Source organism: Oncorhynchus masou, chromosome 3 (genome assembly GCF_036934945.1).
Source record: "Oncorhynchus masou masou isolate Uvic2021 chromosome 3, UVic_Omas_1.1, whole genome shotgun sequence".
Lineage (NCBI taxonomy): Eukaryota > Metazoa > Chordata > Actinopteri > Salmoniformes > Salmonidae > Oncorhynchus > Oncorhynchus masou.
The window spans coordinates 44,083,165-44,155,253 of NC_088214.1; the positions used below are offsets into that span (position 1 = coordinate 44,083,165).

Consider the following 72,089-nt stretch of genomic DNA (forward strand, 5'->3'; position numbering starts at 1 on the left):
AAATAAAATATTAGGACCAACTTCTAAGCGTGCAACTTGTGCATATGGACCATAAGGAGAAAAATTATACGTATACCACCAAATTGAAATCTAGACAATATGACTATATTATCTAGTGTCTAAAGATAATGTGTAAAAAACTTTAAACTACCTTAACCCTATTTTCTTGGAAAATCGTAATCCTGTTTACTGCACAACAGTGCACCATAATGGTTCCAGTTTCTCCAACTTTTGTATAAATAAAACCGAAGGATTAGGATTCATCCCATGCAAAATCATATTTCTTGTGGTTTAGCTTCAGACTGCAGATATTGACAGCAGTAGGCCCGCTTTCGAATAGAATTGGAATTAACTTTATAACATTATTTAAAGTGAAATCTGTGCGTAATACGTGCGTAATTTCTACACATCTTTGGGTTTCTGTAAAACACCAACTCTCTCTCTCTTTCACACACACACACACACACACACACACACACACACACACACACACACACACACACACACACACACGCACACGCACACGCACGCACACACGCACGCACAAACACACACACACACACTTGGACATAAGTGTACGTTTCCCAAAGAAAGTTTCTCCTTCAAAATGCAACAACTTGAATTTCAGAACAGTCTACACATTCAAAGTGCAAACATATTCATGCATTTGAGTGTCATACATATTTAAAACGGGGGCATTTGTGATATAGAGGGTGAAAATGCAATATTCTTCATTCCATATGATCTTTTGTTTGCAATTCAAATATCTGTGGACTAGAAACATGGCCTGGGATAAAACTCCGGTTAGTGAGTTTCACGCTGCCCTCTTTCCCCAATAATCTTTTACAAAATATGCAAGCTTTACATTAAAAGGCTACTTTGCGCTGCCCTTAATTCCCACCTAAACGGTTTTGCTCTGCGAGAAGAAATCTTCTCTAAAAACCTTTCAAGAAGAGAAGGGCATTATTGTTTTAATCCTCTTACCCGCAGTCATTTTAAGACAGGGGTTTTTGGAGGCTGGAATGGCGTCTTGTCTTCCCTATCCTAGCCCAAATCCTTCAAGGCCGGGAGAGATTGTAAAGGCACTAGCCTGGCATCTATTAGCGATCTCTCTAAAGTCTTTCCACCACGCTCTCTACTCCAATTGCATGAGGAAAGCCGAAAAGCAAATAAAAACCCACCTATAAGGTATTCGGTTCGCCAAAACGCAAAGACTTGCATCCATGCACATCACTAATGTCAAAGTATTCTGAGAAGTAAACATTTAATTGCAAAAAAATAACTCATTCTGAAATGTCTTACGAAAAATAAAATGTAAATATGGATTTTTTTTACATTTATTAAACTGCAACAAGAATTTCTGTCACTGGTCATTGGGAGAAAGAAAACTTTGTAGGTTACCACATTGAAATAAAAAAAATGCAACATTTTCCATTTATAAATTAATACCATTAATGTTTATACAAGTATTTAAAATATTAGAAAATAAGTATTCAATCTTATTTTAATTTAAGTTTAAATATAGTTTAACCGCGTTTTAATTCTGGATATGTCATCAATCTCCCAATTAAGGGCTACACAATATGAAAACAATTTATGTATTCACTGATATCAAAAATCTCTCAAAGGCAAGAAAAATATGAAATAGAATATTCATCATCTATTACAAACATCTTATATAGGCCTACTTATTTTGTACACTTGTTTTCCAGAATAAAAAGGAGTTGGTATTCTTCTTAGTCCATACATTTACTGAATGTTTATCAATTCAAACACAAATGCAAAAAAAACACAAGTAGACTGACATATGGGAATCTGCAGACATTATATTCTAAAGTTTATGATTTCGAATAGTGTAGGGTCATTGGCCAAGCGCCTGCTACTAGTGGGGGAGAAATAGTCTATTTCTTTGATTGACAGCTTCAAGGACCACTAGAATGCTTACATGACCTCACAGAGCACGCTTTAAAATCCCTCTTCAGCTCGTGGCCCGGTAGATGGCAGCTTCCTATGTTGAGCGCGAGACGCAGAGGATTCAGTCACGCGGAAAGTAGCAGAGTGCGCGTTTCACATAAGACAGAACTGTGGACTTGCAATCGTTCCTCCCAAATCGCATGAACAACACGAGAAAGGTGGACATTATAAACAAGGAGACATTGCTATAATAAGAATCCTAAGAAATCACTTTAGAACCGGGATACACTTCAGCATCAGAACATTCAAAGACAACTCGGCTGTGTTGGCGAGAGGTAGGAACTTTGTGGACATCTCTAAGACTGGGTCAAACTTGTAACTTGTTCATACATTGCTGGAAACAACAGTGTTGATACAAATATGTCGACAAAAGAATATATTGGTGCACACTCTATGCATACAATATACCTTATCGTAATTGCACGATATTATGTTTTACAAGAAGTCGTCGTTGTGCTAATATCGAGCGAGCATTTACAACTACAGTAATTATACTTTGGGTGCAGATCCGGCAAGACTCGAAGGAACAAAGTAGAACTGTATTGAATTCGTACAGATTCATGTACATTTTTGTTGAATTGAAATCTGATGCAGTAAAACTATCCAAAACATTTCTATATATATATATTTCTAAGTTACTTTTTTAAAATGTTTTACTAGCAATTGGCTCGGCTATTTCATGGATTGTGAGGTCATGCAAAAATGAATGGGAGTACTTGCAATTATTTCTATCTTAAAAAAACAAAACAAATCAATATGTAGATGTATATTGTTTTGTGGAAGCACTTAAGCGATTTCCAGCTAGGAATCATGAGGCAAGAACTTATTGTGCATGAGGCTTTCATGGCCTTATATTGCTTTTTTTAATAGCCAGAACAGCCACAATTTAGCATCATGTACACTTAGAAAAAAAGGTTCTGGTTAGAACCAAAATAGGTTATATTGCTTGCTTCGTATATGGCACCCCTAAAGGTTCTGTATAGAACACTCTTGTAGGGAGTTGTTCTTCACTGAACCAGCATTGGTTACATATAGGGTTCTATATATAACCTTAAGCGGTGAAATATATGAAGCAAGCATACAACCCGTTCTGGTTCTATGCATAATATTGTTTTTCTAAGACTGTAGGCCTCAATTATCTTTCATAATTCTTAACATTCAAACAAAGTGTATTTTCCACCCATCAGTTCAGATTGAATAAGTCCATGCAATTGTGTCAATATGAAATTGCAATGAAATGCTGGTTTAATCGTAAATGAACGAATAATATTTTGGTTTAGGCTGTTGTTAACCCGTGTCACCTCCTCCTCACGTGAAATTCGCCAATCAAACACTTGTCTCGCGGCCTTTGACAGTCTGGAATACAAAATATGTCTTACCCCACGGGCAGATTGTCGCTTGCCATACACGAGTCGCCTAGGGCCCAAGGGTTTTAAGTATAAACATTTTCCTAATTTAGTCAGATCATAGAGTTGCACTGTACATGCCAATTTACATAATGCCGTTTTAATAATCGAAGCAATGAGCAGCGCTGCCTGTGGCACTCAAACATACAGCCCGGAGCAAGGATAGGCGTATGAATAGACAACAATGGCAGCTAGACAGAATAAGCAGGCTTGTGTGGTAAATATGGTAGGCCTATCATAAAAGCGTAATGCTTATTATCAATATCAAAAAGGAAACACATGAAAAGCGTGAATGTAAAAATTACAATATAAGCCTATCACTAGTTTTCCTCTCTCTCCACGCACGCACACCACGCGCGCACACACGCAAGCTGTTGAACCGCACTGTACGTCCGTCCGTGTCACTGTTGATGATGAATGGAGGGCCTCGCAGTCGAAACCTATTTGCACTTCCATTAGACGGGGAGCCAAATGGGGATCAACATGCATATTTTACCCGCCGAGAAGCCATACATCTCAGCCAAAACGTTGCCCCGGGGCGATGGGATAAGAGGCCGCGAGAGAGGGGAAGGAGGAAAGCGGGCCCCATTCAACTGAAATACTTTGGGGAGCAAAGTAAATGTTTAGCGAAGCACCTTCTGTCCAGGCGAATTAAACTATTCCCTCTTGCCCTGTGATCACATTCATCAGGCACTGCAGTGACTTAATAGGTTGGGAATGGACACTACGGGCATAATTTACAAACCCACAGCTCCCATTTGCACACACAGACTGCTGCGAAATGGTTACCAGCTTCATGGTGCTATGTCTGATATTATTGCTCAAATGATTAGTTGTTGCAAAAACGTTTCAAAATGCAACGGGGAAAGGCAAATTCGTATTTATTAGGATGGAGTGTTTGATTTCAATTATTTAATTAGTAAAACAATTTCCATAGCTCAATGGAGATCTATATTTGAACTCAATCAAATATTGAAATACATTTTGTAATAACACAATGATCAATATTATTCATACTATAATTAGGGTATAACATTATAAAGTAATAATATAAATATAATCATAACTAATAATAATAATAACAACAACAGCAACAAATAATAGTTTATTATCAGGCCTATTCAATGTTGCGCAGGTTACAACTATAGCCTACAATTTATGGTCTTACTTTATCATAAATTAACATGATCATCGGATGAACTAATATTGGATTAAGTATTGTGAAGTGAATTAACTTCCAATAAAGGCTTACTTGTGAAACATGTTAGCAATTATATTTAACATTCAATTAAATACATCAATTTGATCCTTATCACAGACTGCATAAAGTGCAGCATCACGGTTTTCAGCATTTAATTATGTGTGGATGAAATTAATTCATGACTTAATTTGAATTACAACAGCTTCTTTAGCTTTGGGGCAAGACTTGAGGCAGTTAATTATGTTGTATAATGTTCTTATGTCAAATGTCAGATTTTTAACATGGGAAATAGACATTTCGAAAACGACAACCTTTTTGAATGACTGGAATTACCTCCCTTTTCATTCAGCCGAATTACGCATAGATGTATACATTTTTGGTTTATCTTCATCCAAAACATTCATATTAGAAACATTTTGTGCCCTGTAAACAATTGGTGAACTCTCTGTATCGCAGATGCCGAGTGGGCCAATGAACATAGGCCTAAAGGAGCACAGACACCGGTGAAGAACAAACTTTCTAGGCTACATCCCAGGCCTAGCACGTCACAATGCTATAGTGAGGCAATTTAAGACTAGGAACTCTCTCTAGCTTCCAAGTCCCCAGATGCCTGCCATGCATAGGAAGATTCATTTCTTGGACCTCTCTGTAACAGTCATCACTGCTCGAGCCTCCAAGATATCCGTTCTTGTCAACCATCTCGATACTAATACATATCTAATCGTGTCCTGAAGCGTTTCATTTAAAGCGGGGAAGGACCTAAAAAAAATGGAGGATGAGACAGTTGCCCTCGGAGACCTATATATAAGGCTTTGATTCCTTGTTGTTAAGTTATTCTGTCCAATAAACTCAAGGCTAGAATTTGGGTATTTTGGTTAGGCTAATGGTAACTTAATATAAACCAACTGTCCAACAAATGGTAGTTAAAATGGAATAGAGTGACTGATAAAATTCATAGGCTAACCAAAGGACATAATTCTAAAGCAAATGTATTGACAGAAGGTATTTCAATAGCCTATCATAACCGTTCAATATAGTCCTCTGTGCTTTCAGGTTACCATCCTCGCCCGGAACAAATCGTTTTACAGATCCTGGATCTTAATTTGAGCCAGTTTTATACAACAGGAAAATAATCCGGCAGCAACAGGAAAGGTGACTTATTATGTGATTATAATTCATGGACATTTTTTTAGGGATGGATACATTTTTCGTAAGGGAAAATCAAGTCTGAAATGTCAAAGTGGAAATTACAAACTTTAAAACCTGAAATAGACTACAAGTTTAAGATGTCCTGCATTGCAGGAAAGTTATCTTGCAACATGGTGATCAAATTAAGATCCTACATCTGTATTTCATTCCGAAAGCATTTGATCAACGCAATGATCTCTCAAAGCATGCAGCGCTTTCAAATGGGATTTGCACTTTTGCTGCGATCACCGGGAAATGAAGTGGTTTAATTAATTTATAAGGCATCCGTCACGCTCCATTAAGTGAACGAGTGATAATTACCCCAATTAAAATAATTTTGTATAATTAATGGCTTGAACCAAGCAATAATTGGATGTTAATGGATAACGTCCAGATATTAAAATCTGAGCCATGTCTTCCGTGGCGAAAGAAAATGTATGTGTATCGGATACAAATGACCACCAAGGAGATACACTTTCAAGGGACATACAAGATGATTGGGCCTAGTATATTACAAGCGCCAAACGACATTCACATTTTAACATGAACAAATTAAGCCATGGTTTATCAAGGATCAACCAACCAGATAACACGAAAGGTCTGCAACTTTTCACAAGGTGATCAAATTATGAAATACTGTATGCATAAATTGAACGTGCCCCACTGTCTACTCTAGGCCCCAACGACACACAGTATCAAAAATATCATAAAGAGTCAGATCATTTTAGCCAACAGTGCATTTAGACCGTTCATTACGCGCGTATCCAAAATGGGTAGGTTAACTCACACATACAATAGCATACGAACAGCCCGGACATCAGTCATTAGAGATAAACAAATGAAAACACGCAAGCAAATATTAACATGATTTATGTGTGTGTGTTACCACAGGTAGTGGACATCATGCAGCACTATGGAGTGAACGGCTACTCCCTCCACGCGATGAACTCCCTGAGCGCCATGTACAACCTGCACCAGCAGGCCGCGCAACAGGCGCAGCACGCGCCAGACTACCGACCTTCAGTGCACGCGCTCACCCTAGCTGAGAGACTTGCTGGTAATTGAGTCCAACAAGCATACTTTTACACACACACACACACACACACACACACACACACACACACACACACACACACACACACACACACACACACACACACACACACACACACACACACACACACCTTTCAATTCATTATAACTTTTTGGACATATTTCGCACTGCCCATTCCCCTATCCAATTAATTAAACTTGCCGTGTCTCTTCTCTTCCAACGGCTGCACATTTCAAGACATCATCCTCGAGGCTCGCTACGGGTCCCAGCATCGCAAACAGCGCCGAAGCCGCACCGCGTTCACCGCGCAGCAGCTTGAGGCCTTGGAGAAGACTTTCCAGAAGACCCACTACCCGGACGTGGTGATGCGCGAGCGCCTTGCCATGTGCACTAACCTCCCCGAGGCCCGCGTGCAGGTCAGTGGTGGTTCTAGACCATTTCAACTGGGGGGGCCAAGCTGGGGCCAGTTGTACTGTTAGAGGGGCCAGATACATTAGACCTTATTTGTTGTCATATCGTTTTCTTCACTGCATTGCAGGCATTAGCTGGCAAAAAACCATGTTCATAATCATTCAACAATTTATTTGCATTTTCTGTCTAATAACAGATGTAAAAAAAGAATGATAGCAAAAAGGGGGTCCAAAATTCAGAATACATAGTACCATAGTCTGAAATACACAATACTATTGGTATATATATAGGAAATATTTATTAATTGTATCTGATCAATCATAATTCCTGAAGCATCTTTAACATTGGGCAAGAAATGCCAGAAAAATTACTTCGGTCATTTAATTAATTTTTATTTTTATACAAGTTCTCAAAAGACAAATAGTAAAACACACATACACACAGAACACACCTTTATCAAGCATCTTTTTAATAATTACCAGGGAGCATGCTTCTAACCGTCTCCCAACCTGGCACATTTTAAAAACAGGTGTGGTTCAAGAACCGCAGGGCCAAGTTCCGCAAGAAACAGCGCAGCCTGCAGAAGGAGCAGCTCCAGAAACAGAAGGAGGCCAACGGAGAGGGAGGTGACAAGGAGGATTCTCCCACCACCATCACTCCAGAGAACCAGCTCCCCCCATCCTCCTCCTCTTCCTCCTTGGCGGTTGAGGGTCCGCCCTGTCCGTTGGTGTCAGAAATTAGCATGGAGTTAAATGTGACCTCGGCAGAACAGTCAGGCTGCGAGTCGGCCACTGAGGACAATGCCACGGATAAGGAGGAGGAGTCTAAGCCACAGAGGGAGGAGCTCAAGAGTGAGAGGGCGATGACGCCAGGCAATGTCTCTCCACCCTGCAAGCGGCTCAGTCCCAAACCTGGTAAGGACAAGGTCTTAAATTATGACTGGCACTTGTGCATCTCTAATATACATAGCTTCACTGGAGGGGGGGGGGGGCATTAGAAAACAGACAAAGTAAATCAAATTTAGAGGCATCCTTCAGGATAGTCAATTAAGAGTAAACATATGAAATGCTTACATTGTCGTACAACTTCAGTTCATTTCAGTCATAGTGGAAAATTAAGAGGAGGCACGACAGCTTTACTGGTTCTTAGTAAGTTGTACATAGGTCTGCCTCCCTGGCTGCCAGAGAAACTTAGTTTAAAGTCCTACGCCAGTCTCCTTTTCACCCGATTTAACACCTGATTTACTTAACAAAAGGCATATCTCAATAAGTGGTCCAGGTAACCTCAAGAAATGGTAAAAGTGGGGGGCCTTTCCTCTTTTGTTCGCTATTGCTTCTCAAGCAAGGGGGAAGGTCGATACATTACAATGTCACCATCGGACCAACTCCTTGAATTCCCTGCTCCTTGAAGTTTGCAGTTGTGTCTAAAAACAACAACACTATTTTGCCCTTTTGTGTGTGTACTTTACAGCAGGGGTATTCAACGGGGGGGGGGGGGGTCCACGGAGGTACCTACAGGGGGTCCGCAAAAATATATGTAAAAAAAAGTGCCACTTACATTTTCATTTCAATGTTTTTATGAATATCGCTAGCAACAACAGACAAAACCAATTTTGAAATATACCTACAATAGAAAAGAGGGGAATATCATCTTTCGAATGATGTCAACTTTGTTTCTCAAATATTGAGCAAATTACACTCATTGAAGCTAATTACACTCACTAGAGTATCTGACATAGGCATTGAAAAAGCACCTGTGAGAACCAGTTGTGGCAAGTGACACTGGCTGCTGGAAAGCTTTCCTGACTTGGACATACATTTTTGCCAACACATTGTGCTTGTTACGAAGCGAATTCACATTCTTTTTTAGTTGTATTGTTTGGCAATTTTTTTTGGTTCTATTGTTTGTATATCGTCATTTAAAATTTGTATGACTGTCCTGTATCAGTGTTGTGTTACTTGTCATGGTTTTTGTTGTGTACCCCAGGAAGAGTAGCTGCTGCTTCTGAAAAAGCTACTGGGGATCCACATAAACAAAACAACAAACAAATAAACCATTAAAAAAGAGCTGCTATTAAGCGAACAAGTGTTTGGAGTTGGGCTAGCACAATTATCGTATAATAATCGTCATAATGCATACATTTTAGAAGGGGGGATTCAACTTCATATTCAAGTAGATATAGTTTACCCAATAGCAGTTTTACATTTTTACATGAAGTGTTTAAAGTTAAGATTTTTACGAGCAGAATGGCACAGTTAGGGGGATAAACTTTATTTCCAAAAGTTTTAAGTGGACAAAACCATTCATTTTTTAAACGGGGGTGTCACCAAAGCTGTGTTGTATTCATTAGATATGTCTGTCAAAGATGAATTATAAAAAAATGACAATTATGTCAATAACTATTCCCATTTGCATATAAATTAATCATTAACCCAAATTCCATAATTGTCACATCCATAGTTTGGAGTTACTACCAAATCTATTCATGTTAAAATGTTGAGTATTTGTCCTTTCCATTATCATTCACTGGATGATAAGACAAGATATGTGGGAAAAAACATGTTTTCCTACATGATGGGGGTCTCTGGTTTGTATGGTGGGGGTCTCTGGGAAAGAAAAGGTAGAAAGAGCCCTGCTTTACTGCATTTATAATTGCGATATCACTTTTCAACTGGAAAAGTTCAATAAAAAAATCCTTGGAGGACATCTTTAATGTTCTTGACTCTTATCCGTTTTCTCCTTTACTCAGAATCCCCCATGGTCTCTCCGTCTGTGACGCCCTCGTCCATTGGTGTCAGTGGTGGCATCTCCCAGAGCCACTCGTACTCCTCCTCCCCGCTCAGCCTCTTCCGCCTGCAGGAGCAGTTCCGCCAGCACATGGCTGCCACCAACAACATGGTGCACTACCCTTCCTTCGACATGGGTACCCCCTCCTCCCTGCCCTACCTGGGCATGAACGTCAACATGTCCTCGGCACCTCTGGGCTCCCTGCCCTGCCAGTCATACTACCAGTCCCTGTCCCACCACGCGGCCCAGCAGGTGTGGAACAGTCCACTGCTCCAGGCCTCCGGAGGCCTCCCCAGCCACAACAGCAAGACCACCAGCATTGAGAACCTCCGGATGCGGGCCAAGCAGCACGCGGCCTCCCTGGGACTGGACACGCTGCCTAACTGAGCCAGGGGATCTGAGTGCGGCCTAGCCGGGGCATCAACCATCCCACCCATCCTATGTCTGTTATCTCCGTAGCCCTATAGGAAGCATACCCAGAGGGTTTCGGGACATTGGTAGCCAGAGTTTAGAAAAACAAAATTACATTATCTCACCCTGGACCGAGTTCTCTCCTGCTTCTTGCTTTAACAGTTGTCTAATTTCTGGGCTCCCCACACAGCAGATTGAAACTCAACAAAGCAACGCATAAAAAAAAATTACTTATTTGACCAACAACACCTGATGAGTTTAGGTTCTCTTTACTCTTCTGCTGCTTTTTGACTGTAACACCAGTGTTACACCATTGTGTACACCCTTATTCTATAGTAAGGAAATTGTGTTTCCGTAGCTAGGGCTGACAGTGAGGACTTTGTAAGCGCAGAATCAACAACCTCTGCATAATCAAAACAGTGGTCCCAAGTGAGAGCAGGTCTGCCGGAGCCATGGCCCAGTGAGACACGGGTGCCGGTCCACGTAGATGCAAACAGGAAAGTCTGAGCCTTTTGGGTAAAACACTGAGGCAAATCCTGTATGGAAATACAGCATTCAAACGGGAAATGGACTCTAAACCTGACATTGTGAACGACCAGGCAATACATAGGGTCTCCACAGCTGAGCGAATACACTTCCTTTAGGACTATTTACCTGTCTAGTGTTGCACTTGGTGAAAAAATACTTTGCTACGTAATGTTTACAGAATAGAGGCACTTTTAAGGGAATTTGAGTCTTCAAGGGGAAAAATACATCTGTGCTGGCGTTGGTGCCATTGAGAGACTACTTGTACCGTGGGACCACTAACAATTCAATTAGGCCTTGTATGTACATAGCACGTTCTACAAAAGGCAAGCACATACATAAATATAAACTCAAGCCATGTTCTCCTCAATTGCTTAATTAGAAGTTACTAATTTACCAGCTTCATGGCCAGTTTTAAACTACTTTGTATGGAGACTGGCTTGGTAATGAGAAAATGATTTCAGTGACTAAATGTGCAACGCTTTTAATTACATTTTGCTCTGGGCAGAGGGGAGGGAAGCATATGCAATTACAAACATGTATAGCATTTATGAGTCCCTTGTATCCAAAGCTCTGAACAAAAAAAAAACGGCCACAAAGGTAAGCAAACGATGTGTCTCAACTCAGTGTCCTGATGCACCGCAGAAAGAAGACGATACAACACAAGCAGATACACACCTGGAGAAATTAACCTGCATATTTCACGTTAACACCTATTTTCGCCATCTACCCCTTCTGATGTAACTTGGTAACAACATCCCTACACAAACTGAATAGGGGGTCCTTCAGGGCTGGGGGAGTAGTATACAGAACTTCCTATTGTACCAGGAAGTTACTCTTTAAGCGCTTGGAGGAGTGGCCAGTCTTTCAATTCTTGTCAATTGTGTGTCTGTGGTTCTCTGTGCTGAGATCCCATCAAGTCCATCCACTCTGACAATGTAAATGATTTCAATATGTAAATTAAGAAGAAGTTTATCTATTAATGTTTACTAGTAAGGCAAATGTAAAGGTTCTCATGTTGTAAATGTATCATAAACCGTCCCGAGTTGGGGATTCCTGTAGTTGTCAGTTGTAACATTGTAATCAATGGGCTCCCGCCATTTCCTTGCCGTCTCTTCCCTGGACTACCGAAGGTATACCGTCTGGTTGTCTATGTGTCTCCTCCAGTTGAGTTCCATTGTGGCTGTGATATTTAAAAGTTCAACTGTTTCTCTCCAGCTGTCTCTGTCATACTAATTGGTCCAGTGGTAGATTTAAAATGACGGAGAGAGTAATACATAGGCATTATTATTTTTTATCTTAACAATGTAGGTTCGAACAGTGATGTTGCAAAATAAACCCTAAAATAAAGCAATTCTTGGAGATCTTTATACACGAGGTTTCCTTCAACGTGTTTTGGTTCGCCTATGACAAAGCTAGCCACAGCTAACGATTAGCAAACAGTCTTCTTATTCTACTTTTGAACATAAACGACATAGTTGCCACTACAACGTTGAGTTTGTAATACAGCAAGAATGTTACATTAGATTGAACAATAAAGTTCAGGGGGGCATAGAAACGGTCAAAGACAGGCTAATATTAATATTGCAATAGGGCAAGACAGAGTGCAGTGTGGAAGGGAAATAAACATTTAGAGGACGAGCGAGAATGTGGGAAACAAGGGTGACGGATAACAAGAGAAAAAAGACAGAAAATATATATACACGGGAGAATGGCAAAATTACACACAGAGAGAGAGAGAGAGAGTTGAGAGAGAGAGAGAGAGACAAGGTAATCTGGAAGAAATAAAAAGCACGTGGGGGCATAAGCCATCCCCGATGAATAAGCAGCCCATTATCCTGAAGAATGACGGCCCGGGGCGGTGATTATGCTGCTATTGTATCTTAAACAGCGTGGTTTGTCAAAATGCATAAGACACCCCCACCCCCACACACACACACAAACAATACACGACACACACACAGTCTAGCCTCTGGTAGAGTTCTAGGTTAGGATCACTGCCATCCTCCCCACCACCACGTTCTCTGCTTTGCCTTGCTTTGCCTACTAAACTGTAATGCCGAGAGCCTGGGCTGTGACATTGTTCAACTGCTAATTGATTTGGCCTCGTTAGATAAATCCTCCCTCCCGGTGGAAATACAACAAAAAAACAATGTACACAGAGGTATCACCTACTGTAACGGTGTATTTCTCTGTTGTTACAGACAAACACTACCTTTAAAGGGGACACGTGGGACGACAACACAGATTAGCATTGTGAACGTGAACGTAACACCTAACCTCAAACTTGCTGTGTTTTATTACATCGTATGTGCTCTATTCCAAGGGCATCCATGCTACAACACTGACATGGTTCTAGATACGTAAAGCCGAATGTCCTTGTTATTCAGGTTAGCAATTTCACCCCTGGGATTTTAAACCAGCAAACACTAGTAAGTGGTCTTTATCACAGCCCCAAACACAGAAATGCATGGACACACATACACACACAGGTGCCTGAGGGCCCAACGGGATTGATGTGGTGTAGATTGAAATGCCGTAGGGTCAAATGTTCAGCCCTTGATGCAGGATAAGGTGCTCTTCTCTATAACATCCAGAGGAAAGTCTGCACATTGCCCAAATAGCCTACCTCACAATCCCAACAATATCCCTAAAAATGTATCTAGGTGGAATAAACCTCTATACCATAGCACACTGGATCATTGAGTTGAGATCTCCTCTCATCACCAGTAACACAAACAATAGGACTCTTATCCAGTCAAAATGCTGTTCCGAGGTCTTTTTCATTTCGTATCTGTGGTCCTAAAGGAGGGTCAAATCAGAAAACATAAAGTTGACCATCATGCTGGTTCAAACAGGACAAGTGCGTACATACTGCCTGTTTGGAGTGAGTATTTGGGTTCTGCTTTATTTTACAGTCCTGGCCCACATCACTAAGGATCTATCATGATCCATACACACCAACACAGTTGTGAAGAGGGCATGACAACGCCTCTTCCACCTCAGGAGGCTGAAAAGACTTGGCATGGGCCCTCATACCCCCCCTTTTTTTGGACAGCTGCACCAACGAGCGCATCTTGACTGGCTGCATCACCGCTTGGCATGGGAACTGCTTGGCATCCGACTGCAGGGCATTACAGTGGGTAGTGCTTAGGGCCAAGTACATCACTGGGGCCGAGCTCCCGGCCATCCAGGACCTCTAGACCAGGCCGTGTCAGAGGAAGGCCCAAATAATTGTCAAAAGACTCCAGCCACCCAAGACAAACTGTTCTCTCTGCTACCACACGACAAGCGGTATCGATGCACCAAGTCTGGATCCAAGAGGACTCTGAACAGCTTCTACCCCCAAGCCATAAAACTGCAAAATAGTTAGTCTGTGAAGCTACAGTATCTATTTAACTATCTGCATTGACCATTTTTGGACTCATCACACACACTGCTGCTACTGTTTATCAACGGTCACTTCATTCCTAGTTACAGTGCCTTGCGAAAGTATTCGGCCCTCTTGAACTTTGCGAACTTTTGCAACATTTCAGGCTTCAAACATAAAGATATAAAACTGTATTTTATTGTGAAGAATCAACAACAAGTGGGACACAATCATGAAGTGGAACGACATTTATTGGATATTTCAAACTTTTTTAACAAATCAAAAACTGAAAAATTGGGCGTGCAAAATTATTCAGCCCCCTTAAGTTAATACTTTGTAGCGCCACATTTGCTGCGATTACAGCTGTAAGTCGCTTGGGGTATGTCTTTTATATCTTTATGTTTGAAGCCTGAAATGTGGCAAAAGATCGCAAAGTTCAAGGGGGCCGAATACTTTCGCAAGGCACTGTATATGTACATGCACTATGCATGCTTGTGTGTGTGTGTATGTGAACACCCCTTCAAAATTAGTGGATTTGGCTTTTTCAGTCACACCCGTTGCTGACAGGTCTCAAAATAAAATCGAGCACATAGCCATGCAATGTCCATATGCAGACATTGGCAGTAGAATGGCCTTAATGAAGGTGACTTTCAACATGGCACCGTCATAGGATGCCACCTTTCCAACAAGTCAGTTCGTCAAATGTCTGCCCTTCTAGAGCTGTTCCAGTCAACCGTAAGTGCTTTTATTGGGAAGTGGAAACATCTAGGAGCAACAACAGCTTATCCGCGAAGTGGTCAGCCACACAAGCGCACAGAACGTAGCACGTAAAAATCATCTGTCCTCAGTTGCAACACTCACTACCGAGTTCTAAACTGCCTCTGGAAGCAACGTCAGTACAATAACTGTTTGTCGGGAGCTTCATGACATGGGTTTCCGTGGCCGAGCAGCCGCACACAAGCCTAAGATCACAATGCCAAGCGTCGCCATTGGACTCTGGAGTGATGAATCACACTTCACCATCTGGCAGTCCAACTGACAAATCTGGGTTTGGAGGATGCCAGGAGAACACTACCTGTCCAAATGCATAGTGCCAACTGTAAAGTTTGGTGGAGGAGGATCTAGTTTCCTTAGTTCCAGTAAAGGGACATCTTAATGCTACAGCATATAATGACATTATAGACAATTCTGTGCTTCCAACTTTATAGCAACAGTTTTGGGAAGGCCCTTTACAAAGCAAGGTCCATACACACATGGTTTGTAGAGATCGGTGTGGAAGAACTTGACTGGCCTGCACTGAGCCCTGACCTCAACACCATCGAACATCTTTGGGACGCAAACTGCGAGCCAGGCCTAATCGCCCAACATAATGCTCTTGTGGCTGAATGGAAGAAAGTCCCCACAGCAATGTTCCAACATCTAGTGGAAAGCCTTCCCAGAAGACTGGAGGCTGTTATAGCAGCAATGTTCCAACATCTAGTGGAAAGCCTTCCCAGAAGAGTGGAGGCTGTTATAGCAGCAATGTTCCAACATCTAGTGGAAAGCCTTCCCAGAAGAGTGGAGGCTGTTATAGCGGCAATGTTCCAACATCTAGTGGAAAGCCTTCCCAGAAGAGTGGAGGCTGTTATAGCAGCAATGTTCCAACATCTAGTGGAAAGCCTTCCCAGAAGACTGGAGGCTGTTATAGCAGCAATGTTCCAACATCTAGTGGAAAGCCTTCCCAGAAGAGTGGAGGCTGTTATAGCAGCAATGTTCCAACATCTAGTGGAAAGCCTTCCCAGAAGAGTGGAGGCTGTTATAGCAGCAAAGGGGGACCAACTCCATATCAACGCCCATGATTTTGGAATGAGATGTTCGATGAGCAGGTGTCCACATACACTACATGACCAAAAGTATCAATTACCTCGTACCTCTGCACATCAACTTGGTAATGGTACCTCACGTGCAAGTTCTCATTACTCATTGTGTATTTAATATTACTTTTATTATTGAGGGTTATTACTTTTCTAATATTTCTCTCTTCTCATTATCTCTGCATTGTTGGTAAGGGCCCGTAAGTATGTCCACACCTGTTGTTTACAAAGCATGTGACAAATAACATTTGATTTGTATACTTACATATTTACCAAATAGCTACACATTGCTTTCTTTGCTACTGAAGGAAATAATTTAAGCTGTTGATATCAAAGCTGAAACATTTAAGGGCTGACAACGTCCAAGAATAATTTAACAAGTAGCCGATAGTGGGAATACTGTTGATGCAGCTGATCTGGCAGATTGCTGATTCCTCAGAAAGAAAAGGATGTTTGCCAGAAACGTTATTTTTCGAGAAGAAAAACGCACCCTGGCTCTTTAATTTTTCTGACACGACCACGGCAGCGAGCCCTCCTGCACAAAAATCCCAGTGTATTCAATCAGTGTTTTTTTCTCACCCGCCTCTGTGGTTCTCTTAAAGGTTTTAACCACGCAGAGAATGAAAAGTGCGAACGTAAGAAACCCAGGCCCATTGAGGTGACAGGCTCTGCCAGAATATGATCCTAATCCTGTTTCCAGCATTCTTTTAGCCCGCTGGCATCGCAATTTAGCCACATATTCTCTGAGCTGTCAACCCAGGGAAATCCCTCTAATAGCGCATTGCCCAGATACACATCAAAGTGCTCCTGGAAACCACCGGGAGCTTAGTGACACACACACACACACACACACACACACACAACTCTGATGTTCAACAGGCTTTCAAACATTGAAGCATTAAAAGTTTGAAGACTACCCATCCTTGTACTATTTCAATCTTTCAAGCAAGACCGTGCTCAGAATAAATGCATCGCCTTTCCACATGTTTGTCGAGGAGAAAGTTCCTGATAAAGAAAAGAGAGGGGGGAAGAGACAAGATCTAGAAACAGAGGACAAAGAGAAAGAGTGATGGCCAGAAGAGGACAACAGGTGGTTGAACTCTGCAGCCCGGGACACGCTTCTTTAGTTCCACTTGATCTCCCTTTCTATTCTTGCCCCCTTTTAAAACATTTAAAAAAAAACACTTTCCCTGCAATCTCGTCCCAGGCTAATCCTTTTAGAGAGAGAAACACCCCTCTTTTCTAGTGGCCTGGCCAAGGCCAGTGGACGCAGTGCATCGCCTGTCTCTGAGATGTTATCAGGCAGGAACACTTGCACATCACATACTCCCAAAAGTATCACGCACTACACAATAATTTTGATATTGCTCTGATTTTCCATCGAGTCCTTGCGTAGCCTACCGGAGTGTACACATTTGTATCGTCAGTTAATAACGTGACAGCTTTTTTCAACGACAATAAAAAGACAAGGTCTTGTTGCGAAGATGCCTTCTCTTGCCTCAAAGGTAAGTGTTGGGATAGTTTTGGCAATTCATCCAACATTTACCGTAGAGCCTGAGAGAGATCAGTCAAGTCAGTTGATACCTAATAAAGCTTTTTGAAAAAAGTGGAATGACAAATTAGTGCGAAGGGGAGGCCATGAGTAGTGTTTGAGCGCTGTGGCGTGTTGGTTTCCTGCTGGGCCCACTATCCACGGTGCATCTGGAACAAAGACTCTCACCCTCTGGTGATATCCTCTCCCTCACAGCAGACAGGGCCGGACGTCTGATCCTCGCCTGTGGGCCTAGACACCCAGCAGAAGCATCTACATGGGGTGCGTTTGCCCTGACGTCCATTCTGAGGGTTATATAAACTACATAGCTGAATAACCAGGCCTATATCCCAAAGGATTCTGCTCCACTCTAAACTGCAATCGTTCACCCCAAACTGTTATTACATCGTGTGCTGATATCATACCACATCATATGGACACAAAACTCCCAACACCTATTCACTTCTCTTGGTTTTACTCTAAATCTTCCCCTCGGTCTCTCTTACTCACTCCCCCTCTCTCATAAACAGAAACACACACACACAGAAACCTCATGATATGGACCAGTGTTTCCCAACCCTGGTCCTCAGGTACCCCCTAACAGTACACATTTACATTGTAGCCCTGGCCAAACACCTCATTCAACTTATTGAGGGCTTGATGATTACTTGACAAGTTGAATCATGTGTGCTTGTCCAGGGCTAAGATAAAACTGTGATCCGTTAGGGGGTACTGGAGGACCAGCGTTGGGAACCACTGATGTAGTCTACCTCTCCCGACGCATAGGCCTACAGCAAAGGAACACCATTGGCTAATTCAATAATGCACGGCCCAGTAGAAAGAGAAGGGGGGAGAAGAGAGGAGTAACTCATCCCTAATAGTCTTTCATCCCCTGAGTGTTGAAACATGTAAATTTATGTAAAAACCCATAGGAAACACATATTTACAATACGTTTAGGTAATCACAAGATGCGGGAGCGGCGTCCTGGGCCGCTGACGAAAGCAGTCAATACAGAAATAGTTTTTATGTCTCATTAATTCCCTTTGCATTCGCCGATACATCCTCTGTTACCGCGGTAATACAGTAATCACTCACAATCGGCCAGTGAAATTATCTGCACTCATCTGTGGAATAAAAAGGCGAAGGGGAAAAGGAGGTGAGAGATCCCATTTTGGCATCGCTCTTGCGTCCTTAATGTTCATCTGGGAGCCGCCGAGCAAACAGCCTCTCCTCTCCCTCGGTGGCGCCGCTCGCGAGCCGCTTAATGGCAGCGGGAAGTCGATGACACTCGGCGGCGCTCGCTCGTTAGCCGTGCGCACACCTCTTTCATGCTACATTGCCCGGCCAATGCAACAACAGAGAAGGTCATCGGCGGTGTGATGTGAGGAGGTACTATACCTTTGCATTCGCGTTAGATATAAGAAAGACATTGCAGGCTGCATTTTAAGTGACATCAAATAGGAAATTGAGAGTTCAATTGTTGTAACAGGCCTAGAGATTCTCAGAGCCAATGATTATTTGAGTGTTCGTTATGAAAATGTTTAGAATCTGAATGAAAATGTCCATGATGGTATTAAATGTAAAAAACAAAAAAATAAAAAGTTTAAACGATATGATAAAATTGTAAAGGTCACTATGGGACCACATCGAACATTTCAACCTCAGTGATTGGGCATAATGACCTAGAACAGGGCTCTCCAACCCTGTTCCTGTAGAGATACAGTCCTGTAGGTGTTCAGTCAAACCCTTACCTAGCACACCTGATTGTAATAATCAGCTGGTTGATAAAAATTAATCAGGTTAGTTAAAACTGGGGTGGGAGAGAAAACCTACAGGATGGTAGCTCTCTGGGAACAGGGTTTGGAGCTCTGTGCTTCCGCAACGGCATTGCTTGCTCTTGTATAGCACTTTGTGACAACTGCTGATGTAAAAAGGGCTTCATAAAATCTATTTGATTGCTCTAGAACCAAAGAAGCTTTATTCTTTTCACCCATTCTTTCTATAACAGTGGGACAAAGCAATATTTTTAGTGAAGGTTGAGTTGATCCTCATGGGTCCAGTAACTTCGACCCCTCTGTTTTCGATACAAAGAGAGCACCGACTTATATAACTGTCTAATACTGCCAACTAGAGGCCAAAAGCAGCACTGCATAAAAATGTATAAGTCCCACTGAAAATTGAATGTTGAAACAGTTATACATTTGTTTAGTCCATTAATCAATGTATTTATTTGCGGTGCTTCACATTAATACATAAATACGGAAAGTCAGATGTTATGACCGATTAAATCAGGTTGCCCCTGAAGGGATAAATAAAGTTGTGTAGGGAATTAAATTCATGTCCATCAGTTCTAGCTTAACCTCTGTAGCTTGCACATGTAGATGGGCCCAAAGTTAGCGGTGAGGTGAGGAAGGACCAGCTGTCCCAAGTGGGGGTCGGGGGCGAAGTGGAAAGTGTCCTTAAAGAGGCGTGTGATGGGTCGAAGGTCGACTACTTGTAGGCTGATGCCGTGTTCCTCCCGGGCCAGGTGCATGGCCCGCTCCACCACATACTCGTTCTGCAGCTGGGACAGGGAGCAGGTGGAGTAGAGCACCTGTCCCCCCGGACGAACCGCCTCAATACCAGCACTGGTTGAAGAGGAACAGGGAGAGATATTAACTGAAATTAATATCAGATATCATATGATCAAAATAGGACCGCCAAGATACAAAACTACCCATACATAGATGCAACGAATAGACACAATCAAAGAATGACGATATACTAACTTAAAATATCTATATATTTATTTAATGTGATTTTATTTCTTTAACAGTAACATGATAAGTTACTGAACACTTACAGGAGGAGTTCAGTCTGCAGCTGGGGCAGCCTCTGTCTCTCCTTAGTCCTGGCCCTCTTGAAAATGTTGTTCTCATCCTCCATGACAGAGTGTCTGTCTGTGGTGCAGGGAGCATCAACAAGGACCTGGAGAGAAAAAGGACATCAGTCTAACAAACCTTAGAGCCCTGTAGAATTGGGATAAGCTAATAGCATGGCAATTCCATGGTAACGGAGACTCCCGATTTTTTCCCTTAAACTCTTAAATATCAGCTCCGAATTAAAATTCTGGGATGACATTACACCTTGACTGGAACTACAGTAAGTGAAGTGGATCAACACCCAGTAACAGAATTTCATCATGTGTCCCTGATCTGTACTACATAGAAATACATAACTATGGATACGAATGTCATTCTCTTCATGGTGATGTATGCTAAATAGGTACACAAAAAGGCAGAAATATGCAATATCCTCCTTTGGGTAATATTCAACACACTGGCTATTATTTTAATGAGGTCCACCGCAAACAAGACCACATTTGTTGGTCTGGACAAAACCTGAACCAATCATAGACGTCAATGTTTCACAAATTTGGACATCAAAAGTACAGCACAGTAAAGTAGAGTTCAGTAACTTATAGCGTACTCAACTCTAGTGTGCTCTACTGTGTACTTTACTGAACTCTACTGTACAGTACAGAAGTGTACTGCATACCTAGGTTCAAATACTATTTCAAAAATCTCAATAACTTTCGCATACATTCATAGTATTGAGATAACTTGTATTCAGAAATCACAAATTTGAAGGGGTGTCCACATACTTGTGTACATTTACACAGTACCAATCAAGTTTGGACACATCTACTCATTCAATGGCTTTTATTTTTTACTATTTTCTACATTGTAGAATAATTGTCAAGACATCAAAACTATGAAATAACACATCTGGTATCATTGTAGTAACCAAAAAAAGTGTTAAATCAAAATATATTTCAGATTCTTCAAAGTAGCCACCTTTTGCCTTGATGACAGATTTGCACACTCTTGGCATTCTCTCAACCAGCTTAATGAGAAATGCTTGTCCAACAGTTTTGAAGGAGTTCCCACATATGCTGAGCACTTGTTGACCGCTATTCCTTCACTCTGCGGTCCAACTCATCCAAAACCATGTAAATTGGGCTGAGGTCGTGTGATTGTGGAGGCCATCTGATTCAGCACTCCATCACTCTCCTCGGTCAATTATCCCTTACACAGTCTGGGGGTGTGTTGGGTCACTGTCCTGTTGAAAAACAAATGATAGTCCCACTAATTGAAAACCAGATGGGATGGCGTATCACTGCAGAATGCTTTGGAAGCCATGCCGGTTAAGTGTTACTTGAATTCTAAATAAATCACTGACATTGTCACCCGCAAAGCAACCCCACACCTTCTCTATGCTTCATGGTGGGAACCACACATGCAGAGATAATCCGTTCACCTACTCTGCGTCACAAAGACACGGCAGCTGGAACCATAAATCTCAAATTTGGACTCATCAGACCAAAAGAACAGATTTCCACCAGTCTAATATCCATTGTTCGTGTTTCTTGGCCCAAGCATGTCCCTTCTTCTTATTGGTGTCCTTTAGTAGTGGTTCCTTTACAGCAATTTGACCATGAAGGCCTGATTCACGCAGTCTCGTCTGAACAGTTGATGTTGAGATGTGTCTGTTACTTGAACTCCGAAGCAAAAAAGCATTTAGTCAGCCACCAATTGTGCAAGTTATCCCACTTAAAAAGATGAGAGGCCTGTAATTATCATCATATGTACACTAACTATGACAGACAACATTTTTTTGAAAATCCAGAAAATCACATTGTAGGATTTTTAATTAATTAATTTGCAAATTATGGTGGAAAATAAGTATTTGGTCACCTACAAACAATCAATATTTCTGGCTTTCACAGACCTGTAAATTCTTCTTTAAGAGGCTCCTCTGTCCTCCACTCGTTACTTGTATTATTAATGGCACCTGTTTGAACTTGTTATCAGTATAAAAGACACCTGTCCACAACCTCAAACAAAATTGTAGACCTGCACCAGGCTGGGAAGACTGAATCTGCCATAGGTAAGCAGCTTGGTTTGAAGAAATCAACTGTGGGAGCAATTATTAGGAAATGGAAGACATACAAGACCACTGATAATCTCCCTCGATCTGGGGCTCCACGCAAGATCTCACCCCGTGGGGTCAAAATGATCACAAGAACGGTGAGCAAAAGTCCCAGAACCACACGGGGGGACCTAGTGAATGACCTGCAGAGAGCTGGGACCAAAATAACAAAGCCTACCATCAGTAACACACTATGCCGCCAGGGACTCAAATCCTGCAGTGCCAGACGTGTCCCCCTGCTTAAGCCAGTACATGTCCAGGCCCATCTGAAGTTTGCTAGAGAGTATTTGGATGATCCAGAAGAAGATTGGAAGAATGTCATATGGTCAGATGAAACCAAAATATAACTTTTTGATAAAAACTAAACTCGTCGTGTTTGGAGGACAAAGAATGCTGAGTTGCATCCAAAGAACACCATACCTACTGTGAAGCATGTGGGTGGAAACATCATGCTTTGGGGCTGTTTTTCTGCAAAGGGACCAGGACGAATGATCCGTGTAAAGGAAAGAATGAATGGGGCCATGTATCGTGAGATTTTGAGTGAAAACCTCCTTCCATCAGCAAGGGCATAGAAGATGAAACGTGGCTGGGTCTTTCAGCATGACAATGATCCCAAACACACCGCCCGGCAATGAAGGAGTGGCTTCGTATGAAGCATTTCAAGGTCCTGGAGTGGCCTAGCCAGTCTCCAGATCTCAACCCCATAGAAAGTCTTTGGAGGGAGTTGAAAGTCTGTGTTGCCCAGCAACAGCCCCAAAACATCACTGCTCTAGAGGAGATCTGCATGGAGGAATGGGCCAAAATACCAGCAACAGTGTGTGAAAACCTTGTGAAGACAGAAAACGTTTGACCTCTGTCATTGCCAACAAAGGGTATATAACAAAGTATTGAGATAAACTTTTGTTATTGACCAAATACATATTTTCCACCATAATTAGCAAATAAATTCATAAAAAAATCCTACAATGTGATTTTCTGGAATTGTTTTGTACCTATGATGAAAATTACAGGCCTCTCTCATCTTTTTAAGTCGGAGAACCTGCACAATTGGTGGCTGACTAAATACTTTTTTTGCCCCCACTGTATATGGGCTCCAATCTGTTGTGCAATTAACCAATGAACTTATCCTCTGCAGCAGAGGTAACTCTTGGTATTCCTGTCAACGGACCCCAATTTTTGGGGGGTTGCAATTTATATGGAACATTCTACCACTCGCATTCATGGAGCTAAAGAAGACACTTTGAACCAAAGCTTCTTGCAGCTGAAACACTTTGTGATGTTTCTTTGATTTATTTACATGTTTTATTTTGTACCATGTATGCTTGTTTATTTATCTTGATCCCTAGGTTCTCGGGTGGTGTATGCATCACATCTAGAGGTCGACCGATTATGATTTGTCAACGCCGATACCAATTATCGGAGGTCCAAAAATAAGCCGGTACCGATTAATAGGCCGATTTAAAAAAAATGTCTTTGTAATAATGACAATTACAACAATACTGAATGAACACTTATTTTAACTTAATATAAAACATTAAATAAAATCCATTTAGCCTCAAATAAATAATGAAACATGTTCAATTTGGTTTAAATAATGCAAAAACAAAGTGTTGGAGAAGAAAGTAAAGGTGCAATATGTGCCATATATAAAAAGCTAACGTTTAAGTTCCCTGCTCAGAACATGAGAACATATGAAAGTTGGTGGTTCCTTTTAACATGAGACTTCAATATTCAAGGTAAGAGGTTTTAGGTTGTAGTTAAATTAGTATTTATAGGACTATTTCTCTCTATACCATTTGTATTTCATTAACCTTTGACTATTGGATGTACTTATAGGCACGTTAGTGTAACAGTATAGCTTCCGTCCCTCTCCTTGCCCCTACCTGGGCTCGAACCAGGAACACATCGACAACAGCCACACTCGAAGCAGCGTTACCCATCGCACCACAAAAGCCGAGGCCCTTGGGGAACAACTACTCCAAGTCTCAAGAGTGACATCACCGATTGAAACGCTATTAGCGCGCACCCCGCTAACTAGCTAGCCATTTCACATCGGTTACACCAGCCATTAGGCTGATAGGCTTGAAGTCATAAACAGCGCTGTGCTTGTGAAGAGCTGCTGGCAAAACGCACAAAAGTGCTGTTTGAATGAATGCTTACGAGCCTGCTGCTGCCTACCATCGCTCAGTCAGACTGCTCTATCAAATATCAAATCATAGACTTAATTATAACATAATAACACACAGAAATACGAGCCTTTGGTCATTAATATGGTCGAATCCGGAAACTATCATTTCGAAAACAAAACGTTTATTATTTCAGTGAAATACGGAACCATTCGGTATTTTATCTAATGGGTGGCAACCCTAAGTGTAAATATTGCTGTTACCTTGTACAACCTTCAATGTTATGTCATAATTACATAATATTCTGGCAAATTAGTTCGCAATGAGCCTGGCTGCCCAAACTGTTGCATATACCCTGACTCTGCGTGCAATGAACGCAAGAGAAGTGACACAATTTCACCTGGTTAATATTGCCTGCTAACCTGGATTTCTTTTAGCTAAATATGCAGGTTTAAAAATATATACTTCTGTGTATTGATTTTAAGAAAGGCATTGGTGTTTATGGTTAGGTACAGTCGTGCAACGATTGTGCTTTTTTCACAAATGCGCTTTTGTTAAATCATCCCCCAGCGTTGCATCGATTATATGCAATGCAAGACACACTAGATAAACTCGTAATATCATCAACCATGTGTAGTTAACTAGTGATTATGATTGATTGATTGTTTTTCATAAGATAAGTTTAATGCTAGCTAGCAACTTACCTTGGCTTCTTCTGCATTCGCGTAACAGGCAGGCTCCTCATGGAGTGCAATGTAATCAGGTGGTAAGAGCGTTGGACTAGTTAACCGTAAGGCTGCAAGATTGAATCCCAGAGCTGACAAGGTAAAAATCTGTCGTTCTGCCCCTGAACAAGGCAGTTAACCCACTGTTCCTAGGCCGTCATTGAAAATAAGAACGTGTTCTTAACCGACTTGCCTAGTTAAATAAAGGTGTAAAAATAATAAATAAAATAAAAACTTCGACGTCCAAAATACAGACTGTTATGAAAACTTGAAATTGTGTGAAGTTACTGGATATTGGCGTGAACTGAAACACGTAGACGTCGATCCAGAGAAACCCAAACATGGGTGACATATCTGACGAGTATGCAGGCCATTTTCAACTTCCAGAAATTGTGTACAGATCCTTGCAACATGGGGCTGTGCATTATCATGCTGAAACATGAGGTGATGGCGGTGGATTAACGGCACGACAATTGGCCTCAGGATCTCATCCACGATATGTCTGTGCATTCAAATTGCCATAGATAAAATGCAATTGTGTTTTTTTGTCAGTAGCTTATGCCTGCCCATAGCATAAACCCATTCTGTTCATAACCTTGACATTAGCAAATTGCTCGCCCACACGACGCCATACAAGCTGTCTGCCATCTGGCTGGATCAGTTGAAACCGGGATTCATCCATTCAGAGCCCACTTCTCCAGCGTACCAGTGGCCATCAAAGGTGAGCATTTGCCCACTGAAGTTGGATACAACGACGAACTGCAGTCAGGTCACGACCCTGGTGAGGACAACATGCAGATGAGCATCCCTGAGACGGTATGACAGTTTCTGCAGAAACTCTTGGGTTGTGAAAACCCACAGTTTCATCAGCTGTCCGGGTGGCTGGTCTCAGACGATCCCGCCGGTGAAGAAGCCAGGTGTGGAGGTCCTGCCGTGGTGACACGTGGTCTGCGGTTGTGAGGCCGGGTCGGACGTACTGCAAAATGCTCTAAAACGACGGAGGGGGATTATGGTAGATAAATTAACAAAATTCTCTGGCAACAGCTCTGGTGGACATTCCTTCAGACAGCATGCCAATTGCACTCTCCCTCTGTGGCATTGTGTTGTGTGACAAATCTTCACATTTTATAGTGGCCTTTTATTCTCCCCAGCACAAGACAAACCTGTGCAATGATCACGCCGTTTCATCTGCTTGTTGATATGCCACACCTGCCAGGTGGATGGATTATCTTGGCAAACGAGAAATGCTCACTAACAGGGATGTACATTTTTCTGGTGAAAAAACATTTAGAGAAATAAGCTTTTTGCGCATAGGTAAACTCTCTGGGATCTTTCATTTCAGCTCATTAAACACAGAATCAACACTTTACATGCTGCGTTTATATTTTTGTTCAGTGTAAATATAAGTGTTGATATTAGTTGGCAGGGGTCTTTACTCCAACATTACGGTGTTTTAAACCTTTTCAGAACTTTTCTGGCAGATGTTTTCCAAGACCCCATTTCCATCTATTTGCCCAGAAATCAAAGCCTGAGATTATTCCTAATATTTAGGATAGAAAATAGTTTAAAATGTGTATATATAGCTTAATTTCACAAATGTATACATCATAGTTCATGGGTCCTTTTAATGGAAAGGCCCAATAATGTCTTACATTTTAAAATATTTTATAAAAGCAACAAATGTTGGTCAAATAATCTCAGTACTTACATTCTGATTTTTTTATAAAACCAAGTAAGTACTTACTCTGTCAAAGGTGTCCCTTTCGATTTCTCCCCATTTCCTGCCGTCAAAGGAAGTAATGCGCATTCTTTCTTCTGTCAACAGCTCTTTCGGTACGTAGCTGTTGAGGACCCGCTGGAGGCGGTAGGTACGAGACACTGAGATGTCATTGACACACAGAAATCCTGAAAAACACATCATTACAAATAAATACCAAATCAATGCAAGCTTTACCAGTCTGTGAATTAGATAGAGCTTCAACAATGTGTATGCATCATATCTGCTAGACCGTCTTACGGATGGCCTGTGTCTGGAGCAGGGCCAGGGTCTTGCCCCCTGGGGCGGCACAGACGTCCAGCACAGAGTGTCCTTCCTGGACATCCAGGGCCAGGGCAGGCAAAATGGACGCCGCATCCATGAGGTAGTACCCAAGCATCCCATACAAGTCGGGTCTAGGAGGAGAATGGGAATTTTAAAATCATACAACTTGGCAATCAAACAATATCACAATATAGGAGATGTGTAGCTACAGTAAATTGTGCTGATGAAACAGACTGAAGCCCAGATTTCATCCTTTTCTTCTCGTGTGTCTGTAAAAGAAGAGACGCAAATCTCACCTAGAAGGCTTGAATCTGGAGATATCTCCCCCAGGGAAAACAAAGCACTTGATATTGGTGCGGAGGCGAGGAGGAGCCACATCTTGACTGACACCAACAGACTCGAGGGTTGAAGGGTTATCGTGGAGAGGAAATCCAGGCGCCTGCAGTCTCTCCAGAGCTCCTACACCAACTGGTTGGCAGACAAAGTCTCTACATCCCTGGGACTGCAGGTCTGCGATGACCTCTTCTGTGGTGGAGAAATTGTTTACCAGGGCCCCGTACTTCTGCTCACAAAGCATGCTGACGCGGACAGAGGGCCACTGCTCTCCCAGCTGTAAGCTGTAGGTGGCATCAAAGTTCTGCAGGGCCAGGTTTGTGGCAGGGTACTTGGGCTGAGAGCCAGCCTGTTGAAAGAGGATTTGGAAGAATTTAGAAAAATTGCGCTCGTCTTGTGCCATTGTCTACTAACCGGTGCATATTTTTATTTTATGCTCCTTCACCACATGGCTTTCACCTGCCCACTCATTCCTAATTATGGATAAGTCTACGAGGGAGGAAGCAAGGAGAGCCAAGCACTTCAGCACATTATTAGCTGGAAGTGTCACAGAGAAACGCAGATAAAAACCAAAGCTGCTATAACGATATTGGAAACCATCTCATCATCATGCATCTTAGTGAAGAGATCCTTCGGCTGTTAGCCAGGCTGCGAGGAAAACCTGCTTTCTCAGTTTTAAATGCCTCCTACAAGGAAAGCTGTCTGAGTCGGGCAGTGTTGACCTGTCCCAATCAAACGGACAGATGTGAAGCACAACTCTGGGGCCCCGGGAGACTGGACACTCGCAAGGCGTAGGAGATCACGAAGGCAGTCTGGGCACCCATCTATTCGAGAAGATCCAATCCAGCTATCAAACTGCTTTGCCCTGCCTGAGACAGACCTACCAGCCCCAGGAGTCAGCACGGATCCTGGGTGTATACCAATAGCCAGCAGGCACCCACAGCCACCAGGTCATTTCCCCATCAGATTCTATCATGACCACCATCGTGGGCAGCTTGATGGTGACCCAGGATCCCGGTTCTGGCCAAATACTCCAATATTGACACGGTCACTTACGTAGGTTTTAACAACCTTCATTTTAGGTGATCTGAGATAGGACTACATTTGTTTCTTAAAGACCCTCGCTAGCACAGGGAAGAGAATACTTTTCTCTGGGCCCCCTCCCGTGCTACCAGAAGGGTTCAGAATGTTTCAGCCGACTCTTTGTCCTAAACAACAAACAACCAAAGAAACTTTGCAATGACAGGAGTCTCTTTTTGTGACAACTTTGATTTGCTGTGGGAGCAACCAGCTCTTTTTAAAAGAGACGGGATTCACCCTAGCCGCAGGGGTTCCAGGATTATTTCCAGCAGCATCGCAAACTATTTTAGAGTGACCGACCGGGTCTGGTAATTCTCCAGTTCTCCCTGTCAGAATAAGCAACAGAGGACTTGGAAACAACATCAAGTCTTATAGAAATGGCACTATGGTTATCGTTAGTAACCTTATGTTCCTTTAACTCCGCCTTCTAGCAAATTTATTCAAACTGTCATCTACCATTCTGATAGATTGGGGTCCTGAGTGGCGCAGTGGTCTAAGGCACTGCATCTCAGTGCAAGAGGTGTCACTGCATTACCTGGTTTGAATCCAGGCTGCATCACATTCGGCTTGGGAGTCCCATAGGGCGGCGCATAATTGGCCTAGTGTCGGCCAGGGTAGGCCGTAAAATTGTCTAGTCTTACTAGATCCTCTTTCTCCTGAATGACTTCATTACTGAGCGCAAAGTTGATTGCATGTTTCTCATTGAAATGTGGTTGTCTTCAGATTGTGGTGCCGCGCTGGACTCCAACTTTTCATAGGGCTCCTGAGTTTGACTTATTTCTCCTTTATTTAACCAGGTAGGCTAGTTGAGAACAAGTTCTCATTTGCGACTGCGACCTGGCCAGGATAAAGCATAGCAATTCGACACATACAACAACACTGAGTTACACATGGAATAAACAAAGCACAGTCAATAGAACAAAAGAAAACAAAAAGTCTATATACAGTGAGTGCAAATCAGGTAAGTTAAGGAAATAAATAGGCCATGGTGGCAAAGTAATTACAATATAGCAATTAAACACTGGAATGGTAGATTGGCAGAAGATGAATGTGCAGGTAGAGATACTGGGGTGCAAAGGAGCAAAATAAATAAATAAATACCCGTATGGGGATGAGGTAGGTAGATAGATGGGCTATGTACAGGTGCAGTGATCAGCTGCTCTGACAGCTGGTGCTGAAAGCTAGTGAGGGAGATGTGGGTCTTCAGCTTCAGCTTGAGTGGTGCAGTGGTCTAAGGCACTGCATCTCAGTGCTAGAGGTGTCACGACAGACACCCTGGTTCGAATCGAGACTGTATCACAACTGGCCATGATTGGCGCACAATTGGCCCAGCGTAGGCCATCCTTGTAAATAAGAACTTTTTCTTAACTGATTTGCCTTGTTGAACAAAAAAATCATACACTATCAGAAAATTCTCTCAGCTCTAAGGACATTGAATTTGGCGACTTTGGGTCTTTTGAGCATCATGCTATACTGTTTAAATGTCAGCCACCAGCGCTGGACAAACCCTGCATACACCACCAAAGCACTGCCCCACTTTTTTATTGATCTATCTGAACTATTGTCTATTGTCCTTGAGAACTATGATAAAATCATTGTGTTGGGTGATTTTAATATTCATGTTGACCAAGTGACTGACTCTAAGGCCATTGAATTTATGAATCTTTTGAGCTCTATAGACTTTATTCAACATGTTACTGGGCCCATCCATAACCGCAGCCATACTCTGGACCTGGTTATTACCAAGGGGCTTTCTATTGACATATCCTCGATTGTTGATGTTGCTTTATTTGATCACCACTGTGCATTTTTTACTACCTTGATGCCCATAGCACAGGGTAATAATGAATGCATTAAGAAATGCTACCATACCTCTGAAGTTGCTACAGATTTGATTGAGTTTATGAACAACACTCTAAAACCTAGTCTGTTTTCCTTGTGATGATTTAGTTGATAACTTGAACAGCAAATGAAAGACAACCACTGATTCCATAGCTCCAGTAAAGTTGAAAAGGGCCACATAAGAAAAAAGGGACCAACATTTCACATGTTGCGTTTGTATTTTGGTTACCCCTTGGCAGCGTTATCAGAAAGCACAGCATTGATTTTCACTGCTACGCAGACAATACACAACTTTCCCTTTGTGTCACCAGAGGATTTTTAGCTCCACGGATAAATTATTAGACTGTATTAATGATTTAAAATACTTGGATGGCTCAACTTCCTCAAGCTAAATCAAGACAAAACCGAGGTATGCATTCTTAGAATTAGTGACGCACCGATATTACATTTTTGGCCGATACTCAATATTTTCCTTGCCAAAACAAAAGAACGATACCGATAACTGATATTTATAATTTTAGCGGCCTTTTAAGCATTCTAGTACAGTTAAATAGTTAGCACACACACACGGACGCAGCAGTCTAAGGCACTGCATCTCAGTGCGAGAGGCGTCACTAGAATCCCTGGTTAGAATCCAGGCTGTATCACATCCGGCAGTGATTGGGAGTCCCATAGGGCGGCGCACAATTGGCCCAGCGTTGTCCGTCATTGTAAATAAGAATTTGTTCTTAACTGACTTGTCTAGTTAAATAAAGGTTACACACACACCACACTGACCAAAAAGTTATTTTGTTGGTATTTACATGTCCCCATTACCAGTAAAACCTAATCAAAACCTATTTCTTTCACTTACTTGCTGTGCTGCTTCGTTCATTTGTTCAGTATTTTCACTCTCAACCAGGATTTCTATGGAACGCCGTTTGGATCGTTGCATGTCAAAAAAGATGCGTCAAATAGCACAACATCTGTTTCAGTAGCTATCGTTAGCTAGCTAACCATATAGCTAGGTGCCATCATCTAAAATAACCCTAATTTACAAGACAGTTCTCATTTGATTAATGGTCGGACCCATCTATGTGAAGCTAGCCACAATAAGGATTAGCCTTTAAAATAAAAGTATAGCATAATTCTAATATTTGTATTAATTTGCATTACTGTCAATGACAATGTTATTTTGAAGTTAAATCGCAAATTCTAATCCTTACTGTGGCTAGCTTCAAAACACATAACCCGGTGCGGTCGAGGCTCACTAGCCAGATGAAGCTAGCTGGCTGCTTATAACTTTAGGTTTGGGCAACAGAGTTAAGTTGCTGACTAGCTATTTATTTTCATGAACTGAAGTTCCATTTCAACAACAAGTGGCAACCTAGCTACAAACTTTCTCACAAGGATTCCTAAATCATTGCTAAGAATAGTGAAAATGACTGCAGGTTCCACTGGTCATTGTTTTCAGACTGGTTGTATTGGTGCTAGCTAGGTACCAAGCTAAAGCTAGCCACCCCAGAAGTTGCAGTCGAACAAATGATGCTTTATTACCAACGCGGTATTGTAAACACATCGTTTGTGGCCGGTGTTTGCAGACTTTTTTGTCCAGCTTTGACAGTGCTACGGTCTCTGACACGCAGACCCAAACGGCGTTCCATAGGATGCATGTTGTGAAGCTAATAGCAGTGACGCCAATACCGTGTAACTTCCAGTAGGGAAACATAAAAAAAAAAATAGCACACTTCATAGTGTGCACTGGTGTACAAACAGTTGGCGAAAGCCAACATCACCCACGACAGAGAACAGTTTATTGTCAAGGGCAATGAATTCCATTTTCTTGGCTTAAATGGATTTCGCCTTTGAGTTGTCTCGCTGAAATTTTGCTACACTTTCAAATGACTGCTTGATCCACACGGCAGACATGGGTTAGTTTAAGAATGCTGTGTTGCACGTATATTGCAAAATTTTACGTGGCGTCATTTACCTACCGTATATAGGTATGCACGTCAGCTTTGACATCGGTTTTGCACATCGGGGCGTTAACTTCTTTGGGCTAGGGGGCAGTATTTTCACGCCCGAATGAAAAGCGTGCCCAGTGTAAACTGTCTGCTACTCAGGCCCAGAAGCTAGGATATGCATATTATTAGTTGATTTGGATAGAAAACTCTGAAGTTTCTAAAACTGTTTGAATGATGTATGTGAGTATAACTGAAAAATCCAACAAGGAAGTGAGAAATCTGAGGATTGTAGTTTTTCATGTGATTGCCTATCCAATATCCAGTGTAAATGGGGCCAGATTGCACTTCCTAAGGCTTCCACTAGATGTCTTTAGAAAGTTGTTTCAGGGTTCTATTGTGAAAGGGGAGAGAATAAGACCACGCACAGTAAGTGTATCCCTAGTTAGAACTAGTGTATCCCTAATTAGAACCCCAATGGTTCAATTCGATTCCAAGCTGAGTGTATCATTGTAGTTACTCAACAATACTAACCGAATTGATAGAGTGAAAAGGGCGGCGCACAATAGCCCCAGCGTCGTCCATGTTAGGGTTTGGCCGGGGTAGGCAGCCATTGTAAATAAGAATTTGTTCTTAACTGACTTGCCTAGTTAAATAAAGGTTAAAAAATAAATAAAAAGGCTAGGACCAAGAGACATAGAGAGGCAGACTTTAGTTATGCCCCCAGCCTCTGGAATAGTCTGCCAGAGAACTTGAGGCGTCCCACAAGTGTGGACATATAAGGCGCCTGGACATATAAGGAGATCTTAAAACATCTTTTTAGCTTTGCTTTTCCTTTGTGCTTTTTAGTCATTACATTTTTGTTCTTAACCCACTTATGTTTGTGTAGTAAATAATTGTTTTTATTTTTATTTTCATAGTCCCCCCTCCCCCAGTGAAGCACATTGTGTTACATTCCATGTATGAAATGTGCTGTAGAAATAAAAATTGGTTTGATGAACTGGAAACGTACATTTCCAAGATACTTTTTACTGAATCAAAAACAAAGAAAGTATCGTCAAGAACAGGTTAGTTCAAATCTATGTCAGCGGATTGTATGGGGCTTTCCTGTAACGCCCAGTAATAAATATTTGGTGAAATCACATTGTACGCCACATTATGTAAACTCACTCACTTTTGTACATCGACTTGGTCCGTACAATTGACCTTATTTTATCATTCCCAAAAACGTAATACCTCCAGATCAACTGTAATTAATACCATTGTAAAGCACAATTTCTCCCCTTTCCAACAGAATAAATGACGAGACATTCATGCTGCCCGTTTCTGCATAATTCAACAAGGCAATGAGCTCCGTCGGGTCTTTTTAAAAATGGCAGGTGGGGAAGCGAAACTAATGCGTGATAGTGAGAAGGAGAGATGTTGTGTGGGAAAACTGCCTTTTTTCACTCGATCTGTCCAACTTATCACCTTATCGCCTCTAAAATTTAAATAAAACACTATAAAGAGTTTATATAATGTGTCATTACATACCAATTTGAAGGTTTGTGTCGAATTTAAATCGGGTTTTTAGGGCAGTGCTAAAGTGATCTTCAGAGGTAAACATTGTCTTTTGAGAGTCTGTCCATTTCTTGTTTTTAAAGGATGAGAGAAGTGCTACACCTGGTGGAGAGAGATTGGAAGACAGAAAGTCTCTTTATGCGTGCTATACGTTACGACATGACACGTCACGATGTAACGGAGGGCCCGTTTTTTCAACTTTTCTCCAATTCTTTAGAACCATTACCATGTCAATCAACGCTTGAATAGAAACCTAGTTCACACCCCCGATTTTGAAGTCAACACAGTCCCATTAGTTTTTTTGTAGCCTTGTTTGAATGTTGCGGTTGCACACTTTTTTACGGAATGGGGTGAGTTTACGTTAATCTGTAGCTAAAGTCCTGCATGTGTGCAAGCAATCGAATCTGAAGAGGCTTACTGGGGTCTTCAGGAATTCGCACTCCCCTAAACATAGGTGCAGTCATTTGTGAGATGAAGAAATGCACCTGCTGCAGCAGACCTACATTTTGAGAAGGTTAATAATAGCTAGGTACTTTCGTTGTTTTCATCTAAATTTCACCTGCATATCTTCAGTTACTGCTTGCTGTTGCCAGTCGCTAGCCGCTAACCCATTCAAACACCCATTCAAACACCAACTACCATTAGCATCTTCTGGCTGAGGGAGTTTTGTTAAGAGCCCCCACACTCGCTCTGAACGTTAAAACGCATCGCTTGAGGTAGGGTTAAGAAATGCATCTTTCATATCAGCAAGGAATAATTTTCAAAAATAAAGGATAAATTACTACACACTTTTTATAGTGTAAGTGTTCCCACACCGTCATATCCCCATGCTACAGCGCTTGTTTGCGTAAAACAGATGGAAGACGTAGGTTAAGGCCCAAACTAGAGGTCGACCGATTGATCGGAATGACCGATTAATTAGGGCCGATTTCAAGTTTTCATAACAATCTGTATTTTTTGACACCAATTTTGCCAATTTTTTTTTTAAATATATATTTTTTTACACCTTTATTTAATCGTTATTCATCTAGGCAAGTCAGTTAAGAACACATTCCTATTTTCAATGACGGCTTAGGAACAGTGGGTTAACTGCCTCCTTCAGGGGCAGAACAACAGATTTTCACCTTGTCACCCCGGGGACCCAATCTTGCAACCTTACAGTTAACTAGTCCAACGCAATAACAACCTGCCTCTTTTTGCACTCCACAAGAAGACTGCCTGTTATGCAAATGCAGTAAGCCAAGGTAAGTTGCTCGATAGCATTAAACTTATCTTATAAAAAACAATCAATCATAATCACTAGTTAACTACACATGGTTGATGATTATTACTAGATATTATCTAGCTTGTCCTGCGTTGCATATAATCTGACTGATCATACAAGCATACAAGTATTTAAATATCTGACTGAGCAGTGGTAGGCAGAAGCAGGCGCGTAAACATGAATTCAAACAGCACTTTCGTGCGTTTTGCCAGTAGCTCTTCGTTGTGCGTCAAGCATTGCATTGTTTATGACTTCAAGCCTATCAACTCCCGAGATGAGGCTAATGTAACCGAAGTGAAATGGCTGGCTAGTTAGTGCACGCTAATAGCATTTCAAACGTCACTCGCTCTGAGCCTGTGGTTGTTTCCCTTGCTCTGCATGGGTAACGCTGCTTCGAGGGTGGCTGTTGTCGTTGTGTTTCTGGTTCGAGCCCAGGGAGGAGCGAGGAGAGGGACGGAAGCTATACTGTTACACTGGCAATACTAAAGTGCCTATAAGAACATCGAATAGTCAAAGGTTAATGAAATACAAATGGTATAGAGGGAAATAGTCCTATAATAACTACAACCTAAAACTTCTTACCTGGGAATATTGAAGACTCATGTTAAAAGGAACCACCAGCTTTCATATGTTCTCATGTTCTGAGCAAGGAATTTAAATGTTAGCTTTCTTACATGGCACATATTGCACTTTTACTTTCTTCTCCAACACTTTGTTTTTGCATTATTTAAACCAAATTGAACATGTTTCATTATTTATTTGAGGCGAAATTGATTTTATTGATGTATTATATTAAGTTAAAATAAGTGTTCATTCAGTATTGTTGTAATTGTCATTATTACAAAAAAAACATTTGATTTTAAATCGGCCTATTAATCGGTTTCTGCTTTTTGGTCCTCCAATAATCAGTATTGGTGTTGAAAAATCATAATCGGTCGACCTCTAGTCCAAACACTTAAAAAGACACCCCCTATCCCCTCAAATTAAGTGGACACCTGATGACGTCTGACGAGTACACACATCCAGGGCAAGGGAGGAAGGAATGATTTTTTAAATGGACCACCCTTAGCTGGAAATGTGTCACTCGTTCATCCCGTGATGATTGTGTTTTCAGCCCCCAGTAGCTTGTGGGTGCTTTATATGTGATACAGTCAATAATTTGTATTCTTATAAATATACGCCTACTGTATGATAGCTCGCTAACTAATATTAGCCTGCCTAGCTTGAACTTCTGAAGGAAAATGTTTTATTTCTACAATTTCCAAAAGATAAACAAACATTTACTTTTTATGAGAATTTTGTGCCGTCATGTGCATTAGTAGCACAATTTCTAATTTATTTTTTACTTACACTTGTATGTTGATGTTGTTTTTAAGTTCTCACAGACTTTTCTTAGCGGATGTACAATTGTCAGGAATTGAATTATGGGGAGTTTCAGGCCCCGGAGAGAACATAATTGTGCACACGCAAAGCCGATCAGAAACGAGGGCAGAGGGGCTTACGTTGTAAACTTCCCTTGCTTGGCTAATCATTTGGACCGCCCGCCAAGATGGCGACGGGGATTCCCCCAAGGGCATAAGGCAAGGTAAGTGGACGAGGGTGTGTCTTTTAAGTGTTTGGACCGCAACTATAGTCTTCGGCCACTTGCCTAAATATCAGACTGTTACCATGGTTACTCCATGGCTTTGAGTCTGAAAGATGTCGCTTTAAAAAAAATACGAGTCTCTACAAGCCAGAATGTTGAGAAATTATTTGAGGTTACTTTACAGGTTCTACATGCTGTGGGTCCTTTTGGAGGTAGGTGGAGATAGGGTATCCACAGAAAAGTGTTGTTTACCTGACATTTTGAGCACCAGTAGGTTCTGTCAGTTATATTTTCAATCTCAACTCATTGAATAATATGTAAACGAAGTAGACAACCAAATCACTTTTCGTCGTAATTAGCTGGAAGTGTTTGCCTTTTGATCTGTGATTCAGTTAGGCCATATTGTGCAAGTGTTTGTCACGTGTAAATTGCAACAGAATTGAAAATAAATAAACAGAAGTACAAATCGATATATAACGTTAGACTAGTGTACTGAAAGTCAGGTTAATTACACTACTTGGTGGATAGTCTCAATTTTCGAGCAGACAAACCGCAGACAACCGGTAGAGCGAATTTAAAAGTAATTAAGTCAACATTCTGGCGTGTAAGGAACAGTTACATAATTTTGCACACAAATGTCTTGGTCTGTTTTTTGCGTGTGTGTTGTAGTCACGACAGACAAATATATATATAGTTAAGCAAACTTTACTGTGCATGTTGTAAACCAGCACATGAATAAGGTAAGTAACAATTGGTTTCTGTTTCCTGTGTAACATCAATATTGCTACATATACATCAATTAACTGTGCATTACTGCCTGATTAATCAGACTAGGCAGCCACTTGGGCTAATTAGCCATTTAAGCGTGCCCTGAGCATATGCGTAAGCCCATAACGGTGGAGGAAGTGTCGTTTGACAACTGGAGGCACACGCAGCTCATTGATCTGTGCAAAACTGCAACAGTACATATCTTTTAATTTTCAAGATTTTTTTTTTGGATATGAAAGATATGGGGCATATCAGCATGTTTAAGAAGCGATGATTAACGTTTCTAAACGTTAAAACAAAGAATCGGAAAATGAAGTTCACACGCAACCAACCTTGGCCTGGTCGAAGCTAAACGCTGATAAGAGTTTGAGCGTTAGCTAACCGCCAACTTTAGTCAACGACTGATTGTCGATTGTTCCAATTATTGTTAGCTAACTACGTCGTACGTACCCATTTGGCTTTCACGCGATTCCGTCGGGGTGTCAGGCACCGTAAATCGTTAATTTTTCGAAGCAATATTCTCGTGTCCATGAGCGCCGCCATGTTGGTGTACGACACCCTTTCCAGTCCGTCTTTCCATCTGACAGAAAAGGTTCCCCCTAAAGGACACACTTCACACCACTTCGATAGAAAGTGCTTTTCGTAGCAGATTTGGAATGCATTTTCGCAAACCCTAACTCATACCTTTTTGCTAACCTCAACCGAAATCACATAACCTGCTACGTTAATTATCCTAACCTGCTATTAAAGTAACTTCGGTATCGAGGTGTTTCCCCCATATAATGGGACGATCCCATACCAATCGTATGGAGATTGTTGGACTGCCATCTAGAGAAAATTGATGCATTCGTCCAGTGAACTCTAAAGCTACGTTATTTCCTGCGTGTGACCTAACATCTCCTCCAGATTCAAATCTTGTTAGCAAGGTCATTTTCTTTCAACCAGTGTTGTCTAAAATCATCGTTTTCCAAAAGTATAATGTATGGGGAGCCTGATGAGGTATTGTACAATATCAATCTTCATATTTCAATGTTTTCTCTGCTAACCCTAGCAATGTGTCAAGAGTGAAATGAGTATTATGCAGCTCATTAACAAAATAGTGAGCCAGAGAATGCCAGACGTTGATGACAAAATGTGCCACGAAGGACTGCCGCGCCACCTTCCTGTTCAAGTGAGCACAGCACAACATGAGTCCAAAAATGTATTAAATGCTGCTGCATAAAGGATGTAATATGCCAGGGAGATATGTATACTGTAGCTAAGGAAGTAATAGTAAATGTAAGCTGTGCCTCACCCTAATAATTTGGTCCCTTTTTCCCCTCATAATTTAGCCTATTGTTCTGACTTGGTGGTGCACATGTAGCCTATTAGCCTATATCTGAATATTGTAAGAGCTTTCATTGTCTGCTTATATGCCCCCTTTTTTATCCTACTTGGTGTACAGGGAGAATACTGTAATAACTGTTCAGTCGCTGTATATTTCAAAAGTGCTGAACAAAGTTATTGACTACATCCGTCATAGCTCGCTCATGTCTTAATCAAAATTACGGATTGCCTCTTATCCGCTCTCTTATGCCATAGTTTGTACATCTCAATTGTCAGTAGAAACCACAATTGTGCAAGTCAGCCATATCAGCAATTTGTTTTTTTAAAGGCAGTAAATGATTCTGAATTAACTGTTTCGTTGCCAGACAAGGCTCTGCTGATGACCAGGTGTAGCAGTGGTAAGGTGTTGGGAATCTGCTGTTGGGACAGCTTTATGTAGGCTCTAACAGTTTGTGTGCACCTTTTGTCACCGGTACAGTCCAATGAATGTATTGTTTAGTGTTGTTGTGTAGTGGCTTTGATGGCATGCTTAACATTTGAGGGGAGTTTGCCCCACCAAGATTTACATGCTAAAGTCACCACTGCACCTAGGTATGAAACATGGAATGAAAACTCTCTTTAGAAGTAGATTATTTGAAAAAATCTAGTTGCTTAACTATCATCTGATCATCATTATCAAAAAAGAGTAGCTAATTGCTATTGAACCCATAACCTAATAAAGTTTACAATAGATCATTTTTGTCTCTGATTTCCCAAACTCATATTGACTTCCTATGTATCGAGTCAAATGTCACATTTTTACAGTTAAGGTGTATGCTGCATCCGACCAACATTGTCACTGAACAGGAGGAAGAGGCACTTTTGTTAAACATTGAGAAGTTTTGGATGCTGGTCGTCTGCAGTAGTCTGTCCCTCCCTGGATCCCTGAGACACAATACGGAGAAAATGTGAGGCAACGGACCACTGCGCCCACTAAAGGAAGAGGCTGGAGGCTTGCGCAGCCTGAGTGGGCTCACGATCACACTGAAGAGGAATGCACAGAGAAACTTCCTACATGCACGGGACCACTAAGTGTATTCATGAGGCACAACCTGTGTGCGCACACTATTGCATGCAGAATATATGTAAAGTGAACGTGATAGCTGTTTATTTAATTTATCTACAGTGCATTCGGAAAGCATTCAGACCCCCTGGCCCATACCCCATAATAACAAAGCAAAAACAGGCTTTTTAGAAATGTTAGTAAGTATTAAAAAGGAAAAACTGAAATATCCTATTTACATTTAGACCCTTTACCTGGTACATTGTTGAAGCACCTCTGGCAGTGATTACAGCATCAAGTCTTCAGTGATTACAGCATCAAGTCTTCAGTGATTACAGCATCAAGTCTTCTTGGGTATGACGCTACAAGTTTGGCAAACCTGTGTTTGTGGAGTTTCTCCCATTCTTCTCTGCAGATCCTCTCAAGCTCTGTCAAGTTGGATTGGGAGCGTCGCTGCATAGCTATTTTCAGGTCTCTCCAGCTCTGGCTGGGCCACTCAAGGACATTCAGAGACTTGTCCTGAAGCCACTCCTGCGTAGTCTTGGCTGTGTGCTTAGGGTCATTGTCCAGTTGGAAGGTGAACCTTCTCCCCAGTCTGAGGTCCTGAGCTCTCTAGAGCAGGTTATCGTCAAGGATCGCTCTGTACTTTGCTCCGTTTATCTTTCCTTCACTCTGGACTAGTCTCCCATTCCCTGCCACTGAAAAACATTTCCACAGCATGATGCTGCCACCAGCATGCTTCACCGTAGGGACGGTGCCAGGTTTCCTCCAGATGTGACACGTGGCATTCAGGCCAAGAAGTTCAATCCTGGTTTCATCAGACCGGAGAATCTTGTTTCTCATTGTCCGAGAGTCCTTTAGATGCCTTTTGGCAAACTCCAAGTGGGTTGTCGTGTGCCTTTTACTGAGGAGTGGCTTCCGTCAGGCCACTCCACTATAAAGGCCTGATTGGTGGAGTGCTGCAGAGATGGTTGTCCTTCTGGAAGGTTCTCCCATCTCCAGAGGAAATCTGGAGCTCTGTCAGAGTGACCGTCGGGTTCTTGGTCACCACCCTGACCAAGGCCCTTCTCCCCTGTTTGCTCAGTTTGGCCTGCCGACCAGTTCTAGGATGAGTCTTGGTGGTTCCAAACTTCCTCCATTGAAGAATTATGTAGGCCACTGTGTTTATTGGGAAATGTTTTGATACCTATCCACAGATCTGTGCCTCAACACAATCCTGTATCGGAGCTCTAGGGACAATTCCTTTGACCTGATGGCTTGGTTTTGCTCTAACATGCACTGTCAACTGTGGGACCTTTATATAGACAGGTGTGTGCCTTTCCAAATCATGCCCAATCAATTTAACTCCAATCAAGTTGTAGAAACATCTCCAGGATGATCAATGGAAACAGGATGCACCTGAGCTCAATTTTGAGTCTCATAGCAAATTATTTGAATACTTACAGTTGAAGTAGGACGTTTACATACACTTAGGTTGGAGTTATTAAAACTTGTTTTTCAACCACTCCACAAATTTCTTGTTAACAAACTATAGTTTTGGCAAGTCGGTTAGGACATCAACTTTGTGCGTGACACAAGTCATTTTTCCAACAATTGTTTACAGACAGACTATTTCACTTATAATTCACTGTATCACAATTCCAGTGGGTCAGAAGTTTACATACACTAAGTTGACTGTGCCTTTGAACAGCTTGGAAAATTCCAGAAAATTATGTCATGGCTTTAGAAGCTTCTGATAGGCTAATTGACATCATTTGAGTCAATTGTATTTCAAGGCCTACCTTCAAACTAAATGACTCTTTGCTTGACATTATGGGAATATCAAAAGAAATCAGCCAAGACCTCATAGAAAATATTGTAGACCTCCACAAGTCTGGTTCATCCTTGGGAGCAATTTCCAAATGCCTGAAGGTACCACGTTCATCTGTACAAACAATAGTACGCAAGTATAAACACCATGGGACCACGCAGCCGTCATACCACTCAGGAAGGAGACGCTTTCTGTCTCCTGGAGATGAACGTACTTTGGTGCGAAAAGTGCAAATCAATCCCAGAACGATAGCAAACCTTGTTAAGATGCTGGAGGAAACGGGTACAAAAGTGTCTATATTCACAGTAAAACAAGTCCTATATCGACATAACCTGAAAGGCCACTCAGCAAGGAAGAAGCCACTGCTCCAAAACCGCCATTAAAAAAAGCCAGACTATGGTTTGCAACTGCACATAGGGACAAAGATCGTACTTTTTGGAGAAATGTCCTTCGGTCTGATGAAACAAAAATAGAACTGTTTGGCAATAATGACCATCGTTATTTTTGGAGGAAAAAGGGGGAGGCTTGCAAGCCGAAGAACACTATCCTAACCGTGAAGCACGGAGGTGGCAGCATCATGTTGTGGTGGTGCTTTGCTGTAGGAGGGACTGGTGCAAAATAGATGAGGTCATGAGGAAGGAAAATTGTGGATATATTGAAGCAAAATCTCAATACATCAGTCAAGAAGTTAAAGCTTGGTCGCAAATGGGTCTTCCAAATGGACAATGACCTCAAGCATACTTCCAAAGTTGTGGCAAAATGGACAACAAAGTCAAGGTATTGGAGTGGCCATCACAAAGCCCTGACTTCAATCATCTAGAACATTTGTGGGCAGAACTGAAAAAGCATGTGGGAGCAAGGAGGCCTACCAACCTGACTAAGTTTCACCAGCTCTGTCAGGAGGAATGGGCCAAAATTCACCCAACATTGTGGAAGGCTACCCAAAACGTTTGACCCAAATTAAACAATTTAAAGGCAATGCTACCAAATACTGATCCAGTGTATGTAAACTTCTGACCCACTGGGAATGTGATGAATGAAATAAAAGTTGAAATAAATCATTCTCTTTACTATTATTCTGACATTTCACATTAAAATAAAGTGGTGATCCTAACTGACCTAAGACAGGGAATATTTACTAGAATTAAATGTCAGGAATTGTGAAAGTTTTTACATGTATTTGGCTTAGGTGTATGTAAACTTCTGACTTCAACTGTATGTAAATAAGGTATATTCTTTTATATTTTGAATACATTGCCAAACAATTTTTTAAAACCTGTTTTTGCTTTGTCATTATGGAGTATTGTGTGTAGACTAAGATTTTTTTCATTTTAGAATACTGTGGAAAAAGTCAAGGGGTCTGAATACTTTCCGAATGCACTGTAAGTGTTACAATACAGTTATCGTGTTTAACTAATTGATTATTTCTTATTTTCTCTCACTAGTAGCGCACACTCTTCCCCAACGTCAAATTAACCTCTCCTCCATTCTCTGTCAATTCCAGTAGTTTATTGCAGCTGTGGAATCTATTTAAATACTACAGATTTGTAGGGTCAGGGAAGGCTTGAGACCACAGCCTGTGTTGTATCTATTCATGTTAATAAATCACAGATCTTGTTAATATTGTTTTTCTTCTGGACAAAATATTGTTTTCTGTATACACCAGCTACCTGAGCCATTAGACATTCAATATGTGCACTTGACTGTATATGGCTGACCTGCTGCTTTTATTGGTGATGGTTGAAAACTTCTCTTTGTGGCCAGTGAATGAAGACAGGCCAGGTGACTAACCACTCTGCAGCTGGACTGTGTTAAAATTCTAAGCACTGCAGACTCTGTGTCCATCTACTTCTTCCAGTCTTTGCATTACAGTTCAGACCATGTATCTAGTTTATGGATGTTGAGCCAGAGAACATAGGCTATTCAGTACTTGCTTTGACTCCAGGAGACCCTTACATGAATGATTAGCCTGTTGGTTACTACACTAAGTACTGTAGCCGTCAAGGAGCCCCAAAGACATAGGATTGTATCCATTTTCCATATACCCAATGAATGGACACTTAGGCACTGTTAAAAGTTTGGACACACTTATTCATTCCAAGGTTCTGATTTATTTAAAAATATATATTTTCTACATTGTAGAATATTACTGAAGACATCAACTATGAAATAACATGTAGTAAACACAGTGTTAAACAAATCAATATATATTTTATTCTCCTTTGCTTTGATGACAGCTTTGCATGCTCTTGGCATTCTCTCCACCAGCTTCATGAGTTCCCACATATGCTGAGCACTTGCTGGCTGCTTTTCCTTCACTCTGCTGTCCAACTCATTCCAAACCATGTCAAATGGCACTTACACACACTGGAAGTGTGTTATGGTTCATTGTCCTGTTGAAAAACAAATGATAGTCCTACTAAGTACAAACCAGATGGGATGGAGTATCGCTGCAGAATGCTGTGGTTGCCTTGCTGGTTATGTGTGCCCTGAATTCTAAATAAATCCCTGACAGTGTCTCCAGCAAAGCACCATCACACTTCCTCCTCCATCCTTCACGGTGGGAACCACACAGGTGGAGATCATCCGTTCACCTACGCTGTGTCTCAAAGTCATGGCGTTGTAACCAAAAACTCACATTTGGATTCATCAGACCAAAGGACCGATTTACACTGATCGAATGTCCATTGCTCATATTTCTTGGCTCATGCAAGTCTCTTCTTATTGGTGTCCATTAGTGGTTTCTTTGCAGCAATTCGACCATGAAGGCCTGATTTGTGGAGTCTCCTCTTAACAGTTAATGTTGAGATGTGTCTGTTACCAAATAGGGCTATCTTCTATATAACACCCCTACCTTGTCACAACACAACTGATTGGCTCAAACACATTAAGAAGGAAAGAAATTCCACAAATGAACTTTTAACAAGGCACACCTGTTAATTTAAATGAATTCAGGTCATTTCATGAAGCTGGTTGAGAGAATGCCAAGAATGTGCAAAGCTTACATCAAGGCAAAAGGTGGCTACTTTGAAGAATCTCAAATATATTTAGATTTGTTTCATTATTTTTTGGTTACGACATGATTCCATATGTGTTATTTCATAGTTTTGATGGTCTTCACTATTATTCTACAATGTAGAAAATAGTTAAATAAAAATAAAAAAAAGCCTGGAATGGGTAGGTGTGTCCAAACGTTTGACTGGTACTGTACTTTGAATTATATGCTTCTAAAACTGCGAAAGTCCATTCCTTTTGCTTTATGACCTTACAATATAGGCCAAATATTAAGCAAAACCTTGAATTGAAACTGGAAGAAATGGCCAATATGCTGTCAAGAGTGGTTAATAAGTCTTTTTTTTAATGTACACCAAGTAGTTTAACTTTTAATTGCTTAATAATAATTAATTAATAATTCAGAAGTTCACACATGGTCAAAGTCATAATAAACAAAACAGTAAGTCACAGAAACAGTCGCTGGCAGTACAGGTCCTTGATGAATACGGTTGTCAAAATAGAGACCATCACTTGAAAGACAAAACCATAAACAAATGAAATGTTCGAATCAAGTGGTGTTGATACCAACAGAATCATGTGTGTGGTGTTGAGGATTTTCTCCTTACCAATAGTGCTCATAGTTATTTCTGCCCACAAACTTATCCACCGAGGCCTGCAGAGAGAAAGAGACCTGAGCCTTTTGCTTTGGACACAGAGTAGTGGAAGCTTGGACATGACACACATCATTAATGCCGGACCTGACCAACCCTCAACAGGGTGATTAAACTCGGCTGGATTTATGGACATCAATGAACCTTTTCTAACACAGGGTGGCAGTACACAGTAGGATAACAGTAAAGGTCACCTCAGACTTTGTTTGAGGTGCAAAGCCAAAAAATACACAAAGGAAGATGTGAGAAACTACTTGGACACTTCCCATTGCTTCAAAGGTTTGTATATTGAACAAATATATAAAACGCAACATGCAACAATTTCAACTATTTTACTGAGTTACAGTTCATATATGGAAATCAGTCAATTGAAATAATTTTCACATGACTGGGCAGGGGCGCAGCCATGGGTGGGCATAGGCCCATCCACTGGGGAGCCAGGCCCAGTCGATCAGAATTAGTTTTCCTCCACAAAAGGGCTTTATTACAGACAAAAAGACTTCTCAGTTTCATCAACTGTCTGGTCTCAGATGATTCCGCAGGTGAAGAAGCCAGATGTGGAGGTCCTGGGCTAGCATGGTTACACGTGGTCTGAGGTTGTAAAGCCGGGTGGATGTACTGCAAAATTCTCTAAAATTATGTTGGAGGCGGCTTCTGGTAGAGAAATAAACATACAATTATCTGCCAACAACTCTAGTGGACATTCATGCAGTCAGCATGCCAATTGCATGCTCCCCCAAACTTGAGACATCTGTGGCATTGTGTTTGACAAAAACTGCACATTATAGAGTGACCTTTTATTGTCCCCAGCACAAGGTGCGGCTGTGTAGCGATCATGCTATTTAATCAGCTTCTTGATATGCCACACCTGTCAGGTGGCTGGATTATCTTGGCAAAGAATAAATGCTCACTAACAGGGATGTAAACAAATTTGTGCACAGAATTGTAGAGATAAGCTTTTTGTGCGTATGGAACATTTCTGGGATCTTTTATTTCCGCCCATTAAATATGGGACCAACACTTTACATGTTGTGTTTATATTTTTGTTCAGTATAGTTTGACCATGTAGCCAAGTCTTAACGCATTCTGGTTCCTCGTTGTTTTTTTCTGTATGAAATTTTCACAGACCAATGTGTTTAATGGAAATGTTATACACACAGCCAGAAACGCTTACCTGTAGCAGTAATCACTCTTTCCTCCGCTTCCTGTAGAAGAACAGCACATCGGGGTCGGCTCGGACCACACAGGGATTAAAGTCCATGACCCTTAGGTCCTCCAGACTCCTGGCTTGAGACAGAACCAGGTAGGCCTGGCCTCTCTCGAAGACCCTCGCCAGGGAGATCTCCACACAGTCCAGCGTCTTCCCTGACAAAACACACGCACAGAGTGGGTAAGATACATGCCCAAAATACAGAGACGCATAGATATACCCTGAGAATGTGGTGGAAAACTGCCATACAGAGAGGAAGACCTATTTGATACACGTGATATGAGTCATCCTGAAGTGTAGTGAAAACCAGCTTTGTTTGGATAGCTGCAGAGAGGATGAGTCACATGAGTGCCGAATCGAGATGTGTAGCTCTAAGCGATATATCTTCAATGCGAATATAGGCTGTAATTATCACAAGGTTATGATCTTGTGACATCACTCTGTGTCTGTTTCAACGCCGCCCTCGGAGTCGAGGGGAGGGAAAGCAAACATGGATGACACTGATGGTGACCAATGAACTCAATTACCCAGAGGGCTTGGCTCATCTGTCTAGCCAATCATACGGACACATTTCAGAGCAATGAGAGCCAGTTCTTGGGGCAGGAGGAGAGCTGCAGAGTTGGTGGTGGGCTGACTAATAACATACAGGGTCAAACACAGCTGATAAGTAACCGGCGCTGTCTGGTGGTTTACTGGCAAGACATGGGGTGAATGAGAATTTCTAATGAGAATCGCTAAATGGACATCCATCTTCTGAGTCTAGCTGGATTCCATTTCATCCAGAAGTATGTCACCTTTCCTCTCCCCTTAATAACTCGGCCTTGAGTGGATATATAAAAGCAATATGGTGATTAGCAAGGTTAGCTGGAGTTTCAGAGATATTGCCTTTACTAACATAGTAACATTAGTTTGGCAGGGGCGATTCATCAAAGCCGAAGGGAGATGATAGAGTTTTCTAAATGTGATCAAAGGTATGACTCATGCACAGCCCTCGGTCCATCACCATTGAGAGAGAGAGAGCGCATGTGTCTGTTTGAGGATGCATCCTTCCTTTCTCCCTTTGAGTTATCAAGGATCCAACACAATTGTACGGGACAAAGCAGGGGGATAGCTTGAACCAAATCAGTCGTTTCAGATCCCTGATTATCTCAAGGAAGTGCAGGGAAGGATGTATTGTATTTTTATTTGAATAAATGGCCCTTGTGTGAAATTTCCACCATAGTCCCAGTCGGTATTAAGTCTATTATTTCCCAGGCTGAAAGTCCACTACGACTGCTCGACCCCCGTTGACCAGGCCCCTTTGGAAGTCCGGGTTCTTTGTGTGCATGACCTGGGGATACGAAGCAGCCAAGTCAGTGAGCCTACAATGGAACATTTATATTTACTTGACAATTATTAAAATCAAGCTAGCACAACAGTTTAGAGATGCATTCACTCTTATGTAGTTGTGATCACTAAAGGAGTGGTCTCCATGCAGTGACCTGAGCGCCCACTTTGAGCTGCAATAGCCTGCTGACTGGACTCTTGGTCTTCACCAGCACAGGGTCGCTGTCCACTGCCTCAAACAACCACACTGACCCTGGGAATGAATGGAGGACCCATTTAAACTTTGCAAATATTTTCTCATCTCTGTAAAGTGGTATAATGACAGCAAACGGCTACAAACAATTACATTTTTTGGGGGAGACAAACAAACAGACTAAGAACATGTTCAGTCGGTTACCCCACAAAGGAGCACATTTAGATTCTGTTTTGAGCAATCAGGGCAGATTCTTTTTAACACCTGATGTTTTTTTTAGGTGGCAACCCTACTTTCAATTATCATCTCCCCATTCTCAATTTGAAGCCATGACCCTAAAAACCAGCATGTCACACAGAGATTGAACTCATTGTGTCTGGTGACAAAGGCTCACCACAGGTTGTCCCCAGTATCAAGGGTAGCATTAGGCTCACACACAGGGCAGCAAAAACAAAATAATTCCTTTCATTGGTTGTTGCCAGCTTAATCATGGGGTATGTCTGCTCGAGGTTGCAATTCATTGGTGAATTTATTTTATTTTCTACAAGCTGTGTGTAGGGAGTCTAACAAAGGAAATGCCAACAGGAAGTCAACTGGGTTGGAACATGACTTCCTGGAATAGCCTGCTTATTGGGCTAGCACCCCAAAGCACATTTGTAACTGAGACCCTCAAGGTCCTATGGTTGTCAGGAAGTCAACAACATCAGTCAATAAATGACTCAAGCCTGTGACACACAGTACTGGCCAATCGTCACCTGCCTCAAGGCACTGGTTTGTCACAAAAACTTAAGAACTGTGGGGATAACAGTCACAACAATGATTAAAACTAAAGAAAAAATGCCAAACCTGACAGCTGCTGGAGCTTCTTGTCATTAGTCATCTCCACGTCGACCTTGTGAGTGCACAGCCTGGTTACCAGGATACCGTCCAGCTCGATCTTGTGATAGGCGCTCTCCATCAGCATGGCAGTGACCTCCTCTGTGACTCTGTGGCATTTAATGATGGACATTGACAATACCATTACTTTTAATAAATACGTAGCTTATTGCATGATTACGATTGCATTCCAACAGATAGAAAAGTAAATTTTCTAATTAGTTCAGAAACTCCACTTGGTAGTTGTTGCACAGTGGATGCATTTCAACTGTCTATAAAGTTGCTTTGTCTTAGTCGCCTTTTGTAAAATAACTGGATAGGTGACAGCTCCTCTTTCACCCAACCTTAATTTCATTAAGAGAACAAGCATTAGAGAGGAAGCCGCTTTAGACTATTGAGATGCACCCATTGAATAGTCCCAGTACATCCATTCCAAAATGGCTGCCACTGCTCAGCGAACCTGCCCACTCTCACTGCCTGCAGGAGGGAGATGAAGGACTGGTCCGCCTGCCTACGCACCTCAGTCAGTTCCATGTTCAGCTGGATACACGTCCGCCAAATTCTAGAATAGATGTCAAGGTGAGGTCACCATTTTACTATTATTAATGTATGAGGCTTTTATCGTCATCTTGCCCTCTAAATACACCACTGCTGTCTTCAACTAGGATCTCAGCAATCACTGCCTCATTGCCTGTGTGCGTAATGGGTTCGCGGTCAAACGACCATCCCTCATGTCAAACGCTCCCTAAAACACTTCAACGAGCAGGCCTTTCTAATCAACCTGACCCGGCTGTCCTGGAAGGATATTGACCTCATTCCGTCAGTAGAAGATGCCTGGTTGCTCTTTAAAAGTGCTTTCCTCACCATCTTAAATAAGCATGCCCCATTCAAAAAATGTAGAACTAAGAACAGATATAGCCCTTGGTTCACCTAAGACTTGACTGCCCTTGACTAACATCCTGTGGCGTTGTGCATTAGCATCGAATAGCCCCCGCGATATGCAACTTTTCAGGGAAGTCAGGAACCAATATACTCTGTCATTTAGGAAAGCTAAGGCTAGCTTTTTCAACAGAAATTTGCATCCTGTAGCACTAATTCCAAAAAGTTTTGGGACACTGTAAAGTCCATGGAGAATAAGAGCACCTTCCAGCTGCCCACTGCACTTAGGATAGGAAACACTGTCACCACTGATAAATCTACGATAATCAATCATTTCAATAAGCATTTTTCTACGGCTGGCCATGCTCTCCAACTAGCTACCCCTACCCCGGCCAACATCTCAGCACCCCCTGCAGCTGCTTGCCCCCTCTTCTCCTTCACCCAAATCCAGACAGTTGATGTTCTGAAAGAGCTGCAAAATCTGGATCCCTACAAATCAGCTGCACTAGACAATCTGGACCCTCTCCTTCTAAAATTATCCACCAAATTTGTTGCAACCCCTATTACTAGCCTATTCAACCTCTTTCGTATTGTCTGAGATCCCCAAAGTTTGGAAAGCTGCCGCGATCATCCCTCTCTTCAAAATCTAGACCCAAACTGTCGATAAATCGATAAAAGACAGTACTGTGCAGCCGTCTTCATCGACCTGGCCAAGGCTTTCGACTCTGTCAATCACCGTATTCTTATCGGCAGACCCATTAACCTTGGCTTCTCAAATGACTGCCTCGCCTGGTTCACCAACTACTTCTCAGAGTTCAGTGTGTCAAGGAGGGCCTGTTGTCCTAACCTCTGGCAGTCTCTATGGGGGCGCCACAGTGTTCAATTCTCGGGCCGACTCTTTTCTCTGTATATACCAGTGATGTCGCTCTTGCTGCTGGTGACTCTGATCCACCTCTACGCAGATGACACCATTCTGTATACATCTGTCCCTTCTTTGGACACTGTGCTAACAAACCTCCAAACGAGCTTCAATGCCAAACACTCCTTCCGTGGCCTCCACCTGCTTTTAAATGCTAGTAAAACTAAGTGGACAACTACAAATAACTAGGTGTCTGGTTAGACTGTAAACTCTCCTTCCAGACACACGTTAAGCATCTACAATCCAAAATTAAATCTAGAATCGGCTTCCTATTTCGCAACAAAGCCTCCTTCACCCATGCTGCCAAACATACCCTCATTAAACTGACTATCCGAATGATCCTTGACTTCGGCGATGTCATTTACAAAATAGCCTCCAACACTCTACTCAGCAAACTGGATGTAGTCTATCACAGTGCCATCTGTTTTGCCACCAAAGCCCCATATACTACCCACCACTGCGACCTGTATGGTCTCGTTGGCTGGACCTCACTACATACTCGTCGCCAAACCCACTGACTCCAGGTCATCTATAAGTCTTTGCTAGGTAAAGTCCCACCTTATCTCAGCTCACTGGTCATCATAGCAACACGCACCTGTAGCACGCGCTCCAGCAGGTTTATTTTCACTGGTCATCCCCAAAGCCAACACCTCCTTTGGCCACCTTTCCTTACAGTTCTCTGCAGCCAATGACTGGAACGAATTGAAAAAAATCAATGAAGCTGGAGTCTTATATCTCCCTCTCTAACTTTAAGCATCAGCTGCCAGAGCAGCTTACCGATCACTGTACCTGTACACAGCCAATCTGTAAATAGCACACCCAACTACCTCATCCCCATATTGTTACTTATCCTCTTGCTCTTTTGCACCCCAGTGTCTCTACTTGCACATCATCATCTGCACATCTATCACTCCAGTGTTAATGCAAAATTGTAATTATTTCACCTCTATGGCCTATTTATTGCCTTACCTCCCTACTCTTCTACATTTGCACACACTGTACATAGATTTCACCTGAGGATTCTACTGTTAAGATATTCAGACAAAGGCCCCAAACCCCTTTATCATGCAAAACCCGGGATTTTTTGTCCTGCGCTGCATATGAGAGAATGGCTTAAGATAAGGCTAGCGCTCTGTCAAATTGAACAGGCCCTGAGTGGTACAAACCCTGCCAGGATATGCAATGGAAGAACTTGTGTGCAGGTGCAGTGATTTGAAGGCCCTAAAAATCGCTTCAATGGCGTATAGCCCCGACTCCAAAGTGACAATTTTAGCATGTGAACAATTTGATAGTACAAATGCGACAAAGTCTGTCAGTTCATATGTATTGAACGGTATGAACTGATGACAACATTTTTATGCCAGTGTTTGGATTGATTGTTTGGATTGATTACCCTATATTCATAACCCTGATAAATAAGCTGGACAGTTTTTTCCAAAATCGTGAACAATTACGGCGCTGGCCGCGCCTATCCTTAAGACATACCCAGGATCTACATGCCAGACATTTGATCTATCCCTGGAGTGAAAACTTACGGAGCCTTGACGGAGCGTGTGTGGGATATTCTGCGAGCAAGAGAGCCTGTCTTGACGCGGGTTAATTGGGGACGGATGGGGGTCAGGGCTAACCGGCCCCTTTATCTGTAATATATTAGTAAAATTGTTTTGGATTAATTACAATATGTTTAAAAAAGGTCTGTACTAAATATTATGAATTAAATGGTTTTAAAGAGGTCTCTCACCCTTAACAAAAAGGGGCTCTGTCTTTTACATCTATCATCATGCATGTCTCGGAGAAAAATAATTTAGGAAAAGACATGTGCGTGCGAGTGTAGGTGTGTGTGTTTCAAAACAAAAGGGGTGGGGGTGTGTGTCTGCATGGGGCGTTTGAAACCAAAAAGATAGGAGTCTCTTAAAATGGGCACTTTCTATTCATTAACACACATGCCAAAATTTGATCATATTACTCCAGTGCTAGCCTCCCTCCACTGGCTTCCTGTCAAAGCAAGGGCTGATTTCAAGGTTTTACTGCTAACCTACAAAGCATTACATGGGCTTGCTCCTACCTATCGCTCTGATTTGGTCCTGCCGTACATACCTACACGTACGCTACGGTCACAAGATGCAGGCCTCCTAATTGTCCCTAGAATTTCTAAGCAAACAGCTGGAGGCAGGGCTTTCTCCTATAGAGCTCCATTTTTATGGAACGGTCTGCCTACCCATGTCAGAGACGCAAACTCGGTCTCAACCTTTAAGTCTTTACTGAAGACTCATCTCTTCAGTGGGTCATATGATTGAGTGTAGTCTGGCCCAGGAGTGGGAAGGTGAATGGAAAGGCTCTGGAGCAACGAACCACCCTTGCTGTCTCTGCCTGGCCGGTTCCCCTCTTTCCACTGCGATTCTCTGCCTCTAACCCTATTACAGGGGCTGAGTCACTGGCTTGCTGGGGCTCTCTCATGCCGTCCCTGGAGGGGGTGCGTCGCTTGAGTGGGTTGATTCACTGATGTGGTTGTCCTGTCTGGGTTGGCACCCCCCCTTGGGTTGTGCCATGGCGGAGATCTTTGCAGGCTATACTCAGCTTTGTCTCAGGATGGTAAGTTGGTGGTTGAAGATATCCCTCTAGTGGTGTGGGGGCTGTGCTTTGGCAAAGTGGGTGGGGTTATATCCTTCCTGTTTGGCCCTGTCCGGGGGTGTCCTCGGATGGGGCCACAGTGTCTCCTGACCCCTCCTGTCTCAGCCTCCAGTATTTATGCTGCAGTAGTTTACGTGTCGGGGGGCTCATCAGTTTGTTATATCTGGAGTACTTCTCCTGTCCAATTCGGTGTCCTGTGTGAATCTAAGTGTGCATTCTCTAATTCTCTCCTTCTCTCTCTCGGAGGACCTGAGCCCTAGGACCATGCCCCAGGACTACCTGACATGATGACTACTTGCTTTCCCCAGTCCACCTGGCCGTGCTGCTGCTCCAGTTAACTGTTCTACATTATTATTATTATTATTATTATTATTATTATTATTATTATTATTCGACCATGCTGGTCATTTATGAACATTTGAACATCTTGGCCATGTTCTGTTATAATCTCCACCCGGCACAGCCGGAAGAGGACTGGCCACCCCACATATGCTCTCTCTAATTCTCTTTCTTTCTTTCTCTCGGAGGACCTGAGCCCTAGGACCATGCCCCAGGACTACCTGACATGATGACTCCTTGCTGTCCCCAGTCCACCTGGCCGTGCTGCTGCTCCAGTTTCAACTGTTCTGCCTTATTATTATTCGACCATGCTGGTCATTTATGAACATTTGAACATCTTGGCCATGTTCTGTTATAATCTCTACCCGGCACAGCCAGAAGAGGACTGGCCACCCCACATAGCCTGGTTCCTCTCTAGGTTTCTTTCTAGGTTTTGGCCTTTCTAGGGAGTTTTTCCTAACCACCGTGCTTCTACACCTGCATTGCTTGCTGTTTTGGGTTTTAGGCTGGGTTTCTGTACAGCACTTTGAGATATCAGCTGATGTACAAAGGGCTATATAAATAAATTTGATTTGATGCCTTTCAAATACGTATTTATCTCACCCCCAAGGACGTGGGGGGCTAAAAATTCAAACAACCCCGGCAGAATATTGTCTAGACAACCTTTTACGGTTTAAAACATATGTTATTTATAAATCAGCCCATATACAAACTTCCCCCACCCAGGTCTATACATTTATATCGGACACACCAAGCTTCTACCCATGATGTTGTAGGAAATCAAAAGGAAATACAGACAGACATAACATGTTGAGACAACCACCTGTGGTTTTGGGGTCTCTAAACATTCAGAGGCAATGGCATTTTTTTTGCATACGGGATGTCGCAATACCAAACACCAGGCCAACAGCCCAGAACCGCGGAATCCCGAGCAGCTAATAGATGATCTGTGAATCCGTCCTAATGGAGCTTTCTGAAGGTGAGTTGGTGAAAATAACTCAGTGAAAATAATATATTAGATTTGGAGGCGGGGAATGGTATGGATATTATTGTAATATTAAACCGGCGTGATATGTTTTTTTTTAAACGGGGGGCAATGATTTTAGGTAATATGTCAAATGCACGTATTCTTATAATTTAAAATGTAGATATATATCAGATAAATGTGTTAATATTATCTAACGTTTCTAGGGTATCCATCCTTTACACAGTTTCTCAGGGGAATAAATTATCTGGAACCGCCTTTGTTAGAAGGGGGTTCAGAGGAGCAAAACGCATGCAGCCTGTCCCCATCACATTATTGTAGACGTACAGTGCCTTGCGAAAGTATTCGGCCCCCTTGAACTTTGCGACCTTTTGCCACATTTCAGGCTTCAAACATAAAGATATAAAACTATTTTTTTGTGAAGAATCAACAACAAGTGGGACACAATCATGAAGTGGAACGACATTTATTGGATATTTCAAACTTTTTTAACAAATCAAAAACTGAAAAATTGGGCGTTCAAAATTATTCAGCCCCTTTTACTTTCAGTGCAGCAAACTCTCCAGAAGTTCAGTGAGGATCTCTGAATGATGCAATGTTGACCTAAATGACTAATGATGATAAATACAATCCACCTGTGTGTAATCAAGTCTCCGTATAAATGAACCTGCACTGTGATAGTCTCAGAGGTCCGTTAAAAGAGCAGAGAGCATCATGAAGAACAAGGAACACACCAGGCAGGTACGAGATACAGTTGTGAAGAAGTTTAAAGCCGGATTTGGATACAAAAAGATTTCCCAAGCTTTAAACATCCCAAGGAGCACTGTGCAAGCGATAATATTGAAATGGAAGGAGTATCAGACCACTGCAAATCTACCAAGACCTGGCCGTCCGTCTAAACTTTCAGCTCATACAAGGAGAAGACTGATCAGAGATGCAGCCAAGAGGCCCATGATCACTCTGGATGAACTGCAAAGATCTACAGCTGAGGTGGGAGACTCTGTCCATAGGACAACAATCAGTCGTATATTGCACAAATCTGGCCTTTATGGAAGAGTGGCAAGAAGTAAGCCATTTCTTAAAGATATCCATAAAAAGTGTTGTTTAAAGTTTGCCACAAGCCACCTGGGAGACACACCAAACATGTGGAAGAAGGTGCTCTGGTCAGATGAAACCAAAATTGAACTTTTTGGCAACAATGCAAAACGTTATGTTTGGCGTAAAAGCAACACAGCTCATCACTCTGAACACATCATCCCCACTGTCAAACATGGTGGTGGCAGCATCATGGTTAGGGCCTGCTTTTCTTCAGCAGGGACAGGGAAGATGGTTAAAATTGATGGGAAGATGGATGGAGCCAAATACAGGACCATTCTGGAAGAAAACCTGATGGAGTCTGCAAAAGACCTGAGACTGGGACGGAGATTTGTCTTCCAACAAGACAATGATCCAAAACATAAAGCAAAATCTACAATGGAATGGTTCAAAAATAAACATATCCAGGTGTTAGAATGGCCAAGTCAAAGTCCAGACCTGAATCCAATCGAGAATCTGTGGAAAGAACTGAAAACTGCTGTTCACAAATGCTCTCCATCCAACCTCACTGAGCTCGAGCTGTTTTGCAAGGAGGAATGGGAAAAAATGTAATTCTCTCGATGTGCAAAACTGATAGAGACATACCCCAAGCGACTTACAGCTGTAATCGCAGCAAAAGGTGGCGCTACAAAGTATTAACTTAAGGGGGCTGAATAATTTTGCACGCCCAATTTTTCAGTTTTTGATTTGTTAAAAAAGTTTGAAATATCCAATAAATGTCGTTCCACTTCATGATTGTGTCCCACTTGTTGTTGATTCTTCACAAAAAAATACAGTTTTATATCTTTATGTTTGAAGCCTGAAATGTTGCAAAAGGTCGCAAAGTTCTCGGGGGCCGAATACTTTCGCAACGCACTGTAAGTCCAATAATAAAATACATAAGAATATTCATAGATTATAAGCAAAAAGTGTGCACCTTATATTAAAAGCTATTTTTGTGTTTACAGCTGACATACCACCACGAAGGATAACGACATTATGTACTCTGAACAACTAATGCGGAGAACATCACTATGATGCTATTCTCCCATTCTGTATGAACGTTTTTTCAAACACACCGAGAACCGAGGATTTAAACATCCTGTCACCTCCCCCCGGGAACCTCCACCCGCTCGCTCCATATTCCAGACCCAAACAAGCAACGCTGGATGTACTGATCTAGCGGCGTTACACAAGGCTAGAGATCTCCAAACTGCCGTGGGTCTAGGTATGCAGGATGCTGTGGCTTTCTCGGACATACTCAAATTTGAAAACCTTCTGAACATCAAGATTTTGGTTTTCTATCACAGTAGAGCTAATCTAGCTCTCCAGAAATTCCAAAACAACCCACAACTTCATCCTCAGATTCTGTACTTTTATGTGCAAAACGCCCACTATTATGCTATTACTAACATCACATCGTTTTTAGGCGCACCATATGTGTGTCCATCCAGCCATACCGGCTACACCCGAAAGGGAGGGGGGGGAGGAATGGTCTGATGCAGCCCTTAAATCTGACACCCTGTGCGGATTGTCACCGCACATGTCGTTCTGCCTACTGTTACGAAAAACACAACATTGAAACATGGCACCCCAAGGCCTGTAAATCTGTAAGCAGTTGTGACATTAACAAGAAATGTCCAAAATGCCATTGCAATTACAACCTTAAAATAGACAGCCCTAAACCTCATGTGTGTGGCTGAAGATGAACATTCAGAGAAATATGTGTTCAATGATTGAGACAAATCAGCAATCAGGGGTTAATTTGCTTATTTTTGTATCTACCATGACTTTCAAGGGTGATAAGTGGTCGGCAGAGGGGCCCAATTGTGCACTGCTCATCTAAAACACTTTAGAAAACCCCAGTACAGAAACGTCACGTTTATAGTGCACAATTCTAGAGCCTATGATGCCTTCTTTCTTCTGAATACAGCAAGGCGTTGCACCCAGTGTCATAACTCAAGGTAGTAAAATCTTGTGTTTTGTCAACCAGAGAAACATTGACAGTTTAAGCTTCTTATTCATGAGATTGGCTCAAATGCCAGAGGCCTTGGGTTTTGAAAACTCTGTGAAAGGCTGGTTTCTCCACTTCTTCACAACTGAGGAGATTCTACATTATATCGGATCTTATCCCGGCCCCGAAATGTACGGGTGTGATCAAATGTCTCCCAAAGAGCGTGAGAGATTCATGACGTGGTACGAGACAGTAAGACATGGCACCTTTGATTTCCATAAAGAGATGGAATCATACTGTGACAATGATGTGGTTATACTTCGTGAAGGATGCCTCAGATTCAGAGAAGAGGTAATCAAAGATGCAGGCATTGACTCCTGGAGTTGTACAACTATTGCATCGGCATGCATGAAAACCTATCGTACACACTTTCTACAGCATCTATAGCTATAGAGGGCCTGACAACTACTGATGCCAATTCAAGTCATACTCTAGTGGGTCCATTCCATGGTTGGAGTACTTGGGCCAGGATAAAGACATTTTTATTCAACATGCTTTGAATAGGGGTCAGAAGGTGTTTGGGTCTTACCATGTAGATAGATACACACCGATTGGCGGTGTTGAGACCGTGTTTGAGTACAATGGTTGTTTATCTTGCTTTGTGCCGAAATGTACCGAGAGTTAAGACAAATTGGATTCTTTACAGGCTGCTTACGGGTTAAAAGTGAATGTGATGTGGAAGCATGAATGGATCGCACTCAAAAAGAAATCCTCATGTTTGAGCCTTCCTTTCCAGCTATGACACCAGAACCCCTGGAACCCCGACAGGCCTTGTATGGCGGCCGTACCAATGCTTTGACATTGAGGTATGTAGCGCAACCCGATGAGACAATAGGATATGTAGATTTTACATCCCTTCATCCTCATGTAATGAGTTCCTCATGCTATCCTATGGGGCATCCGGAAATTATTCACAGTGACTTTGACTTACCCCAAAACTATTTTCGTCTGATCAAAACAACTGTCTACCCTCCTAGGGGGTTTGTTTATTACAGTGTTGCCTTACAAGGGACCTCAAGGAAAACTTCTTTCCCCTTTGTCACACCTGCAGTGAAAACAACCAGGAAAACCCTTGTGATCACTCAGATCAAGAAAGAGCCCTGACAGGTGTATGGGTCACAGTTGAATTCTCTAAGGCTCTTGAGATGGTGTATCGTGTGGCCAAAATCTTTGAAGTGTGGAACTTTTCCAGGAAATCAGACTCTTTAAAAAGAGTACATCAAGACCTTTGAGACGCAAGCAAATGGCTTCAGACTATCACGACAGAGAAGGCATACTTCTTGACCCTGGCAGAATAGAGGTCAACAAAACCAAAAGAAATGTCGAAATTGTAATTGAACTCGCTTTGGGGCAAGCTTTCGCAGAGATGCAATATGCTAACAATGTCGATCATTAAATACCCCGAAGAATTTATGGAATTTGTTTTTTCGGACCAATACAAAATTTCACATTTTTCATTCTTGTGTCAAGACATTGCCCTGGTGCAATGGAGGCATAACAAGAAGTGGGTTCTCCCCATTGGTAATGTAAATGTGTTTCTTGTAGCATTTACCACGGCCTATGGCAGACTTGAACTGTACACCCTCATGGAGCAGCTTCAGAGGCGGGTTCTTTACCACGACACAGACTCTGTGGTCTATGTGTTATGAACTTGAGTGAAGACCCAAAAGCGGTTTTAACAGAAAACAGAGTTCTTTAATGAAAATACAGGAATGGCATAAATCCTCTTCCAACGTTGTCAGCGGAACAAAAAGAACGTTAGTATAGTGCAGGATGCTCCTGCCAGGCAGACTCCGACAGGACAGGACAAGGTGGAAGCAAACGAGACGACAGCTTGCTTCTGGCATCAAAAAACACGAACAAGAATCAGACACTGAAAGTAGCAGGAACAGAGAGAGAAATAGAGACCTAATCAGAGGGGGAAGAGAGAACAGGTGGGGAAGAGTGAAAGAGCTAGTTAGGGCAGATGTAGAACAGCTGAGGAATGAGAGACAGAGAAGGTAACCTAAAAAGACCAGCAGAGAGAGAGAATGAAGAGAAAGGACAGGAACAGACATAACAAGACATGACAGTACCCCCCCACTCACCGAGCGCCTCCTGGCGCACTCGAGGAGGAAACCTGGCGGCAACGGAGGAAATCATCGATCAGCGAACGGTCCAGCACGTCCCGAGAGGGAACCCAACTCCTCTCCTCAGGACCGTACCCCTCCCAATCCACTAGGTACTGATGACCACGGCCCCGAGGGCGCATGTCCAAAATCTTACGAACCCTGTAGATGGGTGCGCCCTCGACAAGGATGGGGGGGGAGGGACGAGCGGGGGCGCGAAGAACGGGCTTAACACAGGAGACATGGAAGACCGGGTGAACGCGACGAAGATAGCGCGGGAGAAGAAGTCGCACTGCGACAGGATTAATGACCTGGGAAATACGGAACGGACCAATGAACCGCGGGGCCAACTTGCGAGAAGCTGTCTTAAGGGGAAGGTTCTGAGTGGAGAGCCATACTCTCTGACCGCAACAATATCTAGGACTCTTGGTCCTACGCTTATTAGCGGCCCTCACAGTCTGCGCCCTATTACGGCAAAGTGCCGACCTGACCCCCTTCCAGGTGCGCTCGCAACGCTGGACAAAAGCCTGAGCGGAGGGGACGCAGGACTCGGCGAGCTGAGATGAGAACAGCGGAGGCTGGTACCCGAGGCTACACTGAAAAGGGGATAGACCGGTAGCAGACGAGGGAAGCGAGTTGTGGGCGTACTCTGCCCAGGGGAGCTGTTCTGACCAAGACGCAGGGTTACGAAAAGAAAGACTGCGTAAAATGCGACCAACAGTCTGATTGGCCCGTTCGGCTTGACCGTTAGACTGGGGATGAAAGCCGGACGAGAGACTGACGGAAGCCCCAATCAAACGGCAAAACTCCCTCCAAAATTGAGACGTGAACTGCGGACCTCTGTCGGAAACGACGTCAGACGGAAGGCCATGAATTCGGAAAACATTCTCGATAATGATCTGAGCCGTCTCCTTAGCAGAAGGGAGCTTATCGAGAGGAATGAAATGAGCCGCCTTAGAGAATCTATCGACAACCGTAAGAATAACTGTCTTCCCCGCTGATGAAGGCAGTCCGGTGATAAAATCTAAAGCGATGTGAGACCACGGTCGAGAGGGAATGGGAAGCGGTCTGAGACGGCCGGCAGGAGGAGAGTTCCCAGATTTAGTCTGCGCGCAGACCGAACAAGCGGCGACAAATCGACGCGCGTCACGTTCCCGAGTGGGCCACCAGAAACGCTGGCGAATGGAAGCGAGCGTACCCCGAACGCCGGGGTGGCCGGCTAACTTGGCAGAGTGGGCCCACTGAAGAACGGCCGGACGAGTAGGAACGGGAACGAACAGAAGGTTCCTAGGACAAGCTCGCGGCGACGGAGTGTGAGCGAGTGCTTGCTTTACCTGCCTCTCAATTCCCCAGACAGTCAACCCGACAACACGCCCCTCAGGGAGAATCCCATCGGGGTCGGTGGAGACCTCAGAAGAACTGAAGAGACGAGATAAAGCATCAGGTTTGGTGTTTTTTGAGCCCGGACGATAAGAAATAACAAACTCGAAACGAGCGAAAAACAGAGCCCAACGAGCCTGACGCGCATTAAGTCGTTTGGCTGAACGGATGTACTCAAGGTTCCTATGGTCAGTCCAAACGACAAAAGGAACGGTCGCCCCCTCCAACCACTGTCGCCATTCGCCTAGGGCTAAGCGGATGGCGAGCAGTTCGCGATTACCAACATCATAGTTACGTTCTGACGGCGATAAGCGATGAGAGAAAAACGCGCAAGGATGGACCTTGCCGTCAGAGAGAGAGCGCTGAGAAAGAATGGCTCCCACGCCCACCTCTGACGCGTCAACCTCAACAACAAACTGTCTAGAGATGTCAGGTGTAACAAGAATAGGTGCGGATGTAAAACGATTCTTAAGAAGATCAAAAGCTCCCTGGGCGGAAACGGACCACTTAAAGCACGTCTTAACAGAAGTAAGGGCTGTGAGAGGAGCTGCCACCTGACCGAAATTACGGATGAAACGACGGTAGAAATTAGCGAAGCCCAGAAAGCGCTGCAGCTCGACGCGTGACTTAGGAACGGGCCAATCAATGACAGCCTGGACCTTAGCGGGATCCATCTTAATGCCCTCAGCGGAAATAACGGAACCGAGAAAAGGGACAGAGGCGGCATGAAAAGTGCACTTCTCAGCCTTCACATAAAGACAGTTCTCCAAAAGGCGCTGGAGGACGCGTCGCACGTGCTGAACATGAATCGAGAGAGACGGTGAAAAAATCAGGATATCGTCCATGTAAACGAAAACAAAAATGTTCAGCATGTCTCTCAGGACGTCGTTAACTAGTGCCTGAAAGACAGCTGGAGCGTTAACGAGGCCGAAAGGAAGAACCCGGTATTCAAAGTGCCCTAACGGAGTGTTAAACGCCGTCTTCCACTCGTCCCCCTCCCTGATGCGCACGAGATGGTAGGCGTTACGAAGGTCCAATTTGGTGAAAAACCTGGCTCCCTGCAGGATCTCGAAGGCTGAAGACATAAGAGGAAGCGGATAACGATTCTTAACAGTTATGTCATTCAGCCCTCGATAATCCACGCATGGGCGCAGGGACCCGTCCTTCTTCTGAACAAAAAAAAACCCCGCTCCGGCGGGGGAGGAGGAGGAGACTATGGTACCGGCGTCGAGCGAAACAGACAAATAATCCTCGAGAGCCTTACGTTCGGGAGCCGACAGAGAGTATAATCTACCCCGGGGGAGTAGTTCCCGGAAGGAGATCAATACTACAGTCATACGACCGGTGTGGAGGGAGAGAAGTGGCCTTGGAACGACTGAACACCGTGCGCAGATCGTGATACTCCTCCGGCACCCCTGTCAAATCGCCAGGCTCCTCCTGTGAAGAAGAGACAGAGGAAACAGGAGGGATAGCAGACATTAAACAGGTTACATGACAAGAAACATTCCAGGATAGGATAGTATTACTAGACCAATTAATAGAAGGGTTATGGCGCACTAGCCAGGGATGACCCAAAACAACAGGTGTAAAAGGTGAACGAAAAATTTAAAAAGAAATGGTTTCGCTATGATTACCAGAGACAGTGAGGGTTAAAGGCAGCGTCTCACGCTGAATCTTGGGGAGAGAACTACCATCTAAAGCGAACAAGGCCCTGGGCTCCCTAACTGTCTGAGAGGAATGTCATGTTCCCGAGCCCAGGTCTCGTCCATAAAACAGCCCTCCGCCCCAGAGTCTATCAAGGCACTGCAGGAAGCAGATGAACCGGGCCAGCGGAGATGGACCGGAAAGGTAGTGCGTGATCCAGAAGGAGAGGCCTGAGTAGTTGCGCTCACCAGTAGCCCTCCTCTTACTGATGAGCTCTGGCTTTTACTGGACATGAGGTGACAAAATGACCAGCGGAGCCGCAGTAGAGACAGAGGCGATTGGTGATTCTCCGTTCCCTCTCCTTGGCCGAGATGCGAATACCCCCAGCTGCATAGGCTCAGCATCCGAGCCGGCGGAGGAGGGTGGCAGTGATGCGGCAGGTGGCAGTGATGTGGAGAGGGGAGCAACGGAGAACGTGAGCTCCTTTCCACGAGCTCGGCGACGAAGATCAAACCGTCGCTCTATGCGAATAGCGAGAGCTATTAAGGAGTCCAGACTGGAAGGAACCTCCCGGGAGAGGATCTCATCCTTAACCTCGACGTGGAGACCCTCCAGAAAACGAGCGAGCAAAGCCGGCTCGTTCCAGTCACTAGAGGCAGCGAGAGTGCGAAACTCAATAGAATAATCCGTTATGGATCTATTCCCCTGACATAGGGAAGACAGGGCCCTGGAAGCCTCCTCGCCAAAAACAGAACGGTCAAAAACCCGTATCATCTCCTCCTTAAAGTCCTGATACTGGTTAATACACTCAGCCCTCGCCTCCCAGACTGCCGTGCCCCACTCACGCGCCCGTCCGGTAAGGAGAGAAATGACGTAGGCGATGCGGGCTGCGCTCCTGGAGTAAGTGTTGGGCTGGAGAGAGAACACCACATCACACTGAGTGAGGAATGAGCGGCACTCAGTGGGCTCCCCAGAGTAACACGGCGGGTTGTTGATCCTGGGCTCCGGAGACTCGGAAACCCTGGAAGTGGGCGGTGGATCGAGGTGGAGTTGGTGAACCCGTCTTGTGAGGTCGGAGACTTGGACGGCCAGGGTCTCAACGGCATGTTGAGCAGCAGACAATTCCTCCTCGTGTCTGCCTAGCATCGCTCCCTGGATCTCGACGGCGGAGTGAAAAGGGTCCGGAGCCGCTGGGTCCATTCTTGGTCTGATTCTTCTGTTATGAACTTGAGTGAAGACCCAAAAGCGGTTTTAACAGAAAACAGAGTTCTTTAATGAAAATACAGGAATGGCATAAATCCTCTTCCAACGTTGTCAGCGGAACAAAAAGAACGTTAGTATAGTGCAGGATGCTCCTGCCAGGCAGACTCCGACAGGACAGGACAAGGTGGAAGCAAACGAGACGACAGCTTGCTTCTGGCATCAAAAAACACGAACAAGAATCAGACACTGAAAGTAGCAGGAACAGAGAGAGAAATAGAGACCTAATCAGAGGGGGAAGAGAGAACAGGTGGGGAAGAGTGAAAGAGCTAGTTAGGGCAGATGTAGAACAGCTGAGGAATGAGAGACAGAGAAGGTAACCTAAAAAGACCAGCAGAGAGAGAGAATGAAGAGAAAGGACAGGAACAGACATAACAAGACATGACACTATGTAAGCAAACAGGGTGATTCGAACCCCTCACTTAACTATCTGGGTGGCTTAACGAGTGAACTCGAAGATGCATATCACAGAATGGTCCTCCTGTGGTCCCAAAAGCTATGTTTTCTAAAAAAATCTATATATTTTTTCATTTTACCCCCTTTTCTCCCCAATTCTGTGGTATCCAATTGTTAGTAGTTACTATCTTGTCTCATCACTACAACTCCCGTACGGGCTCGGGAGAGATGAAGATCATGCGTCCTCCAAAACACAACCCAACCAAGCCGCACTGCTTCTTAACACAGCGCGCATCCAACCCGGAAGCCAGCCGCACCAATGTGTCGGAGGAAACACTGTGCACCTGGTGACCTGGTTAGCGTGCACTGTGCTCGGCCCGCCACAGGAGTCGCTGGTGCGCGATGAGACAAGGATATCCCTACTGGCCAAACCCTCCCTAACCCGGACAACGCTAGGCCAATTGTGCGTCGCCCCACGGACCTCCCGGTCGCGGCCGGCTGCGACAGAGCCTGGGCGCGAACCCAGAGTCTCTGGTGGCACAGCTATGCTTTTAGGACTAAAGACAATTACGTGGTGTTGAAAGCCAAAAGCGTAACTCAAAACTATGAAAATGCCTCGCGTGTAAACTTGGAATCAATCACACGCTTGGTCGAGGGGTTCATAATGACTGGAATAGTGACTTGGAGATTGAGCTCCTACAAAAAAAAAATAAAAAAAAAAAAAAAAGTTTGGGATAAAAAGGGCTTCCATCTAAGGAATGCCCCACTTACTAAATGAATCAGGGTAGTTTATGACAAGAGACTGCTTTTACCTGATGGGACCACATCGCCCTTTGGCTACTGACTTATGCTACAAGCCCCAGTGTGTCTTAAAGCTTAAGATATGACTGCTGTAGAAGGTTTTGACCCCCGGTTGAAACTACCATTTTCGCCTTAATCGCAGGCCCATCCAATTATAGTAAAACTTGTTTTGTAAAAAGTATTTTAGAGAATTCTGAACAGGCTTTTGAGATAACACATGACAATATTGTGTGGTGTTATTCATGTTATCAACCTTTCTATGATGAATTGTTGGAAGAAAATAAAAATCAAGTTTGTTGAAGGAATACCTGAATCACTGTCTGATGATGAACTTCTCCCTCCTCATAAAAACAATCTGCTGGTTTTGGACAATATGCTATTTGCAGGTAGCGAACATCTCAAAATTGCACAAGCATTTACTCAATATACTCATAGAAACCTGTCCGTGCTTTACTTGGTGCAGAATGTGTTTCACCAAGGTAAAAATAGTTGTACCATTAGTTTGAACGCCAATTACATGGTTTTGTTAAAAAACCCTAGAGACAAACTACAAATTAACACTCTAGCTCAGCAGATGTACCCTGGAATGAAATCCTACTTTATGGAGAGCTATGAGGACGCTACCAAAGCACCATTTACTTATTTAATCGTGGATTTAAAAGCAAATACTCCAGAACACCTGAGGCTACGTACATTCCTAAAAAGTAACCGCTATGTCTCTGTGTTTAAACAGAAACCTGCCCCTCGAGAAGCCTAGTTGGGGCTACAGCTAATGAACGGAAGGCCATCTTGGGTCACTGTTCTTCAGATCTCATATTATATTATGTGATATTGCTTTGAATCTTCTCAAAGGACACATTCCACTCACCCAATTGAAAAAATTTAAGAGACAAAAGACTGTGATCAAACTCTTTGCCAATAAAAGTGCCAGTCTTCAAAAGAAAAGACATAGAATACAACAGTCTGGGGGTTTTCTTCTACCTCTATTAAGTAAAGCCGTGCCCTTCAACACCAGCCTTATTGTTCAAGTAAAAGAAGCTATAACGTTATGATTACTTCTTAACTCATCATTATAAAGAGACATAACATCTTCAAAAGGAACTCCCCAGGCTCTTTGGCATAGGTTGAATACACAGTGGTGACCACATGTAGTGGAAAGGTTCTCTTGCACTTGTTTGATGCTGTAGTATATATTTGATCCGTTTTTGGTCAAAAACTCTTTAACCTCTTGAAACTCCCCATCCCGGATCCGGGATTGTGACCAAGCCTCAGGCTCATTAGCATAACGCAACGTTAACGATTTCTGAAAATCGCAAATAAAATTAAAATAATGCGTTTGCTCTCAAGCTTAGCCTTTTCTTAACAACACTGTCATCTCAGATTTTCAAAATATGCTTTTGAACCATAGAAATTGACTAATTTGTGTAAGAGTATGCAAAGCTAGCATAGCATTTTGTGTAGCATGTAGCACGCAACATTTTCACAAAAGCCAGATAACCAAATAAATAAAATCATTTACCTTTGAAGAGCTTCTGATGTTTTCAATGAGGAGACTCCCAGCCACATACCAAATGCGCAGTGTTTCCTGAAAGCGTCTGTGTGTAGGAGAAATCGTTCCGTTTTCTACATTGCGCCTGGCTACCGAAACGAACCGAAAATGCAGTCACCTACAACGTGAAACTTTTTCCGGATTAACTACATAATATCGACCGAAACATGGCAAACGTTGTTTGGAATCAATCCTCAAGGTGTTTTTTCACATATCTCTTCATTGACATGCAGTTCGTGGAAGCTTGCTTCTCTCTCTGTGCCCCATGGAAAAATACTGGCAGGTGACTTTTGCGCACCAATTTCGGCGCAGGACACCGGGCGGACACGTGGTAAATGTGGTCTCTTATGGTCAATCTTCCAACGATCTGCCTACAAATACGTCACAATGCTGCAGACACCTTGGGGAAACGACAGAAAGGGCAGACTCATTCCTCTTGCGTTCACAGCCATATAAGGAGATCATGAAAGACAGAGCCTCAAAAATCCTTGTCATTTCCTGGATGCCAAGTCATCTTGGTTTTGCCTGAAGCTCACGTTAAAGGGCACGCACAGAGAAGATATTTGTATTTCTGGACACGTCAGAGTGTTTTCTTTCGAACAGTAGCAATTATATGCATAGTCGAGCATCTTTTTGTGACAAAATATCTTGTTTAAAACGGGAACGTTTTTCTTCCAAAAATGAAATAGCGCCACCATAAGTGTAAGAGGTTAATAGATTTGGGGAAATGTGAAAAACCGGGGGGAAAGCCGTAGGAATCAAAAAAAAAAAAAAATTGGGATTTTTCTTCCTCCTTCGTCTTCTAATGTCACAGCTAGCCAATGTTCCCCCGGCATGTGTTTAGGATGGGTATTGACAATAAACATGGCCGGCCGCTCCGGCCATTTCTCAATAGGTAATTCATCACAAGCCAACACTGCACAAAATTGGCCTGTCAACTCTTGGGTATTCATGTCTTTGCTCAACGATCCTTAATAATTATCCACTAAGACCTGCCTTCGGGCATTCACTTCCAAGATTGAATCACAGCATGCATAAACAATCATGCTAACGGTACAGGCTACAGGTGTACGGAAACACATTTCCAGCCTGAGGTTACCTTGGGACACCACCGACAGATTTCCTGAGGTGTCGTCATCAGGTGATAAATTGAAAGCATACAATGTGCAAAATCTGCTAAATCATTTCTGTCAATAGGTAAAGAGAGATCTTTTAGATGCAGCCCTGTAACCAGGAATAGATTGTAAAATTCTTACACAGATATGTTGTTATTAAATTGTGGTTGGAAAGCCTTAGCAGGGACGTCCATCCTGACAGAGAGCTACACTCTGCGTTGAAGTGTTGAAAATTAAATGGGTTTCTATCTAAGCTGCCTGTATTAGAGGCGTGATCAACCAAACCTATAACCATGTATTGGGGTAAAGGGCCTCGAAAAAGGTTCTCTTGACTGCAGATTCTACTGCCCACAGGTGTGCTAAAGGTTTTCATGGTAATTCTTTAGAGAGGGTAAAGGGCATTTCCTTTCATCAAAGCCTGTGAGTGACCCAGACGAACTGCCAGAGATTTTTTTTTTAAATAAAAAGCGTTTCCCAACACTTTAAAAAAGATTCAGCTAATGTCTGCTTTCATCGTGTAAATGATGTAGAATTGAATGAAATTCCAAAACATTTAAATACAAATTCTGACTCTGCTAACGAATGTTCCGTGTGTGGAAATCCTTAACGCCTCTGCTCAACTGTAGCACATACCACATACTGTAACAAATGTTATTATGGCTTTATTATAATGTGTCTTTTTCTTTCTTTTCATCAAATTGCATATAAAAAAATATAAAAAAAGCCCCAAGGCCTATGATTTATTAATCCGGCCCTGGGTTTTTTAATACTTTATGGACTATGAACTGCCACTGAGCATTTTTCTATGAGTCAAGACTGGCTCTTGAAATTGTATTAAATAAATGCCAGCTAAATAGCTGATAGACTGGCTGGCTAGCAGCATCCAACAGACTGGGGGTAGAGAAACACTGGTGCATAACATTTATTAATTTATTAACAGCCCAGCAACGATACAGTACATGCAAATAATATTCTAACCGCTAACACATGGATAAGGTAAAGTTTCAGTTTATGGGATTTCTGGGATGAATTGTGTCATGCTTTCAGAAATATATTTGCTCATCAAGTAACACTGATAGATTTTAATATGTAGGTTAACAGTCTGTCATGAAAGATATAGTAATATACAGTTTTTAGCCTTCTACAGGGGTTTTCTTCATGTTTACTATTTTCTACATTGTAGAATAATAGTGAAGACATCAAAACCATGAAATAACACATATGGAATCATGTAGTAACCAAAAAAAGTGTCAAACAAATCTAAATATATTTTATATTTTAGACTCTTCAAAGGAGCCATGCTTCGCCTTGATGACAGTTTTGCACACTATTGGCATTCTCTCAAACAGCTTCATGAGGGAGCCACCTGGAATGCATTTAAATTAATAGGTGTGCATTGTTAAGTTAATTTGTGGATTTTTTTCCTTCTTAATGCGTTTGAGGTCCATATTATGACAAGAACAGCTCAAATAAGCAAAGAGAAATGGCAGTCCATCATTACTTTAAGACATGAAGGCCAGGCAATGCAGAACATTTCAAGAACTTTGAAAGTTTCTTTAAGTTCAGTCGCAAAAACCATCAAGCGTGTCATGGAAATTCTAATCACCAATCAGGATATTACTTTATTAATTAACATTGATTAATTATTGCAATAAGAAGCTGGTCGACGAATCACTCCTAGATGATTCGTTGAGAGCCCCACGAGTGGCTTTGAGTCACAGCATTTTATAGCAAAGTACATCCTCCTAAATGTTCATGGCAAACAACAGATGTATGGAATGGATCACAAGGTGAGACTTAATATATGAGACTGTTCTTATTGTACAGAGTTAGCCCACTAAGATCTCGTCCTTGTTACTTCACAGTACAGAAACAGCAAGTCGTTCTATAGCATAAATCAATTGTAAAGTCCTGAGGGGAGTGAGTCTCTGGGTCATACACTATCCCAGAATAGATGCAACATCAGAGATGACGTACAATGGTTCCAGACACTAACCCACACATATTTTCTCAGACCTTATCACCCCCAAGTCCAAAGGAGGGAGTGACTGGTGCACAGACATTGTGGAGACAAGTAACTGGTTCCCCATTAATCATGCATGCTCTTCACATGGTTTAAAATAGGTAAAGAATGTCCAAAAAAGTTCTGTGACAGTCCGTAGAAACATGTCAAACGATGTGTAGAATCAATATTTAGGATGTTTCTAACATAAATCTTCAATAATGTTCCAACTGGAGAATTCCTTTGTCTTCAGAAATGCGACGGAACGCAGCTAACTCTCGCATGGTCAGCGCATGGTCAGCTCATGGCACTCTGGGAGATCTTCTCTCATTCGCCCCCACTTCACAGTAGAAGCATCTAACAAGTTTGTAAAGACTGTTGACTTCTAGTGGAAGCCTTAGGAAGTGCAACATGACCCCATTTCCACTGTATCTTGGATAAGCAAAGAGTTGAAAACCTACAAACCTCAGATTTCCCACTTCCTGGTTGGATTTTTTCTCAGGTGTTTGCCTGCCACATGAGTTCTGTTGTACTCACAGCCACCATTCAAACAGTTTTAGAAACTTCCGAGAGTTTCCTATCCAGATCTACTAATAATATGCATATCCTAGCATCTGGGCCTGAGTAGCAGGCAGTTTACTTTGGAAATGCTTTTCATCCGGATGTGAAAATACTGCCCCCTACCCCAAAGAAGTTAAATAGCCTTCACTAGCACATTAGAGGCAGCTGCCTATATACATAGTCTTGAAATCACTGGCCACTTTAATAAATGGAACTCTAGTCACTATAATAATGTTAACATATTTTGCATTACTCATCTCATATTTATATACTGTATTCTATTCTACTGTATCTTTGTCTATGCAGCTCTCACATTGTCTGTCCATACATGTATATATTCTTAAGTCATCATTCCTTTACTTAGATTTTCGTGCGTATTGGGTATATGTTGTGAAATGGTTAGATATTACTTGACTGTTGGAGTTAAAAATGTGTTTCTAACTCCAACGCATTTCACTACAACCACAATAACATCTGCTTAACACATGTATGTGACCAATAACCTTTGATTTGACTATACTCATCAGGAGACAGGCAAAGCCTACACGACACTGTAAAAAATGTCAACACAGAAGCCAGTAAATTACTGTACATTTACAGGACCTTTTACTTGTGCAGTGATCGTGCTGTTTAATCAGCTTCTTGATATGCCGCACTTGTCAGGTGGATGGAATATGTTGCCAAATGAGAAATGTTTTCACTAACAGGGATGTAAACAAATTTGTGCACAGAAATTTGAGAGTAATAAGCCTTTTGTGCGTATGGAACATTTCTGGGAGGTTTTACTTCCATGTCAGGACCCGGTTACGAACTCGGGTCTCCCGTGTGAGAAACAGTCACTTTGTAAACTGAGCCACTAATAGTTGGCAGAACCCAGAAGATGAGGCAGACACAGCAGTACTGGAGACGGTGATTTAATAAAGAAAGAAGGAAAAGGTCTTCAGGAAGAAATATAAATCCACAACGTTAAAAGTAATTCCAAGAGAAAAAAAATGTATGTCCTCCAAGACACAAGGAAAATCCACAAAGTGGTAAGA

The 72,089-nt window shown here is 42.6% G+C and overlaps 2 protein-coding genes across 2 annotated transcripts; one reads left to right on the plus strand and one right to left on the minus strand.

Moving 5' to 3' along the window:
* Positions 1 to 2,052: 2,052 nt before the first annotated feature.
* Positions 2,053 to 12,327, plus strand: LOC135508353 (diencephalon/mesencephalon homeobox protein 1-A-like). The gene is made up of 5 exons (XM_064928481.1): positions 2,053 to 2,249; positions 6,661 to 6,824; positions 7,044 to 7,239; positions 7,764 to 8,148; positions 9,984 to 12,327. Exons 2-5 carry the CDS (start codon positions 6,673 to 6,675, stop codon positions 10,406 to 10,408), a joined length of 1,158 nt encoding a protein of 385 aa, XP_064784553.1. The 5' UTR covers positions 2,053 to 2,249; positions 6,661 to 6,672; the 3' UTR covers positions 10,409 to 12,327.
* Positions 12,328 to 19,912: 7,585 nt separating this feature from the next.
* On the minus strand, positions 19,913 to 38,514 carry nsun4 (NOP2/Sun RNA methyltransferase 4). Its single transcript, XM_064942310.1, has 6 exons — positions 38,398 to 38,514; positions 27,872 to 28,257; positions 27,552 to 27,706; positions 27,279 to 27,439; positions 20,555 to 20,679; positions 19,913 to 20,339 (listed from the first exon to the last, which is right to left on the minus strand). The coding sequence occupies exons 1-6, from the start codon at positions 38,488 to 38,490 to the stop codon at positions 20,063 to 20,065; spliced, it is 1,197 nt and encodes a 398-aa protein (XP_064798382.1). The 5' UTR covers positions 38,491 to 38,514; the 3' UTR covers positions 19,913 to 20,062.
* Positions 38,515 to 72,089: the final 33,575 nt, after the last annotated feature.

Bases quoted from the DNA above. Each gene is read 5' to 3' on its own strand.
- LOC135508353 (XM_064928481.1), top strand. From the start codon at position 6,673: ATGCAGCACTATGGAGTGAACGGCTACTCCCTCCACGCGATGAACTCC. The intron at 6,825-7,043 runs TGGTAATTGAGT...CTTCTCTTCCAA, and splicing joins ACCCTAGCTGAGAGACTTGC to CGGCTGCACATTTCAAGACA. The intron at 7,240-7,763 runs GTCAGTGGTGGT...TTTTAAAAACAG, and splicing joins TCCCCGAGGCCCGCGTGCAG to GTGTGGTTCAAGAACCGCAG.
- nsun4 (XM_064942310.1), bottom strand. From the start codon at position 38,490: ATGGCGGCGCTCATGGACACGAGAATATTGCTTCGAAAAATTAACGAT. The intron at 27,440-27,551 runs GTAAGACGGTCT...TGTGTTTTTCAG, and splicing joins GCTCCAGACACAGGCCATCC to GATTTCTGTGTGTCAATGAC. The intron at 20,340-20,554 runs GTAAGTGTTCAG...CTCTTCAACCAG, and splicing joins CTGCAGACTGAACTCCTCCT to TGCTGGTATTGAGGCGGTTC.